The sequence below is a fragment of the Budorcas taxicolor genome, chromosome 22 (assembly GCF_023091745.1).
Source record: "Budorcas taxicolor isolate Tak-1 chromosome 22, Takin1.1, whole genome shotgun sequence".
NCBI classification, from domain to species: Eukaryota; Metazoa; Chordata; class Mammalia; order Artiodactyla; family Bovidae; genus Budorcas; species Budorcas taxicolor.
Window position 1 is genome coordinate 61,178,928 of NC_068931.1, and position 71,267 is coordinate 61,250,194.

At 48.4% G+C, this 71,267-nt stretch overlaps 1 protein-coding gene across 1 annotated transcript; it reads left to right on the plus strand.

The window, feature by feature from the left end:
* Positions 1–297: 297 nt before the first annotated feature.
* On the plus strand, positions 298–38,974 carry TNFRSF11A (TNF receptor superfamily member 11a). Its single transcript, XM_052660387.1, has 11 exons — positions 298–428; positions 644–770; positions 2,168–2,249; positions 3,818–3,943; positions 10,590–10,733; positions 14,112–14,205; positions 16,041–16,132; positions 17,589–17,702; positions 20,355–20,407; positions 22,138–22,864; positions 38,649–38,974. The coding sequence occupies exons 1-11, from the start codon at positions 298–300 to the stop codon at positions 38,972–38,974; spliced, it is 2,016 nt and encodes a 671-aa protein (XP_052516347.1).
* The last annotated feature ends 32,293 nt before the right edge of the window (positions 38,975–71,267 follow it).

Below are 71,267 nucleotides of genomic sequence, written 5' to 3' on the forward strand. Positions count from 1 at the left end.
GGGTGCTCACATACCATCAGGCTTAAACAGACCCTTCCTGTGAAACAGAGTTTGCATTGACCGCGTCCAGCTTCACCATTTGCCTCTGTGCATCTCTCCTCTCTGTGCACACGTTGCTGTGCAGACACAGAGACACGGGCTCCTATAAAAACAGGGAAAGACCCCAGAGAGCAGAGGCGGGGCAGTTTCTGTTAGGTCATATTTCCCAGTGTCCACGGGGCTCACTGACGGATCCCGTGAGCCTGTCCCGTGGTGGATGCTTGGGGAACGTCGGTCCCTTCACCCGGGTCCACGGAGATGTCAGACGGCCTGGGAACCAAGTCCAGATACAGCCTTCCCGGCAGCCTGGCTCCAGAAACACGTTCGACGCTCTCATTGACCTCAGAGGAACTGTCCCTGGCCGCAGCCCCCCGGAAGCTCTTTGCCTGGCCCGGGGGAGCTCGGGGAGGCCCTTACTGGCTGCGTCCTGCACGCCCTACTTTCTCTTTTCTTAATGTTTCCTTTTTGGCCATGCCTCGTGGCGTGTGGGATCTTCGTTTCCTGACCGGGGATCGAACCCGGGCCCCCTGCGTTGGACGCACAGTTTCCACCCCGGACCACCAGGGAGGTCCCTCTTTTCTGGTTTTAAATTTATTTTTGGCAGTGCTGGGTCTTCGTTGCGGCACGGGTTTTCTCTACTCGCAGCCCTCAGAGGCTGCCCCAGCTGCGGTTCACCGGGTTCTCTGGCGGAGCGCAGGCTCCGCGTGCGGCTTCGGGAGTCGCGGTTTCCGGCTCTAAAGCGCAGGCTCAGTCGCTCTGGTTCACGGACTCAGCTGCTCCGCGGCATGTGGATCTTCCCAGACCGGGGATCGAACCTGTGTCGCCGGCGTTGGGAGGAGGTTCTTCACCGCTGAGCCGCCCGGGAGCCCCGGCTGATCTCTGCCCTGTGAGCTGGTGCTCACTCACAGCCCTGAGGACACCCCCAGACCCCCGTGCACGCAGGGAGGGCCCGCTGCCCCCTTGCAGCCCACCCTGGAGAGCGGAAGCCCCTGGAGGGCAAGGTGGTGACTGCGGACCCCCAGCCCAGCAAGGCCCTGCCCCTCGGTGTGTGCAGGCGCCGTCTGTGCCGCTGACCCCGGGCTTCCGCGTCTCCCTTGGGTCTGTAACTCAGCTGCCTGCGTGTCAACAGGGGTGTGTGTTGTTTTTCTCTAACAGAGACAGCTGATAAGGGAAAGAGCTTTACTGTGGCAAACCGATAAGAATCTGAGTGAATGCAGGGTACTTGGCCTTTGTTTTGCTTTGCTTAGATGAGCAAATGTGGAAATTATTATTGGTGTTAGAATCATGTTAGAATCGGAGTTCAAGAAGCTGAAGTGGCACATGGACATCCCCTGAGCCGGTGGGCCGCGGTGCTCCAGGCTCCAGGTCACAGGCTCCCTATAACCCCTTGCTGTCCCACTTTTTAAAATTCTCTGCATGTTTAAAAATTTTTAAGGGCAAGCAGTATTAAGCATCTTTCTAAAATCAGAAATAGCTTGTCAGATCACATTTCCCCTGGTATAACACGCAGGCTTCCCAGGTGGCTCAGAGGTAAAGAATGTGCCTGTAAAAGTCAGCAGACAAAGAGACGCAGGTTTGATCCCTGGGTCAGGAATATCCCCTGGAGCAGGGCATGGTAACCCACTCTAGTGTCCTTGCCTGGAGAATCCCATGGCCAGGGAAGCCTGGCGGGATGTAGTCCAGAGGGCTGCAAAGAGTCAGCACGTATGAAGGGACCCCACTCTGTGCTTCTCCAGTTTTCACGGCCAAAGTGCACTGACCATACTGTCCACCACTGGCCACACTGTGGCTGACACAGAAGTGGGGCCACTTTTGTACGTGGTTGGTTGAAAGCAGTTTTCAACCTTCTGGGTACCATTTATAAATTTCCCTTCAATCCATCCTGTTAACATGAGCATAACCAAAATATTTTTAAATACTTGACGCCAGTATCATTGGATCTTGACACCAGTATCATTGGTTTTGTACATTCTCAGGGGGAAGAAATGGGCTAGAACAGGATAGTGATCCCTTTGGGACGGGGTTGGGGGAGGGAGTATCATGCCGAGCGGCGGCAGGGCGGTTTCTGGTGGCTTCCTCTGGGAGGAACTTGTGTTTAATCTCTACCTGATGCACGTTTTCTCTTTAGGTGACTTTGCAGATCACCCCTCCGTGTACCAGCGAGAGGTATTACGAGCATCTTGGACAATGCTGTAAGAAATGTGAGCCAGGTTCGTGCTGCTGAACCTCCTTTTGTGGTCCTCCCAAAGCGGGTGGGGCTCTTTTTTGTTTTAACGTTAGTAAATACCTGATTCCATCTTGCCAGATGAGAAACAAAATCGGATGGGCTTCTTCTGGCAGTGGAGGTAGTAATGTCTGTCACTCTGAAGACAGAAACCTTACTCTCAATAGATGAAATAGCCTAAAAATCAAGAGCAGTTTCAGGAACTGGAATTCAGCACTAGTTTTCCAAAACACTATTTCTGGAGAAGGCAAGAGTCTTTTTTTAAAAACTGTTTTAGAAGTTTATGATTCAAACTCTCAAAATATGCAATACAACTCTTATTTAAAAGTATTATTTGCAGTAGTTCCCTGGTTGCTCAGTGGTTTGGGCTCAGCTCTTTCACTGCTGTAGCCCAGGGTCAACCCCTGATGGGGAGTTAAGATCCCACAAGCTGTGAGGTAAGGCCAAAAAAAAAGTATTAATTTGATAGAAATTCGCCAGGGGTGGGGATGGGGATGACTGTCTTTGAATCACTGCTAAAATTTGCCTAACTCCTGTTATAACTTCTCGCACAACATCTACTGAGGAGTAGGAGGTAGACCGGTCACCACTTCCCCAAAGTTGTTTTGACAAGGAGGTGGCCAGCTGCTTCTGTGGCCTCAGTGAAGCCCCAAGTCTAGAGGGTTCGCACTCACTCCCTGTTCTGGGGAAGGAAGAACAGCTTTGAGGAAAAGGAGCTTACCTGATTACAAATCCTTTAGATACTTCCGCTACAAATATTTTTGGGGTGCACAGAGTGAAGATCCATTGATTTTCATGCATATGCGTGTGTGTGTTTCTGAGCGTGTGTGTTACTCTCTGATCAAACGAAGTTAACCGTGAGCCCACAGTGTGCGTAGGACAAAAGAAAGGAACTCTCTGGGTCAACAGTAAAGGGGTTTTGAAGATGGAGAGGTGAGGCAGGAGATGAAGTTTCTCTCGCTTAGTCCCCAGGGAACCCCTCAAGTTCTGCAGGCACCTGCTTGAAAACCGTAGTTCTTTTCCTGAGTCAGCAGAGGTTGCGAGTGGAAAGGGCTAGGGTTTTACCTAGAAGGTTTAAAAGACTGTGGTGACCACAGGCACAGCAAACCCCAGCGAGGTTATCTGGGCCAGCCAGGAGGCCTGAGGAGCCCCTGCTGTTGGACATGACCTCTGTCTTTGGGGGACGCCCTGGGACCATGTTCATGTAAAGGGGTTGGTAGACTGGTGCTTTTGTTTTTTTCCGTGGCTACACTATAAGGCTTGCAGGATCTCAGTTCCCCGCTGCTGCTGCTAAGTCGCTTCAGTCATGTCCGACTCTGCGACCCTGTAGACGGCAGCCCACCAGGTTCCTCCGTCCCTGGGATTCTCCAGGCAAGAACACTGGAGTGGGGTGCCATTGCCTTCCCCGACCAAGTATCGAACCTGGGTGCTCGGCACTGAAAATGCTTAGTCCTAACCACTGGACTGCCAGGGAATTCCCAGATTGACTCATTTTTGTTGATTTATTGGGAGGGAGCAGTTTTGATTGGCGCATGTTCCCCCTTCTAATTTAAGGAACGTACATGTCTTCCAAATGCACCACTACCTCTGAGAGCGTCTGTCTGCCCTGCGGCTTGGACGAATACCTGGACACTTGGAATGAAGAAGATAAATGCTTGCTGCACAAAGTCTGTGATCCAGGTGAGTCAGCCCGGCAGGGGCAGTGTGGGTAAACAACATTGTCGGATACAGCGATGCTCTCTGCCTTTGGGGGCAAGGGAAGACGGTGCCCACAGACCCCCGAGGGTGTGCCTTGGATCCCAGGAGCACTGTGTTATGGCTTTTCGTATAGAACTGCTGTTCTGGAATATATCTGTTCTGTTCTGTTTTTATTGAAGTGCAGTTGATGTACAGTGCTGCGCTTATTTCAGGGGCGGGGGTGGGTGTTCTTTTTCCGATTCTTTTCCCTGATAGGTTCTTACAAAGCATCGAGTGTAGCTTCCGGTGCCGTACAGGAATGAGCCTTGAGCCTTGATCCTTGATGCCTGTCTGTCTTACCTACAGCAATGTGTATATGTTATCCCAGACTCCTGATTTATCTCCCCTCCTACATTTCCTCTGCTAACCAGGTTTGTTTCCTATGTCTGTGGTTCTAATTCTGCTTTGTAAATAAGCTCATCTGTATCATTTTTTTAGATGCCACGTATAAGTGATAATATATGACATTTGTGTGTTTAGTCCTGAAAGGTGTCTTACACTTGACAACAGGTTTCCACGGCACTTCCACATATGTTGTGTTACTTAATTCTCACAAAAAAACCTATGAGAAAGCTACGATTATCCTATTGTAAAAATGAAGAAACTAAGAGGGAGTGAGTGATTTTTCCAAGGTTACAAGTGAGAAGCAGGACTCAAAACCAGACCTTCTAACTCCCAGGTCTTTTTCCTAAACTATCCACGTCTTCCTACCTCCATAGTCTGATCTCCTTATCATACTGCTATAGGGCTTTTGCCCCAGAGCTTTTAAAAATTAAAGCTTATGTATAAGAATAGGATCAGAATATGTCTCCTGAGTCCCAACCCAGAAGCTCCTTTCCTCCCCTTCTTTCCATCCTTCATGCAGTTCGTCCGTTAAGGAGGCCACACCGTTAGTCCTGTGGGGTTTCCACTGTCGGGGTTTGCTAGCTACATTATCTCGGTCTCGTGAAACGATGTCTTCTGTCCCCTGTATTTCCTGTAAAGGGGTTATTAGATCTAGAAGGCTGATCAGAATCTGGTTTGGGTTTTTCTGCTTTGTTTTTGGCAAAACTCCTTCAGAAGGTGACGTCAAGGGTCGCCGTGTAGGTGCTTCTGTCTTTTCTGGGTGATATGAGCAGCTGTTGGCCACCATGACCTAGGTCCGTTTTCATTTAGGGGCTGCAGAAAGGTGATCTTCTAACTCCATCATCCTTTCTTCATTTATTGGCTGGAATGCTTTCTAAACAGAAACCTCTCTCATCAACTGGTCGTTACCCTGAAGTGCAGTCTATACAGGAAAGGCAGAATGAGTGCTTATAACTTTATTTTTCCACTTTTCAAAATAATGACCCCACCACCAAATTGTCTCCAGAGGATCTGTATGAACATAAAGAGCTAGCTTCCTTTCTGCTTCCTTTCTCGCTCCCTGTCATCTTGGCAGCTGCACTTGGTTGGAGGCATCCCACACCTAAGGCTGCAAAGAAGATGAAAAAGTCGCTGGAGTTGATCAACTCTAGGCTCCAGTTCGTTATGAAAAGTGGAAAGAGTACAAGCAGACTCTGAAAATGATCAGACAAGGCAAAGTGAAACTGGTCGTCCTCGCTAAACTCTGCCCAGCCTTGAGGGAATCTGAAATCGCGTATTATGCTACAATGGCCGAAAGTGGTGTCCATCACCGGCACTCAGTCACTCAGTTGTATCCAGCTCTTTGCGACCCCATGGACTGTCACCCACCAGGCTCCTCTGTCCTTGGAATTTTCCAGGCAATATTTTGGAGCGGGTTGCCATTTCCTCCTCCAGGGGGTCTTCCTGACCCAGGGATCGACCTGCATCTCTTATGTCTCCTGCATTGGCAGGCAGATTCTTTACCACCAGTGTCTTTCACTATGGTGGCAAAAATAACATTGAATTGGGCACAGCGTGTGGAAAATACTCCAGAGCCAGATATGCTGGCTTCCTGAGCCAGGTGACTCTGGTATCATTAGAAGCACGCCAGGACAGACTGGTGAAAAGCAGATCACGCACACCCTTTCTTTAATAAAACTGCTGCTGCGGCTAAGTCGTTTCAGTCGTGTCCGACTCTGTGTGACCCCATGGACTGCAGCCTACCAGGCTCCTCCGTCCATGGGATTTTCCAGGCAAGAGTACTGGAGTGGGTTGCCAAAACTAGCCAGAGCTTAATTTTTTAGAAAAAAGAATACTATGAGCTCACGCATGTGCACATTGGAGGCGTTTTCATCTGCTGCACTTACCAGTTTTACTGGGGCTTAGATTCTCTCTCCTCTCCCAAGTGACCCTCTTTTGATAGAGCCTTCGGTATCTTTAAGAGCTCCTTCTCCCAGGCTTATCTTGGACATTTCCTTCCCTGAAGCTGGCATCAGCCATTTTTCCAAGCATTTCTCATTGCTTCATTAGAACATCTGATTTAGTGACTTCAGTCTGGGTGCTCAGAAGGCTCATTGCTACAAGGATTGATCCTTCTATTGATATATAGGTTTTTTTTTCAATAGACAGAACAAAAATACTAGGAACTAAGTTTTTTTTAAAGCCCTGTAATATTTCTAAAATTAGAGATAGCAGGCAGGTTTTGTCTGGAGAAGATAACATGGAAACTCCACTGAGCAGAAGCATCTGATCAAGTCTTTTTTCTTTCCCATTGCTTAGTAATGAGTTTGACTCATCACTGTCTCTTGGAAAGAAAGATTCACTCTGTCTACTGCCAAAATTGATTAAAGCCCCAAACCTGGTGCATTAAGATATTTAAAAATATGTCAAATCATCCACCACCACACAGGGTTATATGCACTTACTTTTGAGGGAGGGGAGGCCCTTCCCCGGTGGTTCAGCAGTAAAGAATCTGCCTTCCAAGCAGGAGTCAGGGGTCCGATCCCTGAGTCAGAAAGATCCCTGGAGAAGGAAGTGGCGACCCACTCCACTATTCTTGCTTAGGAAATCCCATGGATGGGGGAGCCTGGCGGGCTACAGTCCGTGGGGTTGCAAAAGATTCGGACACTCCTTAACAATAAACGACAACCACACATTTTGAGTGAGAGACTGGAATTCAAGTTTTCCAAGGAAAATGACTCTTGTCCATGTGTGTTCCAGACAGTATACCGTTTATGCAAGTTGGTCTTGGTGCTTCACAGCTGACCCGGGCCTTGGAGAGTGGACCCAGAAGGGAGAGGGACCTCCCGGCCCCCAAGCTCTGGTCTGGAATTGGGGAAGGAGACATTGCTTCCCTGCGGTTACAGCTGGAGACAGCGAACTGGGTGGGTTTCTGGCTGGCTTGTTTCCTCTTGCAGCTCTGTCCTGGGCAGTCCAGGCTGCTATCACAGAAAGCCACAGACTCGTGGCTGAAACAGCAGATACGCACTCCTCGCGGTGATAAAGGCTGCAAGTCCGAGATCAGGGTGCAGCCTGCTCAGGCCCTTGGTGAGGGCCCTGTCCTCGGCTCCCGGACAGCCACGTCCTTGTGTCCTCATGTGGCGGGGAGCAGAGGGAGAGTGAAATCACGTTCTCTGCTGTCTCTCATTATATAGGCACTAATCCCATTCAGGGGGGCTCCACCCTCATGACCTAGTCACCTCCTAATGCCATCACATTGAAGGGGATTAGGATTTCAACAGAAGAATTTTCCGGGGACACAAAGATCAATCCATAGCTGACACTGATAAGTATTAAGGGATATACAGCACAAGGCTGTTTGGACAATCCAGATTAGGTGAGGCTGTACCATGGCGGCAGGTCTGTCTTAAATTATGTTCTTGTGCTGCTGTGTGTGTGTGTGTGTGCAGCTGATTCCTGTTATTCATGGTGCACGCATGCGTGCGTGCATGCTAAGTCGCTCATCTGGTTCCAGCTCTCGGCAACCCCTTGGACTGTAGCCCACCAGTTCCTCTGTCCATGGAACTCTCCAGGCAAGAATGCTGGAGTGGGTTGCTATTCCCTTCTCTAAGGGATCTTCCAACCCAGGGACTGAACCCAGGTCTCCCCTGTTGAAGGCAGATTCTTTTAGCACCTGAGCCACGAGGGAAGTCTGTTATCATGATAGTTTAGTTAAGTTCTATAAAGTCATCACAAACACTGAGTTAGTAAATACTGCCCCTGGGTGCATAAATATGACCTAGATTTGTGCCTGTTTTTTGTGTAAAGACACCTTATTTAAGAAATATTTTGATTCATTAACAATGTCACAATAAACAACACTGAAAAAAGTTTCTCTAACATATGGATTTTCTCTGGAAGACATGTCACTGCCTTCTCCGAAACACTCGGCGACAGTTCAGCCCTAGGCTAGGGGGCCACTTTACAGAAGGAGCTCACCAACACAAAAACACAAAAATTAGGCTCTAAACAGACCACAGGAAGGACTCTGATTTGCAGCGTGAGCTGAAACTGGAAGACCGAACTACCTCCCCTCCCCTCGGCTGGGGACGCACCTGTCCAGCTGGTGGCTCAAAGCTTTTACTCTTCTGAGTGTTGCTGAGAATAACTGCAAAAGCGCCAGGAGTACTGATTTGGAGGATAGGATTAGATTCTAAGGAGAAGGGGAAATCGCAAGTATGAACCAGCAAATAGCGAGGATGAACTGAGCGTGTGAGCATTTACTTCTGTTGCACAAACCCTGGAAAGGGCCAGGAGGTTGATAAGCAGAGAACACTCTGCTCTGTGTTGTAAGAAAAGAGAGGACAAACGCCTTATTCTGAATTTGGGGGAGAGATTAATTTCCAAGTATGTCGCCAGGCCCAAGCCTCTGTGCTTCTCCCGCTTATCTGCTCGCACAGGGAGGTAGGTCTGTGTTCAGGGCGGCCCTACGGGACCCCAGATGAACCCCCATCTCCAGAAACCGTATGGGTTTAGAGCCCATTAGCCCTGGTGTTAGGAATGCGTCTCACATTCAGTTCAGTTCAGTTCAGTCACTCAGTCGTGTCTGACTCTTTGCGACCCCATGAATCGCAGCACGCCAGGCCTCCCTGTCCATCACCAACTCCCGGAGTTCACGCAGACTCACGTCCATGGAGTCAGTGATGCCATCCAGCCATCTCATCCTCTGTTGTCCCCTTCTCCTCCTGCCCCCAATCCCTCCCAGCATCAAAGTCTTTTCCAATGAGTCAACTCTTCGCATGAGGTGGCCAACGTACTGGAGTTTCAGCCTTAGCATCACTCCTTCCAAAGAAATCCCAGGGCTGATCTCCTTCAGAATGGACTGGTTGGATCTCCTTGCAGTCCAAGGGACTCTCAAGAGTCTTCTCCAACACCACAGTTCAAACGCATCAATTCTTCGGCACTCAGCCTTCTTCACAGTCCAATTCTCACATCCATACATGACCACAGGAAAAACCATAGCCTTGACTAGACGGACCTTAGTCGGCAAAGTAATGTCTCTGCTTTTGAATATACTATCTAGGTTGCTCATAACTTTTCTTCCAAGAAGTAAGCGTCTTTTATTTCATGGCTGCAGTCACCATCTGCAGTGATTCTGGAGCCCAAAAAAATAGTCCGACACTGTTTCCACTGTTTCCCCATCTATTTCCCATGAAGTGATGGGACCGGGTGCCATGATCTTACTTTTCTGAATGTTGAGCTTTAAGCCAACTTTTTCACTCTCCACTTTCACTTTCATCAGGAGGCTTTTTAGCTCCTCTTCACTTTCTGCCATAAGGGTGGTGTCATCTGCATATGAGGTTATTGATAATTCTCCCGGCAATCTTGATTCCAGCTTGTGCTTCTTCCAGTCCAGCGTTTCTCATGATGTACTCTGCATAGAAGTTAAATAAGCAGGGTGGCAATATACAGCCTTGACATATTCCTTTTCCTATTTGGAACCAGTCTGTTGTTCCATGTCCAGTTCTAACTGTTGCTTCCTGGCCTGCATACAGATTTTTCAAGAGGCAGGTCAGGTGGTCTGTTATTCCCATCTCTTTCAGAATTTTCCACAGTTTATTGTGATCCACACAGTCAAAGGGTTTGGCATAGTCAATAAAGCAGAAACAGATGTTTTTCTGGAACTCTCTTGCTTTTTCCATGATCCAGCGGATGTTGGCAATTTGATCTCTGCATCCTCTGCCTTTTCTAAAACCAGCTTGAACATCTGGAAGTTCACAGTTCACGTATTGCTGAAGCCTGGCTTGAGAATTTTGAGCATTACTTTACTAGCATGTGAGATGAGTGCAATTGTGCGGTAGTTTGGGCATTCTTTGGCATTGCCTTTCTTTGGGATTGGAATGAAAACTGAGCTTTTCCAGTCCTGTGGCCACTGCTGAGTTTAAGGAGCTGTGAAGTCCAGTTTTGCACCTCAGAATCGTCGGTGCTTAGCAACCCCCGGGCCTTAATCTTCCTACTGACATGAAAATTGACTTCTCAAAACGCACAGGTCTCCTAATTATTGAGAGAGAGAAAAAGAAACCAAAAACGAGCGGGATGTTATGGTCCCAGCACTGCAGGTGCGCGGAGGAACCTGAGGGTTCCCGAAGCCTGGCCTCCGTGACTCACCGCGCGCGCCCAGGCCGGGCCGGCGCGAGGGGTCCGAGGGGCCCGGGGCCCGGGGCCCGGGGCGGGGGCGGCGGGCGCGAATAGCACGAGGCGGACGGTGTGTCTTTCTCTCCCGCAGGCAAGGCCCTGAGGGCCGTGGAGCCCGGCAACCGGACGGCGCCGCGCCGCTGCGCCTGCACGGCCGGCTACCACTGGAGCGAGGACTGCCGCTGCTGCAGCCGGAACGCCGAGTGCGCGCGCGGCTTCGGCGCCCGGCGCCCCGGTACGCGCGGCCGGGCGGGGCCTCCCGGGGCGCTCCCTGCGCCGTCACGCTCGGCCGGCGCGGGGGCGCGGGAGGAGACGGGGGTCCCCGGAGGCCGAGCGCGGGGTGCGCGCCCGCAGGACGCGTGCGAGCTCGGCGCCCATCCCCAGGCTCCTCCTCCTGCGAAGCCTGCCCACCCCCATTTACGGGAAAACCGGATCAGGCAGGGGTCCCCAAACTTTTTGCAGGGGCGGGGGTTCCCAAACTTGTGTGCCCTCTTAGAATTTTGCAAAGCCATGTGCCTCCAGCCAAAATTTTAAATCGACATCTAAGCATTTTTATTACAAATTTCAAGAGTTGCTAAGGATTTCGTTTGCAGGGAATTAGTCCGTAACACTTTCTAAAATTTTCCGTGGGTTCTGAACTCCGTAGCAATTGGATACCCATCATCCTCCATGTAAAAAGCTATCAGAGGCCTTCCCTGGAGGTGCAGTGGTTAAAACTCCGCGCTCCAGAGCAGGGGACGCGGGCTTGACCCCTGGTCGGGGAATTAAGGCCCCACATGTCCCAAGGTGTGGCTCTTTTCTCTCCTTTGATTTGTATCCATTTCACCTTCCCCACAGAGTTTCATCGTAATATATTTTTAGGCTCAGAGGGGTTTTACTAATTACCTTTTCATACTCTCACATTTTAAAAATGCACCCATTTGAAATTTAAATTTTCTTTTCTTTTTGGTTGCACCAGGCACCTTGCAGGATCTTGGTTCCCCCACCAGGAAGGAAACCCCCATCCTTCACCCGCTCCACCCCCACCCCGAGTTCCAACCAATCACTAGACCGCCAGGGAATGCCATGAAATTTTAATTTTTAAAAACTTCTTGTGACTCAAGCTTTTAAGGTTAAAAACATTACTTCTGAACTGATTTGTTCTACAGTGATTATTACACAGTTGGTCCAAAAGATGAATGACTATATTTTGCTATACTGTAGTTATAAAAGTAAAGCCTGAGGTTGGGAGAATTAAAACATTATTCATTTCATTTCATATTGAGGAAAATCTGCATCACAGAGTCTGACTAAGTCAGCCTTTATTATCAGATTATCAGTGAAACTAGACAGGCTTTCTCTTGGGAAAAGTCGGACTTGATTTTCTGTTTACTAAAGCAAATCTCATGACAGCCTACTCCCTTCTGAATCCTGGTTCTAAGATATAGGCAAGCCCCAGGGCCTTTCATATAGGTTGTTAAACTGCATGAAAGGAGGTGCTGGTCGCTTCCTGCTTTTTTTTCTCTTCATTTCTGGCCCATGTCTTCTCTGCTTTGCCCCTTTGGGCCGAGAGGGTGACATGGATGCATGAAAATCCCACCCCTGCAGTACCGTGTATTTGAGCTCAGAACAGGTCAGCCTGATGCCAGTTACCCCTTTTATGCTGTTACTCCCTTGCCCCTAATGGATATCAGTTGCTCAGTCATGTCCGACTCTCTGTGACCCCATGCACTGTAGCCTGCCAGGCTCCTCTGTCCATGGAATTCTCTAGGCAAGAATACTGGAGTGAATAGCCATTCCCTTCTCCGGGGAATCTTCCTGACCCAGGGATCGAACCGGGATGTCCTGCACTGCCCGTGATTTCTTTATGTTTGAGCCTTGGGGGGACGCCCTCATAGATGGACAGGGAGAGACAGAAGCTATTCTGAGGTGCTCTGAACAAAGGAGCTTTCTGTCACCAATCCTTTGACTTGTTGCTTTGTTTGGCACCTGAGAAGTTTGGCTCTACGGTAGGATTTGGAGTAGGTATGAAGTGTGCCTTCTTTTGTAAGTGGGAGTAGTGTGATTGTGAAAGAGGGAAAAAGGGAGAAAGTGCAGATGCCCCCAGCAGGTCGGAGCAGACGTGAGAGTCCAGTGTATGGAAGGCAGCACCTCTCAAGCTCTCTGTGCCTTGCAGCCCCTGAGGAAGTCATTTGGTGTTTAAGGGTTACTCTTCTAGAGTGTGACTATCGTTTTAAAAGCTGTTTGAATTCATCTGAGTGACTAGATGCTAACCGTACCTTTGCTGATATCATTTCAAGGCAAATCTTGTTGCTAGAGTAAGGAATGAGTCCACCACTTCCTGGGGCTTCCCCGGGGGCTCACGCGGTGAAGCATCTGCCTGCAACGCGGGAGATCCAGGTTTGATCCCTGGGTCGGGAAGCTCCCCTGGAGGAGGGCTTGGCAGCCCACTCCACTACTCTTGCCTGGAGAATCCCACGGACAGAGGAGCCTGGCCGGCTATAGTCCACGGGGTCTCAAAGGGTCAGAGACGACTGAAATAACTTGGCACACACACATACCCGTTTGTGCAATTGGGTTCAATACACCCAATTGTATTGAACAATTGCAAAAACCAAGAGTGTACTTCCCACTTGACTTTGGACAGAGGAAATGTGATTCCTTATTTTTGCATTTTATTCATGAAGATAAACCACAGAAGTGCTACTAATTTCAAGACTAATTTGTGGTTTTGGCACAAGACAATGGTTTATTATGACAGCACATGGTAGCCGATGTCCTTCTTTCTTGGAATTACCAAAGGGTCATCGTGTGCCGGCTCCAGTAAAAGCAACAGACAGAGGAAATCGGAGACATTCCCTAGTTTGATAATGTAGTTTATGAGGACCATGAGAGAGGCGAAGACCGCTCACTCACCAGGATTAATTCCTGCTTTGAGTGCTGTGGCTTAAGGCAGGGGTCCAAAATCCATCCCACCACTTGGGCTTCTGTAAATAGGGTTCTACTGGAACGCAGCCAATGTGTTTTTACACGTTGTCTGTGACAGCTTTCATGCTGCAAGTATTTGCAGAGACCAGAGGGCCTCAAAAGCTGGAGATATTCATCATATGGCCCTTCATAGACACAACTGTTCCTGCCACCCCTTGGTTTAAGAGAAGGAGACCCATAGTGTAGCGTGGGTTTTGTTTTTGAACTTTGTCCATACTCTGATACTCAGACTGGTAAGATTATTGATTAGAAGGTGTCAGGGCAAGAAGTTTCCTTTCCAGGTGGTTAATGGGCTACCATTCTTTGTACCGAAGCCTGGTGAGGGAGACAGGAGGGAACAGCGTTGGTTGAAAGGAGACGGACAGCAGCTCCCTCGCCCAAAACGAAGGGCGGGCGCCTGGCCGTGGACCGGGAGCCGGGCCAGCTTCAGGCCTGGCCTCCGCGTCCTGACCCTGCACCCGGGAGCCCCTGGACCTGCTGCTGCCTCGAGCCGCAGGATCTCGGGCCCCCTGAAGCCTGGGGGGGGGCTGCCGCCAGCAGCCGCAGGGGGCCCAGGGCCAGGGCGGGCGGAAGCTGGGGCCCCTCCTGGCCGATCTCTAAGTGTCCGTCTGTCCCGTGTTCTCTTGTCTGTCGGTCTTTCTGACAGTGCAGCTCAACAAGGACACAGTGTGTGAGCCCTGCCCCACAGGCTACTTCTCCAACACCGTTTCCGCCACAGAGACGTGCAGACCCTGGACCAAGTAAGTGACGACGAGGGAATCGAGGGCTGCTCGATTTGGAAGAACTCCACCTCCGCTGTCTGTGTCTGTTGTGAAAACAGAGTGATGCAATCTGGGGAGACTTCCTCTGGAAGCCAGTTTCACAACAGACACAGTCTGTCAGCTGGTGTGAGGGAGAGAAGCGCCTGCAGCCAGTCCCCCCGGACAGGGGGCAGGAGCCAGGTATCACTGCAGACTCAGTCTGACTGAAGTTTGGTTTACAGCTGCAGCTGCTTTCCCCCTTCTGTAACTTTATTTAGTTGCTTATGATGCGTATTATCGCTCACCAGTCTCTGTTTTCCCAGCTTTCCAGCATCGCTGGCTTCTTTGTGCAAAGAGGTGTGTGTGTGTGTGTGTGTGTGCATTGTATAGGTGCATATAGAAGCCTCCTGCTTAAATAAATGTTTACACACTTGGGTTTTTTCCCACATAATATATCCTGAAGGAAGCTCACTCCACACTAACTGGCTTACATCTGTGCGGCTTTTCTAACCACCTGGTGCCGCCACAGAGATGCGCCATAAGCCGTTTAACAAGGTCCCTTGTTGCTTTTCAGTTGCACGTTCATGTCAGACTTTGCGACCCCATGGACTGCAACATGTCAGGCTTCACTGTCTCCTGGAGCTTGCTCAAATTTATATCCACTGAGTGGATGATGCCATCCAACCATCTCGTCCTCTGTCGCCCCCTTCTCCTCCTCCCTTCAGTCTTTCCCAGCATCAGGGTCTTTTCCAATGAGTCAGTTCTTTGCATCAGGTGGCCAAAGTACTGGAGCTTCAGCTTCAGCATTAGTCCTTCCAATGAATATTCAGGGTTGATTTCCTTTAGAATTGACTGATATGATCTCCTTGGAGTCCAAGGGACTCTGGAGTCTTTTTCAGCACCACAGTTTGAAAGCATCAATTCTTCAGCCCTCAGCCTTCTTTATGGTCCAACTCTCACAAGCTCCCTGCTGCTGCTGCTGCTAAGTCACTTCAGTCGTGTCCGACTCTGTGCAACCCCATAGATGGCAGCCCACCAGGCTCCCCCGTCCCTGGGATTCTCCAGGCGAGAACACTGGAGTGGGCTGCCATTTCCTTCTCCAATACATGAAAGTGAAAAGTGAAAGTGAAGTCGCTCAGTCCTGTCCGACTCTTAGCGACCCCATGGACTGCAGCCTACCAGGCTCCTCCATCCGTGGGATTTTTCCAGGCAAGAGTACTCGAGTGGGGTGCCATTGCCTTCTTCGCACAAGTGCCCTATTGATAGTCATTTAAGTGATTTCCAGTTTTTTCCAGTGATAAAGAAATCTGTAATGTATCATCTCGCCTGTATACTATCTCACACTTATGTGAGCAAAGTCGTAGTGAAATTCCTGGATCCTTTCACTGCATGCCTATTGTTGAATACTCATCATCAATGTCATGATTCTTTCACTTCCCAATAAATTAATTCTCATTAAATATTCATTGTCTGATCCACCTATCCAGGTTTTATTTTCAAAAAGATTTTCTGTATTTTCAACTTCAAAGGGTATTCATCTGTAGTTTATCACTTAGCCGTGGTAATTGGATTCGGAATCGTCTTTAATAAGCGCACCGGTCTGCTCTCTCGGACCACACTCAGAGCAGATGTTAGCCGTGGCAGGAGTCACTTCCGCTTGTCTCTCTGTCCACCTTAGTGTCTGTGGACAGGCACTGGGGGGGCAGACGTCCAGGAAGACCATGGTTCCTCTCCTGAAGGAGCTTGCAGTCTAATGGGGTAGAATCTTTTATAGCTTTCTTTTTTTTTAAATAAGGATATGAAACCAAAGGACTTACGTGCCTTCCCCTTCACAGCTGTACCATTCTTGGACGGACAGAAGTGCATCACGGAACTGATAAATCAGATGTGGTTTGTAGTCGTCCCCTACCTGCAAGTTCACCGAATGGTATGTTTAATAGGAAAGATTGGGTGGGTGGGTGTGCCTCAGTCTAGTCAGCTCTTGTAGGTTTCTCTCAAATTACATGCTGTATCCAAGGCAACCATCTCTCCCTTTTCATCTCATTCTATCCATGGTCCCTGGAGGAGGGCATAGCAACCCATTCCAGTATCCTTGCCTGGAAATTCCCATGGACAGAGGAGCCTGGCGGGCTACAGTGCATGGGGTTGCAAAGAGTCAGACATGACTGAGCGACTTCACTATCCATGGTCAGCTCAGTATTTCATTTTATCAGTGTTGTAATTCCAGATAGGTTGTTTAGTTGATGATTTTCTACTGTGGAATGGATAACCAATACTTTATTCATATATACCCCCCAAAAAAGAAAGAAAATTGAGGTGCAAATATAAATTAAAATGCCCAAATATAGTAAGGTAGTGGTTATCACAGCAGGATATCTATGGGAGATTTTGGTCACCAGACAGAGTCAGCAACTTGCTAGAACACAATTGCCATTATTTCTGGAACATCTGGAGGACCCAGGCAACCTTGAGGACCGTTTTAGTGACTGACAGAAAGCAGGCAGGCAGTGTGCAAGCTGCTTGCCCAGGTGAGCGAGATGCTGTGGAGGTGGGTCCAGGCATCTCAGCGCAGGGGGAGCTTCCTAATGAGGCAGGAGCACCCTGGCTGCAGAGCTATGTCGGCGAACCCGGACTAAGAAAGCCAAGGCTGTAGCTTGGACATTTTGGCAAACAGGAGGGCATCAAAGGTTCCGGATAAGAAATTACATAGAGCAGCATTTTAAAGAGACCATTCTGAAGAGGACATTAAAGATAACCAAGGGAATTAAAAACTGTCTTAAAAAAGACAGAAGGAAAAGCAAGGCCAGAGTCCCAGAAACCAGGCCGTGTAAACCAAGAGTTTATAGTGAGAAGGCAGGAGCATCTCTGTCATCAGGCGGGATGAGCAAAACGGTTGAGTCCACATTGTGTTGTAGGTGAAGGACCTGAGGCACTTGGCAGGATGGCTGTGGTTCTGTTCTCAGGACCAGCAAAGCCCTGGCACCATGTGGTTATTTGGAAGGAGCTATGATAGGGGGCTTCCTCTTGCCTCCGGAGCCCATCCACCTGGAGAGAGTGAAGTGTTCTGTAGCTGAGCTAAGATGGAGCCGGATGGTGTGGTGAAGCCGATTAGGGTTGTTCTCAAGTGCAAGCATTTAAAGCTGGTCCTGGGCCAGCCTCTCTCTGAGCAAAGGCGGTCAGCAGGCTTGGGCTACGTTGTTGATTTCACCCTCTCAAATGGGAGCTTCCTCGACAAACCCGCAGCCGCGCTGGGCCCCGTCCTGCTGCTTTCATTCCATTCCAACAGCCTTGATTCCAGGATTTAATTGAAAGGGTTATGCTTTTGAGAAAGAGTAAAAATGAACAGTAGTTAATGCCGTTTTTCTCATTTTCTTCCAACACAGAACCGCAGATTTACTTGCCCAGTCTAATCATTCTGCTGCTCTTCACGTCTGTGGCTGTAGTAGCTGCCGTCATCTTTGGTGTTTACTATAGGAAAAAAGGGAAAGCACTAACAGGTATCGTGTCCATGGTTGGCTTTGAATATGAGTCTTAAAGCAAACTGATGCATTTCTAGGTGTATGCTTTGAAGATACATATATTGCCCTCTGACTGCCTCTTTTGATCTGTTTAAGGTGAAACACGGTTTATATCTAATTCATTGTTCTCTAGCAAAACAAACAAAAATTGTTTATGAATAAGAAATATACTTATTTATCCTAGGTGCAGGAAACTGATAAATATTGTAAAGATTATGCATATCAGATGTACAGGGGTTGCATGTAACCTAGAATACATTTTAAATTACATAATTAAGTAAAACAAAAACAATATGTTCAGGTAAATGGCAGATGGACAGTTTTGACTGGGGGGTTACCTTGATAGGTGAATTTAAAATTCTGAAAATAGATTGTCTTCTATTCAGTAAGATGCAGTTGCTCATTGTTGGATGAATAATCAAATGTCATCTTGTTTATTGGGAATAGTTTTCCACCAAAAAATTGTTTGATAGTACCTTTTAACATCACATCCTGTTTGACTTTTGTACTCCAAAGCTAAAACAGTATAATTTTTAAGAAAGGGTTCAAGACATCACTAGGTTTCCTAAACCTAGTGCCCCTGATTTGTTTAACTTTTGGTTTTATACCGGAGAACAGCCGATTAATAATGTTGTGATAATTACCAGTGGGCAGCAAAGGGGCTCAGCCATACGTGTACATGTAACATGCTGTCTTTTGAAGCACCTGCGGTCTCACCGTCCTACCCCGTTTTCAGCTGCTTGCTTGTTTATTGCATCTGCCTTTGCTGTGGTTCCATCTGTTCTCCCACAGTCACATCCGTGGACTTCACAAAACCCTGCATATCTATTTCCATTAACATTCCAATACCTAATGTAACCCTGGGCAATCAAAAGACTAACAGAAGAGGGAAGATGGTGATGGAAGATGCCAAGCATTGAGCAGAAAGCAAAGGGGAAAAGTTGGACTTCCCTCTTTTACAAGTCTCTTCGCTGTTGACTGTTGTTATTCAATGCAGCTTCACCTCCCCAGCATTGGAAGTGGAGATTTGAATAATGCATGTTCAGAGATGCTGATGGACTGCTGGCTCATCCAGTCATGTTATCACGAGATAAACAGGCTTCTGGTGTTCTATTCTTTAGCTTTTGTCTCTTCATAATCTCTTCTGGCTATATCTTACGAATGCCAAGGGCAGTGGGCTGCCAAACAGTGAGTCGGGATGTATGACTGTCTGCTTCCTCTTCACCCCTTCATTCAATACACGTTTATTAGTCACCAGGGGCTGGACAGGCACTGGGGTGTCAGTACCAAGCAACACAAACGGAGCCCGTGTCCTTATGGAGGAGGCTCCTCAGTGGGCGAGGCAGGCGTTTTGCCCAGAGTGAGGCTGAGTGTGGAAAGGGAGGTACAGGGCCTCAGGAGGCAGAGCTGTTTGTCCAGCTTTGTGGCCAGCCAGGGCCTCCCAGGGGAGCTAAGGTCTGAAGGACAGGTGGGATTGCACTAGCCCAAGGGGAGACAAGAACTGCGTCTTCGGGGGGAGCAGGGCGAGCTGGGGGATTGGGAAGTTAGTGCAGCCGGGGCAGAGAGTGAGAACCAGGGTGAAATGAACCTGGAAAGGGAGGCACGTCCTGGTGGCGCAGCCTTGCAGGTGCGAAGGAGCCTGCTCCCATCCTGAGCAGAGGGAAGGAAACCAGTCCTGTGGGGTTAGTACTTGGCTATCTGACTAATTAAAACAAATTTAGGGGTATAGTAGGCCTGGATTCAGACCCACCAGTAAGGAGGGCTTTTGCAGTCCTCTCAGAGACATATTATCATAGGAGTTACCAGTAATCACTGCTGATGGTGACTGCAGCCATGAAATTAAAAGATGCTCCTCCTTGGAAGGGAAGTTGTGACCAACCTAGACAGCATATTGAAAAGCAGAGACATTACTTTGCCAACAAAGGTCCGTCTAGTCAAGGCTATGGTTTTTCCAATGGTCATGTATGGATGTGAGAGTTGGACTATAAAGAAAGCTGAGTGCTGAAGAACTGATGCTTTTGAACTGTGGTGCTGGAGAAGACTCTTGAGAGGCCCTTGGACTGCAAGGAGATTCAACCAGTCCATCCTAAGGGAGATCAGTCCTGGGTGTTCATTGCAAGGACTGATGTTGAAGCTGAAACTCCAATACTTTGGCCACCTGATACGAAGAGCTGACTCATTGGAAAAGACCCTGATGATGGGAAAGATTAAAGGCAGGAGGAGAAGGGGATGACAGAGGATGAAATGGTTGGATGGCATCACCGACTCAATGGACATGAATTTGAGTAAACTGGCAGTTGGTGATGGGCAGGGAGGCCTGGCATGCTGTAGTCTGTGGGGTTGCAAAGAGTTGGACATGACCGAGTGACTGAACCGAACTGAAAACTGAACGAAATTTCTGGCCAACCCAATGTTCGGCTTTATAGATCAACAAGTTCCTTTTTGATAAGAGGAGGAAGATGCCTTCATAGTCTTTAAATTGATTCAGTGTTTTCACTCTCGGGATCTTTTACTCACAGATTTGCAGATGACTGTTTAAAGATAGTACTGAACTGACATAGAGGTCAATAATACTGAATTAGAAATAGGAAATAATAATATGAAGGCCTTATCTTTACTTTGTTTTTCTAGCTAATTTGTGGCACTGGGTCAATGAGGCTTGCGGCCGCCTAAATGGAAATAAGGTAAATTTAGAAGTCTAAAGTGCCTCCCTTAAGTGCTGTTAACAATTCGGGGAAATTCTCTGGAGGCCCAGCTGTTGGGACTCTGTGCTTCCACTGCAGGAAGCTTGGGGTCGATCCCCAGGTGGGGAATTAAGAGCCTACCCGTGGAGTGCGCAGGTTGCTATAGCTATCATTAGTCAAATATTGAGCCAAATGGTGAACGAGTAAGGGGGTGGGGCCTCGCATCCCAGGACCCATCCCGATCCTGAATGCTGTTTTCTTTGCATCTCATTCTGTCTTGGTCATCTCTGTGCCTTTGTATTGTCTACATTATTATTTTAGTACCAACCTCTGTGCCGACTGCCCGGGACAGACCCCTAGGAGAGAAGAGCAGTCACATTCCTTTCCTTTCTAGTTATTTCGGTGGCTTTTAATTGGGGGTATGACTTCAGCATTGTAGGAGAGACGTGAGAGTAGTGTAAAAAACTTCCATGTGCCCTCCGCTCAGATCCAGCAGCTGCTTGTATTTTCACAACGCTTTATTATTTGCTCTCCATATGTGTGTCTGGGCTGCCCAGGCGCTGCTAGTGGTAAAGACCCTGCCTGCCAGTGCAGGAGGCTTAGGAGATGCGGGTTAGATCTCTGGGTCAGGAAGATCCCCTGGAGGAGGGCATGGCAACCCACTGCAGTATTCTTGCCTGGAGAATCCCATGGACAGAGGAGCCTGGCGGGCCACAGTCCATGGGGTCGCAGAGGGTCAGAAACGACTGAGCGGCTGAGCACAGCAGCATGTGTGTCTATGCGCATGTATATTTTTTCTCTGGAATCTTTTCAGAGGCAAACACCATGCTCCTCCATCCTTAAGCACTCCCATGAGAGTTTCATCAGAACAAGGACGTTCTCTTATGTAATCATAGTACATTTATCACAATCAAAAAACTTAGTAGTGGTACAATACTATTATATAATTTACGTTTGATCTTAAGATTTCAGTAATTATCCCATTATATCCTTTTTAGATCTAGTTTCTTAGGTATTCCGTTGTGTTAGTCGCTCAGTCACGTAACCAGCCAGGTTTCTCTGTCCATGGGTTCTCCAGGCAAGAGTACTGGAGCGGGTTGCCATTCCCTTCTCCAGGGGATCTTCCCAAACTCGGGTCTCCCGCATTGCTGGTGGATTCTTTACTACCTGAGCCACCACCTGGAGTTCATACCGATTTCTCTAATTCTGGTCCCAGCACTACAGAATTCATTGTAGTCTTTCCTTATCTGTGCTTGAATCTTCCCTTCTTCCGAAGCAGGAAACCCCGTTATTCTCAATATATTTACTCATTTACTCAATTCCAGAATACACAGACAATAGTTTCAGAATTACTAAGCCATACCACAGCAAAAAGCAAAGCTACTAACTAGAATTCAGTATTTGTTTATGGGTTGTTTTTTTTAATTGAGATTGAGAGCATGGGCGAGATCCAGTGTTCTGAAATTACTTGGGTTAGCTCCCCCCCTTGCTTGGATGTAAACACGCTGCCCCCTTGGAAATGCAGTTCGATTCATCTGTTTCTGGTTGGGCTCTATTTGAGGGTTCCCCCACCCCCTAATCTTCAATAACCCAAATAAAGCGTAGCACTGAGCATTCCATCTGTACTTGTTATGGTGGAAATGATTGCCATAAGCACCGTTTTCAGCCGCGTTGAGCAGAACCACGTTCTAACGCTGGTATTAACGCTCTGCCTTCTGAATTTAAATCAGCAGGAGTCCGCAGGCAACAGTTTCAGCTGCACTCACGTGGAGGCCGCCAGCGCCCGCGAAGTCTGTGAGGGTGTCTTCCTGCTGAGCCTGGAACAGACGGTGTTTTCTGAAGACACGTGCTGTCCGGAGGCAGGGGGCGCGTGCGCAGCGCCCTGTCCCCCCCGGGGAGACGCCGAGATGCTCTCCTTGGTCAGCGAGATCGAGGGGGACCCCTGCCGGCCGGTGCCCACGGAGGACGAATACACGGACAGGCCCCCCCGGACCGCGGACTCCGTGGTGGTCCTCACCCCGCCTGGAGGCCGGTCGCCCTTCCCCGAGCCCCTGGAGGTGGGCGAGAACGACAGCTTCAGCCAGTGCTTCACGGGGACAGACAGCCTGGGGGGCTCTGAGAGCCCCCTCCTCCCCGCGCCCCCCTGCAGGACTGCGTGGAGGCCCGCGTCCCCCAAGAAGTCCTTGCACGGAGAAGCGGGGCGCGGCCGGTGCCCGCACTGGGCAGCCGGCGCCCGCTCTGCGGTCGGCTGTGCAGGCTGCGGGGACCTGACTGCGGCGGACCCGGCGCCCGGCCTGGAGACCCCCCCGAGTGGACCCTTGCCCCAGTGTGCCTACGGCATGGGCCTCCCGCCCGCAGCAGACCGGGCCGAGGCGGGGGGCCAGCCCCCGGACGGGGCCGCCGCCGAGCTTCCCGGCCCCGCGAGGGGGGCCCCCGGTGACCAGCCGCCTGCCTCAGGTAAGTGGCCGCGGGCCCTCCCTCCGGCACAAGGGCCTGGGCTCGGTCCAGGGTCTGCGCGCGCGTCACCCGCCTCCCGGTGAGCAGGGATGCGCAGAGGGAAACAGCCGCTGCTGTTTTCTCCTGCGAAGCCTCTTTGCTGGGTGGGTTTCCGCTCAGTCCGCACGCCGGGTTTGTGGGCTGTACCCTCTCTCTGTGCGGACTGTCTCTCTTGATTTACACGTGTCTCGTGCCCTTTTGCCTTCAGGCTCCTCGCGACGGGGTTAGGCCTCAAATCCCAGCAGTGAGCCCTGAAGACTGTCAACATTGACCTCAGGACTGGCTGAAGTCAAGGCATTCCCTCAGATTTCTGGATTTGGGTGTTGGTTTTTTTCTAAAGCAACCTAGACTTCAAATCCCACCCCACAAAACTCATAAATTTCAGGACAACAAACAAAATTGTCTAGTTAATCCTTGAGAAATTAGTATTTATTGAGGGTAGTTTGTTGATTCGGGACTAAATTCATGAGGCAGTGGCTTGCCTGGAGAATCCCAGGGTCGGGGGAGCCTGGTGGGCTGCCGACTATGGGGTCGCACAGTCAGACACGACTGAAGCGACTTAGCAGCAGCAGCAGCAGCTGTCCTTTGATACTTTTTTACGAGAAGCCTCTTTTGTAGTCACTGCATAGGATGCATTTATGGAACCAGGAGGATGGTTTTACAATTTAAAATCATGACCGAGATTTATTGCTACACCACTGCTTGAGCACAAATGACCCACCAGTGGTAATATTATAGCTTCTTTCTGCGAAGGTAAGACACCCTCTGTTTTATTGTGTAGTTACAAGGAACTTGATGCCCTCACTGATGCTGAGGGCTTCTTCTGGCTCTGGAGATTATTTGCTGTATTATGGGAAGCAGGGAGGTCAGGGATCTCTTCCAGAAATTTCTAAAAGCTCTAGACACTCTTGCCAGAAAAATAAATACATGAAAAGTGAAGTGCAAGTGTTATTTGCTCAGTCCTGTCTGACCCTTTGCAACCCCATGGACTGTAGTCCTCCAGGCTCCTCTGTCTGTGGAATTCTCCAGGCAAGAATATTGGAGTGGGTTGCTGTTTCCTTCTTCAGGGGATCTTCCCAACCCAGGGATCAAACCCAGGTCTCTTGCATTGCAGGCAGACTCTTTATCATCTGCACCACTAGGGAAGCCCTATGAATATATGAAAGTGTTAGTTGCTCAGTCCTGTCCAACGCTCTGTGACCCCATGGACTGTAGCCTCCCAGGCCCCTCTGTCCATGGGACTCTCCAGGCAAGGATGCTGGAGTGGGTTGCCATGCCCTCCTCCAGGGGACCATCCCAGAACATCGCAGGCAGACTGCTCACCGTCTGAGCCATGTGCACACGTTCTATTTAAAGGACCTCACAGCCTCCTCCCCTCTGCAAAAGCACAAAGCCTAGTCAAGGACACCTTTATTCTGGGATGCTTTTGCTTTCCTGCCTCTTGGTTTAGACTGCCAGCAGCTCTAGCAGCCGATCTCGGAATTGCTTTATAACCATGAGGCAGCTCCATCGGGCCCTGAGTGGGGACCGCTTTGTCTCATGCTGGTGATGACTCCTAGCTTATTGAGTAGAAGGGTGAATTCGAATCTGTTTTCCAAGCTTTGCGGTTTGGCTGTACCTACACAGATTCACTGTTGTGTCAATGCTCGATCAGCTCTCAGTCAAACTGAAAGAGGGAGATAAGCTGGGGGCTATTTTTCAAAGAATCCTGATGTCTTTTTCCTTCCAAAGACCTCAGCTTTCTTTTTTCAAAGATTTTAAGTGATTTCCATATCTAAAAGTTTGGCTCTGTGGTTCGTTTGTGTGGTTCTCTTTCCTTTCTGGAGGTGACTTTTCTTTCCACTGGTTGAACACACACACGAAGCGGAGGCCTTGGGGCTGCGGGGAGGGCGGAGCCTGCGCAGGGCAGGGGCCGAGTCCCTGACGCTGCTGGGACAGAGCGCTTTCTCAGTTGCTGACGTCACGAAGGTGACGTTGCTGCCGTGTGAAAAACGGACGCAGTTCTAGGAAGAGCAATGTTGGACAAAGAGCAAGAGATCGTTTTTTTCTTCCTTAGTGTCATGACACCAAAATGGCAGATTTGAACTGTCCTATGAAGAGTTAAAACTGCCCATCTCTGCTTTTATCCTTTATTTCTCTCCAGCACTAAACATCTAAGCATGGAAAAAAGAAAAAAAAATGTGTACCATCCACTAAGTGGTGTTAATTTGCAAGAAGTTTACACTGCTTTTTCTGTCTAAATCTGGTGCTCAGCCATATAAAACATCCGTAGAGCGTTGCCAGCAAGCGGGCCAGATTCAGGTTCGCCTGAGGAGCAGCCAGACTGAGTCTTGAGGCTGTGCTGTTGCCTGTGTAATTACTTCTACGTGAATGGCCTCCCAGTTCCTGGTCCAGACAGCACTTTCTCATTCTTGCTTTTTTTCTCCTGGCTGTGCCAGGCCTTAGCTGTGGAATGCGGGATCTTTAGCTGTGTCGTTAGTTGGGCCCCCTCCGCCGAGATCATGGAGTCTTGGCCGCTAAACCACCAGGAAGGTCCTCATCAGTGCTTGCTGTGCTTGGTCATCGCTCAGTCGTGTCCAGCTCTTTGTGGCCCCAAGGACTGAAGCCCACCAGGCTCCTCTGTCCATGGGGATTCTCCAGGCAAAAACACTGGTATGGGTTGCCATGCCCTCCTCCCGGGGATCTTCCCGACCCAGGGACCAAAGCCAAGTCTCCCACATTGCAGGTGGGTTCTTTACTGTCTGAGCCACCAGAGAAGCCCATTATTACTTAACAAAAAAAAAAAAGAAGAAAGAAAATTCACTTGCCTGTTCCAGATCTTAGTTGTGGCTTGTGGGATCTAGCTCCCTAACCATGGATCAAACCTGGGCCCCCCACATTGGGAGCAAGGCGTCTTGGCCATTGGACCACCAGGGAAGTGCTTCTTTACTGCTTTTTTAAAATTGTCATGATTTATGTTCTATAAAAATGTGTGAAAGAGGATGATGCTTGGGTAAAAGTTATGAGTGGGCTTAATCCTAAAAGGCACCATCTTCCCAGGACTTGAGGGAGGTGACCTTTTTATTGGCTTTTGGATTTATATGTGTGAGTATTTAAAATGAAAAAAAAAAAAAACTTGCAACCAAATCAAGTGGTTTGTGCAGAAATGACAGGTCTGGACACTTCCTCAGTAGGAAAAGTACCTTCTTGGCACCCAACTTTTGCAGATGATGATAGCTCTTCAAACAGCTCCATAAGCATACCTTTCAAAAATAACACCCGATGGTAAGTCTATTATAGTCATGTTACGACTCTTAAAGAGCAGGGAGGATTATCAGCCAAAACCAATGGAGGGGGAAAAGACACTGGGGTCGCAGTTTATGTAACCAGGCCCTAATTTACGCCTTAAAGTCTCCTGATGACGTGATGCTGGTTACCTTGCTGACAAGCTCTTTCACCTGAGTTTGGAGGATTCTGTCTAGAAAATCATTCCATGTGCAAGAAAGAATAGCTTCTGGTGATGCAGGTGTCACCAGTTGGCCAGCAACTTGATTCTGGCTCCTGAGGTGACATAATTGGTTCAGACACTTCTGAGCTGGAGAGAGGTGTTTCTTCACGGGGCTCACAGCGATTCTTCATGAGCACCAGCCACACGATTCTCTATCGAGTCTTCACTGAGGTTCTGCTGAGACACGGAGACTTGGAAAAGCTAGGAAGTAGGGATGGGCGCCAGGGAGTGGAGAACACGAAGAGAATCAGTAATCTGAGAAAGCGCAGGCCCCTCTCTAGCGGGCACCCCTCGGGCCCCTTTGCCGGCTCGCCCACCTCCGCCTGGCCCCTTTGGCAGGAACCTCTCCCCTTCCTGCTCGTGCCCACACGCTTCCCTTCGTGTGGCCGCCTCATCCTGTCCCCTTTCCAGAGCACCCAGTGCCTCCTGACCTTCAAGTCCCTGCTCAGGTTGTGTCCGACTCTTTGTGACCCCATGGACTGTAGCCCCCTGGCTCCTCTGTCCAGGGTTTTCCCGGCAAGAAGACCGGACTGGGTTGCCATTTCCTCCTCCAGGGGATCTTCCAGACCCAAGGACTGAACTCAAATCTCTCACACCTCCTGCATTGCAGGCAGATTCTTTAGCGCTGAGCCACCGAGGAAGCTCAAATGCTGCTTCCTAAATGAGGGAAACTGCCCCTCTGTGCCCCCAGCAGCCCCTGGTAACAACCCCTGGCATCCTTCTCACCGAGCCCAGGATACCCACATCTCTAACAACAGCTATCTCGAGGCAGCCACGGCCAGTTAGTTGGTAGGAGTTGCCATGACCGTCACCACGCCTGGCCTTCCTGGTCTCTCCCAAGGCAGCTTACTCACTGTATAAATGAATACCTGTCCATAAGCTCACTCACTCACTTGTCCAGTTGTGAATAACTAGAGGAATGAGAACCGTAGCTCCAGTTTGCCCCCTGACTTCCTCTCAGCCCCCCACATCTCCCGTCTGTCCTGGGGCTTGGGGGCTAGGCAGGGGATGGCAGGACTGCCACTAGCTGTCCTGGGCAGGCTCGGGTGTCCTGGCGGAGATAGGCAGACGTGGCAGAAGTAAGGATGCTGGTCCATCTGAGCGGCACAGACACCCCCAGGCCTGGAAGCCCGGGACACAGGAGGGTGAGGGCCCCGCCCGACTCCTGGGTCCCCCTTCCAGGCCTCCCATCCCTGGGCCCACCCTGTCCTGAAACGACTGTTTTTGACCATCCACTTCCATCCTGTGAGACAGATAAGGTCTTTTTACCCCAATTTTCTTCCCATTTCTCCCCTCCCCTCAAGCAAAGAACAGTCCTCTGTTTCTGGCGTGCTTCTCTTTCCTGCTGAAATGCCATCCGCTGACTTGTATTGATGTTGGAAAGTGAAAAGTGTTAGTCACTCGGTCGTGTCCAACTTTTTTGCGACCCTATGGACTGCAGCCCACCAGGCTCCTCTGTCCATGGAATTGTCCAGGCAAGAATACTGGAGTGGGTTGCCACTCCCTTCTCCAGGGGATCTTCCCCACCTGGGGACTGAACCTGGGTCTCCTGCATTGCAGGCAGTCTTTGCTGTCTGAGCACCAGGGAAACTTTGTTTACCTGAGCCACATGTTTGACATTTAGCTAAGTATTATAGGAGCAGGCATTAGCTCAAGGACTCTATAAGTTAAAAATACTTTATAGTTCAGTTATTTGGTAATAAAATTCAGCATTCATTGGTGCTAAAAGTCAATGCATTATTTCAAAATTTATGAAAATTTTGTTCACTATATACTTTCATTTAGCCCTGCTTGCCTTCTTTCTGTTCTAATGGGGCTCATTTTGGAAAAGGTTTCATTTATAAGCTATTCTAAGTAATTTTCAAGCATGATTCAGAATGGAACTATTAAATCCTGCTTCCCTTCCCGTATCATCATAGACCCAGTTTCTCCCAAATGCCTGGAACAGATCTTGCATTTCCATAAAAAGGAAAATCACATGAGAAGCATATGGGTTAAATATAAAATATGTTTTTAAAAAATTCCAGAAGAACCCAACATAGCTTGGGTAGTTTGAGTGTATTTGTGTATATTTTTAGTTCTTTTCCTTGGAAGAAAATCTACATGACAATTAGGTGATAATATTTGCTATAGTTCTTATGATTTAATATTCATACATCATGCATTTTAAACAACATAATAAGCCTTTGAGGAGACAAGTGTGCATTACCTTGCTTTAAAATGTAAATTCTGTCAGGGATTGGGTTCTTACAAGGAAGCTTATTCTCTCTGCCTGAGAAATAGTGATTCCATGGAGCTTGCTATGCAAGACAGGGGGTTCACAAAGTATAAACATCTTTTTGGTCGTGATAAGACTCTTCATTTGTTCATTGTCTCTGTTGACTTAAAATGCTATTTTTAACTTTCTCAAGTGACCTGAAATTTTTTCTAGCTAAGTCACATTAAATATTAACGTTAAGCCAACCAACCCATTTTAAATGTTAGAAACTTCAGATTTTCTAATTCAATGAACACCCTCAAGACTTCCCTGGGTAGTCCAGTGGTTAAGACTCCATGCTTCCAATGCAGGGGGCTGGGGCTCAATCCCTGGTCAGGGAGCTGCACACTGTATGCTACAACAAAGACCAGGTGCAGCCAAGTAAATACATAAATATCCAGAAAATAAAAAAGTCAGAACTCTCATGTCATGCTAGTTTTCAAAGCATCCTTTTCGATAGCCTTCACATAGAGGTCTAACAATCGCCTTGTGTTAAGAGACATTAAGACTGTTCTGACATCCTGAAGGTTGTATTTTTATCAGTGGTATCAGAGGTATGAGAGTTGGACCATAAAGAAGGCTGAGCACCAAAGAATTGATGCTTTTGAATTGTGATGCTGGAAAAGACTCTGGAGAGTCCCTTGGACAGCAAGGAGATCAAACCAGTCAATTCTAAAGGAAACCCAACCCTGACTGCAAGGACTGATGCTGAAAGTGAAGCTCCAATACTTTGGTTGCCTGATGTGAAGAGCCAACTCATTGGAAAAGACCCTGATGCTGGGAGAGATTGAGAGCAAGAGGAGAAGGGGACGACAGAGGAGGAGATGTTGGGTGCCATCATCGGCTCAATGGAGATGAATTTGAGCAAACTGGGAAACAATGGAGAAGAGAGGAGCCTGGCGTGCTGCAGTCCATGGGGTTGCAAAGAATTGGAAGTGACTTAGCAACTGAACGACAAAGTCAGAGGTTTGCGTTACCAGATGCTGGCTAAGTTTGGCTTCCCTGGTGGCTCAGACAGTAAAGAATCTGTCTGTAATGTGGGAGCCCCCGGTTCGATCCCTGGGTTGGGAAGATCCCCTGGGGAAGGGAATGGCAACCCACTCCAGTATTCTTGCCTGGAGAATTCCATAGACAGAGGAGCCTGGAGGCTTATAGTCCATGGGGTCGCTGAGAGTTGGAACCGGATGAGCAACTAATGCTTACCTTCTTACTTCCCCACAGAAATCCTATGGGCACATTCCTCACCCAGGACCACACAGCAAGTCAGCAATGAAACCACAACTCACACAGCTGATTCTGAAGCCTGTGCCTTGAACGTGGCACTGTCTCCCTATAAATCAGTGCCAGTGATCCTGTTTCCATTTGTTTATCGTGCACTGGAGAATCCTCAGTGAGCCACAGAATACACGCAAACTTGGGCTGGGATTGCTGGCTACTCAGGCTGAACAAGGGGTGGTGGCCAGGCCAGGCCAGGCCCAGAAGTGTCCGTGGGGAGAGATGCTAGTGTCTGTGCAAAGAGGTGATGGCTCCCCTGGCCTGAGTCCCCTCTGTTGCAGTTACCGCTTCTTTGGTGAGGAAAGCTGTTTCTTCCACATCCTCCAACCTCATCCTGTTTTGCAAGTAAAATAAAGTTAAAATAAATGCCAGGGGCAGCTTTGATTGGGGAAAAGCTGGCAGAAAGGCAGCTTCAGACAGTGAGGAAGAGGGACGTGACTGGCCTGGTTTAGCTTGTATTCCCAGAGGTCTGTGGCTTGCCCGTGTGTGCTCAGCCGCTCCAGTCGAGTTCCGCTCTTTGTGACCCCATGGACTGTAGCCTACCAGGCTCCTTTGTCCATGGGATCTCCCGGGCCCCTCCTCCGGGGGATCTTCCCGACCCAGGGATCGAACCCACGTCTCCTGCTACGCTTGCACTGCAGGTGGATCCTTTACCTGCTGAGCCACCGAGGACGCCCCTGTGGACAGCTGGGGCCTATAAAGACCTCGAGTCTTCCTAAGGCCTCTTGGACAAGCCTCATGCACCCCCTTCCTTCTTCACAGTCCCCCCTTACCAGCCAGAACATCCTGCCGCGTCCTTGGTTCTCAGTGGAGAGAGCTACCCCTCCCAGGGCATGCGCCAACTGCAGAAACCATGCAGCCATGGGGCGCCCACCGTGCGGACGTGCAGCCCTACCGCCTCGCCGCCCCGGGCCTCGGCCTGTCGGGTCCGTTCGCACGACCATGTAAAACGCACTGAATGGTGGAAAGCAGATCTCAGGGAATGATTAGTTGTAGGCAAGGTCAATTCTGGACTGAGGCATAACACAAGATAAGGATATCACCAACTTACTAAAAACCTTGACCTACTCTCGGACTTCCTTGGTGGTCCAATGGTTAAGACTCTGAGTCTCCAGTGGAGGCACCACAGGTTCAATCCCTGGTCCGAGAACTAAGATCCCATATGCTGCATGGTCCAGCCAAAGAGAGAAAGAGACCTTGACCTTCTCTAGTGCTACACCCAGCTCACAGCTGACCTGCACGATGAAAAACGAGGCTGTGGGAGAATCCGTGTAGAATTACTCAGATGAGTGTTCAAACCAGAGATGGTTAGAACAATGGACCACTTCAGCCAAGAAAACAAAAGTTGGTTAGATACCTATAGGTAAGTGCCCTTTCAGTCTTCAAGATCAGTTGAAATCCTTCAACAGTGGAAAAATGGCATGACTGCTCGAGACCTTTCCCAGTTGGGAAGTGTCACGAGCACAGCTGTTAGATTCTGGGAGTAGTAATGCCAGCCTTGCACCTGTGAAAAGTTCTTTGTTATTTCCCAAGCGTTTTGCAAGCCACCACCTCATCCGACCCTATGCCATCCTGCCAGGTATTCACGCATTCCTGTGTTCATTCATTTCACATTTATCATATGCCTGCTCTGGCGGCTGCACCTGCCGGGCTAGATGGGCTTGAATGCTGATGCTCGTTTCATAAAAGGAGCAGACCACACTGTAGGTGGTTTGTCCCAGATTCCACAGCGAGTCGAGGCCAAGCCTGGGGAGGACCAGGGCTTTCAGAGCCTGTCTGCTCCTCCGTCCCAGCCCCGTTTCTGGCCCTCCTGGACTCGGGCAGCCACTGAAACCAGCACCCCGCTAGTCACCGTCATGCGCTCTCTGCTCTTCAGGGAGTGAGACACCACTCTAAGCAGCCAAAATCTTTTTGCTGTTGAAGTTGAGACGGTGGAGACTAGCACGCCATTGAAGTTAGTAGATTACTTGCAGGTGAGTCTGCCTGTGACAAGGCTGGGAAAGAAGGGTGTTAGTTTTCATTGCTGAAGCCACGTCAGTCAGTCCAGGGGGGAAAGAAACAAGCCTGGGGTGCTCAGGTGCGGAGTCGGGGCAGGCTGGTGTGATAATGCCGCCCGTTTGGCGTAGCGGGGACACGCAGTGAGGTCTGGACACAGGCGTTGCACCACTGTTACTGCTTCCCCAGTGGCACTGGTGGTAAAGAACCTTCAGGAGACATGAGGGGCGAGGGTTCGATCCCTGGGTTGGGAAGATCCCCTGGAGGAGAGCATGGCAACCCACTCCAGTATTCTTGCCTGGAGAATCCCATGGACAGGAGCCTGGCGGGCTGCAGTCCACGGGGTCGTGAAGAGTCGCACGCGACTGAGCACACAGGTCACATCACTGTTATCACTGCAATAGTGACCCAGCTTAATCTCAATCTAGCTGCACTTTAGCACAGAGGAACCCGCATTCTCCTAGCCTCTGCAGAGGGAGCTGATGGAAGCCGACAGCACACTGACGGATGACTCACAGCTAGTGGGTCACTCTAGGCTGCAACGCCTAGGACCTGCGGCTCCTCCCCAGTGAGTGGCCAAGCTTACTAAAATCCATGGGTCATCCCAGTCCCATGAGTGTGAGCTGATCCTGTTGTAATTTAAAACTTTAACTGAACATTAACTGGCTTAAAAAAATGAATTTGATAAGCATGAGAATTATTTCTATGAAAATGATGAAGTGCTTCAGGACAATTCAAAGAATGAGCTGCTAAAATCCTTTTGCTATTGAAGGTGGGATTGGTGAGACTATCCAAGATTGGGGGGATAAAACTAGAAGGATTCTGCACTTAGACCACTTGGCAGCTGACTGAGTGCTCACTGTACTTTTTAAAATATAACCTAAATTTTTTAAATTATTTATTTGTCTGCTCTGGGTCTTGTCTGCAGCATGTGGGATCTTTAGCTGGGGCCTGCAAACCCTTAGTTGTGCAGCCCGTGGGATCTAGTTCCCTAGCCTGGGATAAAACCTGAGCTCCCCGCATTGGGAGTGCGGAGTCTTAGCCACTGGACCGCCAGGGAAGTCTCCTCCTTTCACTTTAAATGAACCAAAACAAGATCAGAGGCAAACCCTTCCGGGAATCATTGATAAGTGAGCAGACCTCTTCTCAAAGGGACAAGTCTCAGTAGTTCTCTATCGGAAAGTGGGTGTTGAAAGTTTTACAGCAAGTGACATGTGACTTGAACACCAAGGAAACATATCGTATAATCTGTGTTTTAGGAGCACTGGTGGATAGCCTCTGCAACTCAAGAGTTTTTAAAAACTTAAGTTCTTTCTCAATAGAGAAAATTAGATCGGCAGACAGGTCTGCAATATTGAAACATGTCCAATTTCTAAAATGTTACCTCCCCAAAGAGTGACACTAAGTTAGAGCATCAGTGAGGGGGAGAACACAGAGCAGGACTTCTGAGGGCTGCCTGTCACCAGCTGTGAAGTTTCCAGAGCCCAGGGAAATGAAACTATGAAGCCCCTTGTGCAAATCTAAGTAAGAGCTTCAAGATGCTGGCAGCAACATTACACAAGCCTGGGGCCCTTCTGAGCACAGGGTCCTGGGTGCCTGCACGGGTCACGTGCCCCTGAACGTGGCTCCATTGCCACTGACTGCTACTGGCAAGTAAGTAGAACTTCGTAAAGAAGTCTCGTTTGTACCAGTTTATTACTCATAAAAAGTCAGTGTGAATGGAACAGACTTGGACTTGATCAAAGATGGTCTTTATCATTAATTGTACTTCTGATACGGAAATACATGAAGAATAAAATTGAGAATCTCATACTCTTTTTAGGTAACTGGTCTTTACATCCTAATTGTCAGGAATTTAAAGGTTTTCTTTTTTTTTTGTTGGTCCTCTCGCCTCTACTTTACCTCCCCCTCCCAAGAATAATATTCTTGATCCAATCTATGGATCAAAGAATTCTGAAATGTTAAATATATCTCTTATGCAAAAGGGTTTGAGTTCTATTTTGGAAAAAATTAGAAAATAAAAATATAGACCCTAAATAGAGTAAATCAAAGATATGTTGGCCATGAGGCAAAGGCATGGAATAAAATTCTTAAGAAGAAAAGTTTAACACAAAATCTTGACGTGTAAGAGGATGGTTTAAAAACCTGTTTTTCAATCCGAGTTCAGACAAACTGAAGATTCTGACAAGGAATAAGGTTAACAACAATGGAGTCATGATGATGATTTGTTGGAAAACAAAACTTTAAAGGATGGAGAAATTATATATATCATGACAAAAACAGATAAATCAATACGAACAGGATGATGAGGATATTTAATTCAAGACCATAAATCAGTCATACTGTGGTGAGCATTGCCCTGTGTGTAGGTTTATATAATTTTGAAAAATGACAGAATCAGCAGTCGATGTTGAAATAATAAAAAGCTGGAAGAAATATACCAAGAAAAAAAAATCACACTTTAAAGCCACTTACAATTGGTGCTCTTATTAAATAAACATAGTATCTTTTATCTTTTATTGTTAAACATGGTATATTTTAAATTGGAATGGAATGTTTATGGTATACACATATCGCTTTTGGTTCTCACTTTGACTTTTGTGTTAAACTAACTAGTGATCCCTCAACTAGGAAGACTTCTCTTACTTAGTGGTCATTCATTCTGCTGCTGCTGTGGTAGGAGCTCTTGTGTCAGGCTTGGTTGGTTGCTGAGTTACTTGAAAAAGTCATTTACAAGTTCATATCTTAAACATCTTTAACTTAAAACATATAACTTACAGTCACACATTGACTTTTTTTAGTACAGGGACATATGTGTTGGTTGGTTATAGTTTCCTGAGCCTTTTTCACATTAACCACACCATCATAATTCCCAATTTCTGTTTCTTTAGTGGGGAATGAGAAATTATAGATCTTTGCAGAACAAATTTGAGTATAAACTCCTTCTGCATTTTTAAAGACCCCTTTTCTTTTTCTCTTTTAACAAAGGCCTTGGCCAGTTCAGCAGCTTGTTGATGTCTTTTGTGTTTAGTGGCTCACATTTATTTGGGTCATTGCAAAGCATTCACTCTAGTTTTCTTAGAAACATTTGCTTTTTTTCACACTTACATTTCACAACTTTACACACAGCAGGTTCAGTTCCAGACCACCACAACAGAGCCCACATCATAGTAAAGTGAGTCACATGAACCTCTTGGTTTCCCAGTGCGCATGAAGTTGTGTCTACACCATACACTGTCTACTAAGTGTGACAGCACGTCTAAAAAACAATGTAGATGCCTTAAAAATACTTTACTGCCGAGAACTGCTGACATTATCTGACATCGCAGGGTTGCCACAGACCTTCAATTTATACAAAACCCAGTGTGTTCAAAGCACAGTAAACTCAAGCAAGAAAACAAGGTATGCTATGCTTGTATTTAATTAAATTTCATGAGTTCAACTAATTAAAAACAGACCTGAGAACTTGGTAACTGGTGGGAGCAGAAAGACATCGGCATACTGGAGAGTAGACCCCTAGCTTAGGGTGTGCTGGGTTATAAGAACATCTGTATACTTTTTAATTTTTATTTCATATTGGAGTTTAATTTACAATGTTTTAGTGCCGGGGTCCAGCCTCGGTGGATCCAGGGAAATTGGAGGGTGGACGGCGTTGGCGTGGAAAGACTTGTTTATTGATTGATATAAGATGAGATTAAGAAACGATAGTGTAGTAAGAAGATTAAGTGGAGGAAGAGGCTGAATAGCTTGGTTTACGCGGAAGACCAATAAAATTCCAGACAAGGAATTTGCACCATCTACGTTGGGGCACCGGCGCCCGCTTGAATATCTAAGGGTGCCTCGCCTTAAGCTCCCTTTCGCGCGGGTCTTAACAGCCAGGGCAAGTAAGTAGACCTGGCGAGCCTCCGCGCCCCAGGTGGAGATTCAGCCTGAAATTAAAGGAAAGAGCAGAGAGGGAAAGGGAGAGAAGAAGAGAGAGAGAAAGACACGGGGGGAGCCAGATTCCCAAGAAACCAGGCCGAGAGGCCAGTTCGAGAAACTGGTCCGAGAAGCTGGTCCCATCCTTTATTGTTCAGGAGGCCTTTTATACTTTTGATAAAACATGGAGATCAATGGGTAACACAAAATTATGTAGCGTTCACAACCCAGATTCTTTCCGTATATCATTTTGTATACAAAAGGTCTCAGGTGATTTACATTATCTTCTGGCCAAGAGGCTTGTTAACACGTTTCGGCTCTCTTCCTTAATGAATGTTAATTTTGTTTCCCCTGAAGTGTTTTTCTTTCATCTGCATCTCCTGAAAAGCGCTAAAGTTACATCTCTATAGAACAAAGGCGCAGTGGGTTATAACAAAGAAGGTACTTAACTCAAAGATCTAATGTTGCTAATACCAGGTCTACTACTTGTTTTTCTGTATACCAACTATATCTAAAAACAAAGGATATGAAAATTTGGCAGCAAGCATTGACTCAACAAATGAAACCTTTAATCAGTCCTATTCTAAAGATTTTGACTCCTCAGAAGCCCCTACATTCCTAGGATGTTTTAAGCTTCCTGTGCCTCCTGCGGCCAGGAGGCCTCAAACAATCACATGCGCAGCTGTACAAGTCCTGCAGGCAGGCGAGAAAGCCATCAGAGGGGTTTTTGGATTGAAACACTTTCAAATGCAGAAGACTAAAGCCCTGAATTGACTTTTTCCAGAAAATGTCAGAAGAATGGAAAAGCAGAGCACAAAAGCCGGCAGATTTTTGTTGGGGTACATGCTTAGGAATTTCCAGAGGGGTCCCTGAAGTCTGAGCACGCCTTGCGTATGTCAGCTTCCTTCCTCATGACCTTGTCACGGGCAGGATTCCTCACACTGGCTTCCGGCATTTTAGTTTCAGGTGGACAGCAAAGTGATTCAGTTATATGCATACCTATTCTTTTTCAAATTCTTTTCCCATTTAGGTTATTACAGAATATTGAGTAGAGTTCCTAGACAGTAGGTCTTTGTAGGTTATCTGTTTTAAATACAGCAGTATTATATATCAATTCCAAGTTCCCAACTTATGCCCTCTTTCATTTTTCCCCTTTGGTAACTATAAGTTGTTTTCTGTGTCTGCTTCTATCTGTAAATAAGTTCATTTGTTTTGTTCTTTTAAGATTCCTCATATAAGTGGTATCATATATTTGTCTTTCTCTGTCTGACTTGCTTACTATGATCATCTCTAGGTCCATCCATGTTGCTACAGATCACATTAGTTCATCTTTCTGAATGGCTGAGTAATACGCCACTGTATATATGTCCCACTTTCTTTATTCATTCCTCTGTTGGTGGACATTTAGGTTGCTCCCATGCTTTGGTTATTGTAAACAGCACTGCAGTGAACACTGGGCTGCATTATCCTTCCAAATTACAGTTTTCTCTGGATATATGCCCAGGAGTGGGATTGCTAGATCATGTCTGTATTTTTTAGAGGGAATGGAGAATGTGTTGGTGAATGGAATACTAGCTGGCCTTGCCTAAGTTGCTTGGGGAATTAATAAATAAATCCCCGCCAACACCCATCTCGGGGCACACCCAACACAGCTACCTACGGGAAAAACAGCATGAGTTATAAATCCTCAATTATGACTTCCAATTTGTGGCTCATATTTGAAATCTGTTTTCACTGAAATCCCTGTAGTGGGCCATGGGGCCTGTCTCAGCATCTCTGCAGGTGCCCTTTGGGTGGACGGAAGGCTTCTGGGATTCCCTGGATGCTGTTGGTTCTTCAGTCAGACCATCCAAAGTATGCCCTCCATATTGGAGGAAATCTCTTTGCGGAGAGTAATGACAAAAACAGTTTTACTTGTGTAAATTTGTATTAAGCTTTGTCATAACAGAGAAGGAACAAAAAAGATGAAGCTAATAGTGAGGCACTGTGTGGCTGCTCACCTTCGCTGGTCAGACTGAGATTCTGCTTGGGTTGCTGATGGTTGGGGCTTTTCTGCTTCTGCTTGGCATCTGGCCCTGATTTTGCCCGGGGTCATTTCTGGAGCGATCAGTCTTTAAAGTAGGAGAATAAGAGGCAGTGGTTGCCCTGACATGCATGCACTTTCTATTTGGTTTTCAAAAGGCCCACTAAAGACTGGCTAAATCCAGTCACCCACAAAAGGTCTTGACAGAACACCCTGGGGACAAAACAACCCCCCACCTCAGGGTTCAGAAGGGAACAGTGATTTGTAAGATTGTTTTTGAGGGTTTTTTTCTTCTTTTCATGTTAGTCTTATGAATCTCGTTCTCTAGGAGTTAAAAAAAAATGTTAAGGAAGTTAATTTCTGCTAGATACTGGGCCCACGTGGCCCCAGGGCCATCCAGGGCTGAGCTCAGGGACCTCTCCAGGGAGTCCGCTGGGCGAGGAGGCTGGGCTGAGGTGGGCCCCAGGTCGGGTCAGGCGGCAGCCGTCCCTCCAGCCTCTGCGTCCTTCCTGACACGCGGACCCCCACTGCGCCCTCGGCCGTGTTTGCGGCGCATCCGTCCCCCGCGCGCGCCCGTCGGAACTCCCGAACCCATCTGAGGGTCTGCGATCCGGCCCGCGTGTCGCCCACGCGGCCAGCGACGAGGCCTGAGGCGTCTCCTTCGCGCCCCTCCTCCCCTCTGGGTCAGGCCGGGTGAGGCGACGGAGCCCGCGTCCGGAGCCGGGGTGGGTGCGCCGGCCTCCCGCCCAGATCCTGACTCACCGCGCTTCCCTCTTCCTCTCCCCTGCAGGCAGTGTGACTGGAAACAGTAACTCCACGTTTATTTCCAGCGGGCAGGTGATGAACTTCAAGGGCGACATCATCGTGGTCTACGTCAGTCAGAACTCGCAGGAGGGCCCGGCGGGGCCGGGCGGCGGCGCGGGGCAGCCGGCGGGACGCCCGGTGCAGGAGGAGAGCCCGCCGAGCCGCGACTCGTTCGCCGGCCTCGGGCCGCGCTTCCCGGACGCGTGCCCCGGCCTCGACGTGGGCCCAGGACTGCAGGAGCGCGGCGCCCCGGCGCCCGACAAGGCCTCGCGGCCGGTGCAGGAGCAGGGGGCGGCCGAGACGCGGCGCTGAGCTGGGAGCACCGGCCGCAGCTCTCGGCGCCCCTCGGGGCCGCGGGGCCTCCGCGCCACGCACGTCGGAAGCGGCGTCGCCGCCTGGCAGCGGGGCGGGGCGGGGCGGCGGGGCGGGGCGGGGCGGCGGGGCGGGGCGGGGCGGGGCGGCGGGGCGGGGCGGGGCGGGGCCGCGGGGCGGGGCGGGGCGGGGCCGCGGGGCGGGGCTGGGCGGGGCGGGGCGGGGCGGCGGGGCGTGGCCTCTGGCGGGCGGGGCCATTGTCCAGCGTCTGCGCCTTCACGGCCCTGCACGGCTGCGTGAAATGACCCGGCGACCTTCGTCCACCTGCTTACATGGAATCGAGGACTTGGGAGGGGGGGAAATGTACGTCTGTTATTACCACTCTGGCGTCCACAGTCAAGTGTCAGTGCATTGCACAGGTACACGCTGCTGTCTTCAGTCGCTCCAGTTTTTACCTCTTTCTAGTTTTTCTTCTCCTTTAACCCCCCATTATCAGCTCGTCAGTAGTTTGCCTCTTCGTGGCATCTGTTTCTACGGCTGTCCCGTTCCAGTTGGGTCTGTACTCCCCCTTCTCCATATTTGATATTTGTATTTCACTGTCTTTCATAACGTTTTTCTTGATACTGTCTCCTCACCCCACTCCTTTTCTTTTTACTATTTAACGATTTTCTTGAAAATTCTGTGGGTGACGGTCTTCTTTATATTTCTTTCACCCCTTCTCACAAGCAGGTGTCTGTGTGTAGTGATGGAAGGGGAGGGGGTGAGGAGTCTGTATTAAGCACTTTTGGGAAAAGGCTATAGAAATGTGAAACCTGGAGGGAAGCTTGGGAAACAAGAGGAGAGACTTTGAGCTTTTGAACACTTTTCTGAGTTCTCAGTTTTCTCAAGGAAGGGAGAATCCCCCTAAATATTTTTAGGTGTGTGTCAACTTCTAGGCAGCCCAAAGCTGCAATTTGTGTCTTTCTCCTTTAACCCATCTCAAAATGGTTCATCCCCATCCATGCCGAGATGAATGTGCATACCCATCCCGACAGAGACAGCAGAACTTGGGTATCTAAATCTCTAAAAATCTCCACGTTGCTGCGCTTGGCATGCTCATTTCTCAAGAATGGGGAAAATGTGGGATGAGTGGGATATGGGATGATGGCCTTCACACTCAGTGAAAAAAAAAAAAGGTGCTGGGAAGGTTCAAGAAAGGAAGAATAAAGATGTTAATATGCATTGTTTCTTTCTAAACAAGAATAGCATGAATGTGTTTAAGCGATAGGCCCCATTTTCTTCCTAATGTGTGTCTGTAGTTTAGCCTTGTAGAAGTGGAAAACATTCCTGTTATTTTCCATGCATCTGAATTAAAAACCAAATCTTTATATTGTGAACTTAAGAAATTTTATCATGGAGATGCTTTCTCTTAGCATCAAGTGCCCTTGTGAGGAACATACAGTGTGAGCAAGTTGAAAGGAGTTACCCGGCGGGTTTCATCTATTGCGGCCAGTTAGCATTTGTTTTCCTCAGGTACTGAAGTTACAATGCCTGGGCACATTAAAATTGATTTTGTGGATCTGGTAGGTTTTGAAAGTGCTAACAGTAGTCACTGTCCAGACTTGAATCACCTCAAACAGGGGTTTCTCCCTGTTGGTTGCAGGTCTGTTGGAAATGCTAGAATAGTAGCTGTCAATTATCATTTTTGACGGAGAAGTGGAGCTGGCTCTATAATTTCTGGGGCTCCTTAGCAGACACGAAAAATGGCAGGGAGTACGCTTATCGCCAGAATGGTCCGTTGGTGAGAATTTACTGTCTGCACTGCCCTTTTAGATAACATCCATCCAAAGACAGATGTTATAGAAATGGAAGGAACTATTATGCCTTTTGTTATATCACAGTTCACGGAGGAGAAGGTAGAGCTGAGGACCCAAGTTTCTACTGCGACTGTCACATCTCACTGATACTTTACCTTTCTCTGCTTTCTTTTTTTAAAGTTTTCCTACAAAAAGGCACTAATGGTCATTTTTGACACTTTCCCTACTTGGCAATAACAAAAGAATGCTACAGTGAATGTTAAAGTATCTTGAGCTCCTTAAATCAAAGGTGCTAAATAAACACATAAGAACCTACTTTCAGAAGAAGCTAGTATTCTTTTCCCATGCTGATCCCTGCTAATTCTATATTGATCCAAAGACAGTTAAATGATGGAAAATGGATAGCAAATATAGCTCTGTGTCTGTGTAGTATAGAGTTGTGCATGACAAATGTAAACAGGATTAAATGAAGACAGTAATGAAAAACTGGGGAATGTGATAAAGAGATTATTAAACTTATATTTGACAACACACTTTTTTTCATGGCTTGTTTAAACAAATCTTTTTGTGAAATAATGACCTGACTTCTTTCTGATCTCTGTGGCGTGCTGTGGTGTATCACATGTTGGTTGTATTGTGTCATTGGTGGAAACCTTGACAAGAGCTGGGACATGAAGTGCCTTGTTTTAATAATATAGCCACCGTAGATCTCACCAGTCAAACTCTTTAAAGTGCGGGTTGCTGTGTGGTGGAGGGGTTGAAGGGAAATGGAGTCTGGTGTTTTCTACCCCCACCTAGTTCAATTCTCAGAAATAGAAAGAATTAATTTCTTCGCTCTCCTTGTAAGGAAAAGAGCAGTTTGAGTGTGAGATATTGGGACCTTCATACGGTAAGAGGAGAGAGGGCTCTGCATGTGTAACAAGGTACCCTAAAACTCAGTGGTTTCAAACAACCACCATTGACTTAGCTCCCACCTCTGGGTTGGCTCAACTTGGTTGGTTCACTAGGCTGGGGTGAGCCTGGCTGGACTTGCTGAGCCATGTGCAGATTGCTGGCTGGTTGGCTGGGGGCTGGCCGGCTGGATGCTGGACTGAACCCTCTCCCTGCGGTCCCCTCATTCTCCCAGCAGGCTGCCCTGGCCTGCCTGTCCTGGTGATGGCTGAGTTCCCAGAGAGCAAGCAAAACCATCCCATGCTTTTGAGACCTAAGCTTGAACCGGCAGGCTGACATTACTGCCTCATTCTTTGAGCAGAGCAAGACATGGGCAGGACTGCTCAGATTGAAGGGGAGGGCACGCAAAGCTGCAGGGAACCCTGGGGGATTGGTAGACAGAGAAGGGGGCGTGGGGCCCTTTTGCCATCTCTCTACCACAGGCACGTTGTTGGTTATCAGATGATGTGGGGAGGGTGCATCGGGAGCCAGGGAGGAGCATTTCCCAGCCCTGATCAGGGCTTCCTTCTCCGGTGAGCAGGTTCCCTTGCTGCAGACGACAGTGAATTCCTGCAAGTGAGAGACTTGCATTCATATTTCAGTATGAAATTCCTTCCAAAGCCAGATGCCCGTGATGACTGCACTGGGTCTACAGTACTGTTGCATGCCATTGGCACAGATCGTGGAAAAGTAATAATTTATAGAATCGGGAAAATTGGTGAGATCCTTTGGGTAGAGGAACCTGTTCACAAACAGATAAACGATGTTGTGTTCGCCGTTCAGGCTGATGTAATGAACAGACTCTTGATGGCAAGGTGCTGGGCAGAAGGGTGACCTGAGCCGAAGTGCTGCTCGGGTGGAAGAGGTATAATTTTGAAGTTTTTTCTCTTTGACAATCTCTGATGGCATGTGACTCCCTTTGGCCATCTGCTTTGGGGGGCTCTGGGTATGAGCTGCATAACGTCCTTTTGTGAGAAAGGATAAATCATTCAAAGGCCCAAACGTTTGGTTGGTGAGTCTGAATCATTTCTATTCAGTGTGCTTTTGATGCTTGGGCCACGAGCATCCCTGGAAAAGAGGATGAGGATAACTAGAGCGTCCCAGGGAGTCCAGGGGTGTTCTAGATTGCTGGGGAGGACTGTAAACATTGCTCTGCTGCAGTGCTGGGAAAGGGTTGTCTGTGCAGTTTCTGACTCCCCAGGGCTATGCTGGTGAACGGACTACCTTGCACCTACTGCAGCCTTGCTGAAAACAGGTGGGGGTTGGGGGCCTGAAACTGGGCCTTGGTGGAGCCAGCAGGGGGCACAAGCACGGCAGGTGGTATCACAGGAAGGAGTCAGCAAAGGTGCAGGGGGGCACGAGGCTGGAAACCCTGGACCAGCACTTGCTGGTGGCCCCTGCTGAGGAACTGCCTCCCTTGGTGCAACAGCCCCATGTGGCCCGAGGGCTGAAGTGTATGGAAGGGCCCCTAAGGGATTCTGATGCGGCCTCTGCGACTCGCTGCACCGTGGTCTCTCACAGCTCCTGGGAGTCTGACTTTATGTCTGTCTGTCTGTCCACCTCACCACTCCAGTTATCTTGACCCCAGGGTGAGGTTGACACTCATGCTTAGCCAGTATCTCTTCTCCCCATTCCCTTAGTGTTAATAAAACTAGCATGTACAAACACTTTCCAAAAAAATCTTCGTTGAAGAATAAGATGTCTAATAGCATCAAAGTTAAAAAGCCAAATTCCAGGTCTGATCTGGTAACTTCATTCTATCCCGAGGGGCTGATGAAGTTACCCTCCTCCCGTATCTGATGGAACAAGGAGAAGATTTGCAATCAGACCTGGAGTCAAAACTCAGCCCTACCACCAGCTGACCTACTTTGTGCAGTCACTTCATTTCTGAGCCTTATTTCCACCTGGGTGAACGGAAGGAACATTAGTTTCTAGGGCTGCTGTGAGGGTGAAAAGGGGTGAGGAGCTTCCAGGCACCAGCGGCACTCCTGAAGGGTCCCGGCAGTGGAGACCCAACTTGTTCGTCACCCTCCCCTCTGCCTCTTACACCGTCCATTTCTGGACACAGAAGTGGTCTCAGGCATCATGTTTTCTTCCTGTCATACAGAACGCATGGCACTAAAAGCAGCTCTGCCACCGCCCTCAGACACCTTCCTGCTCGCTGAAGCTAGCTCAGGGACGCGCCTTCTCCACAGGCAACTGACGAGATTGTCGTCGATCCGAAGGTGTCATCACCTGACGTCACGCAGTGAGGGAGGTGGGCTGTGCCCTCTCGTCCCTGCCTCACGGGGCCGCACAGCTAGAACGGGCCCTGGTGGGTCCCTCATAGCTCCGACACTTGGGCAGAGTGAAGGGCATTGCAGTGTGTGGGTTGGAATGCCACGTTTGTCTTTCTCCTAGAGTCCTGGCTTTCTCCCCCAGTGTGGGGAGGACAATAAATCGGCTGCCAGCACAGAAGAGGTTGTGATATGGGCCCAAACCCCTCTGGGCAGGAAGTGGAGCCCAGCAAAATCTTTCACTGTGACCAAGGTGCTTGATTTCTCACAAGAAGGGCAGCCCTGGAACAAGGCTACACGGACTGAAGAATCACAAGGAGAACTGCGTTCTTAGGCTGGGACTCCTATGAGGCAGCTTAGTCCAGGCAGAGGCAGTGAAGCATCCCCGTGAAATGGAAAAGCAGGCTCATTTTTACTGGCTTTTACGGCCTCTCTATTCCAATGGCAAAGAAACCTGAAGAAAGATGCATATTTAAAGCTCTTAGAAGAACTTTTCAAAAATACTTACTATATCATGGGGAAAAAGCAAGTTTTTGTTTACATCAGGTTTTTTGACTTTGTAATTTATATCCGCTACAATTCACTCTCTTTAGGTATACGGTTTTATGAGTTTTGACAAAAATATGTGGTTGTGTAACCGCTGCTGCAGTCAGGACGTGGGCTACGTTTAGTGCCCCCTACAGCTCCCATTTCTCTTTGCGGTCAGTTTCCTGCTTACTTCCCTTCAGATTCCTGGTAATCACCATCTATTCTCTGTCTCTGTGCTGTTACCTTTTACAGAAAGTTGTCCAAATGGAATCGTACAGTAGGGAGCCATTTGAGTTTATCTTCTTTCAGCATAATACCCTTGAGAGCCATCTAAGTTGTTGGTACATCGGTGATTACTTCATTCTTCGTTGCTGAATAGTATTCCATTGTATGGATGTACCACCATTTACTCACCGATACTTGTATTTTTTCCAGCTTGGGGCAATTACAGATAAAGTTGCTGTAATAATTTGAGTGGCCATATGCTTTCATTTCTCCTGGGTGAATACCCAGGCGTGGAATTGTGGGATCATAGTGAAAGTGAAAGTCGCTCAGCCGTGTCCGACTCTTTGTGACCCCATGGACTATACAGTCCATGGAATTCTCCAGGCCAGAATACTGGAACGGGTAGCCTTTCCATTATCCAGGGGATCTTCCCAACCCAGGGATCAAACCCAAGTCTCCCTCATTGCAGGGGGATTCTTTACCAGCTGAGCCACAAGGGAAGCCCAAGAATGCTTCAGTGGGTAGCCTATCCCTTCTGCAGGGGATCTTCCTGACCCAGGAATTGAACTGGGGTCTCCTGCATCGCAGGCGGATTGTGTACCAACTGAGCTATCAGGGAACCCGTGGGATCATATGGTGAATGTATATATTTAGCGCTGTAAGAAGCTGTGAAATTGTTTCCTAAAGTGCCTGTACCATTTCGCATCCCCAGCTGCTCCATATCCTCACCAGCACTCATTAGTGTCAGTTGTTTGTTTAGTTTTAGCCATTCTAAAAGATGCGATTGTGGCCTTAATTTAACCGACATTTGCAGCCCATGACTGAGCATCATCTCCTGTGTTCGTTTCGCCATCTCAATCTCTTATTTGGTGAAGTGTGTCTTCATATTTTTTGCCTATTTTTTAATCAGTTTATTTTCTCATTGTGTTTTGCAAATTCTTTATATATTTTGGATATGAGAATATACAGGATTTTAGGCCTTTTATTTCAGTGACAAAGAAACCATGGAAAAACACATATTTAAAGCTTTTAGAGCATTCTTTATTTACTATTAGTGGAAAAAAAGACAATTTTTCATTTTATAATAAAATTAAGTTTCATGATATATAAACCAGCAGCGGAGAAGGCAATGGCACCCCACTCCAGTACTCTTGCCTGGAAAATCCCATGGACAGAGGAGCCTGGTGGGCTGCAGTCCATGGGGTCACTAAGAGTCAGACACGACTGAGCGACTTCACTTTCACTTTTCACTTTCATGCATTGAAGAAGGAAATGGCAGCCCACTCCAGTGTTCTTGCCTGGAGAATCCCAGGGACAGGGAAGCCTGGTGGGCTGCCGTCTATGGGGTCACACAGAGTTGGACACGACTGAAGCAACTTAGCAGCAGCAGCAGCAGCATTTATTCAGAGTAAATGTGTCTACAATAGGACCTCTTTTCACAGCGGGACTCCCAGTGGCAGGGCCCTGAGCTGTTGCTTGCTCTATGGGCTGCTCTGGCCTCTGAGATGTTGTGGAATGCCGCAGTCTGGCTTCTAGAGAGCACGTTCACCCATGAAAACTGAGTTTTGTGTTTTACTTGTTGGCATAAATGTCTTTATTTGGTTAGAAACATGGAATGTTTTCTATCGATATTTTCTGTTTTCATTATTTTATGTATTAATAATACTATTGGGCTTGTCAGGTGGCTCAGTGGTAGAGAATCCACCTGCAATGCAGAAGACCCAAGACGCGGGTTCGATCCCTGAGTCAGGAAGATCCCCTGGAGAAGGAAATGGCAACCCACTCCAGTATTCTTGCCTGGAAAATCCCATGGACAGAGGGGCCTGGCAGGCTCCCGTCTGTGGGTTTGCAAGAGTCATACACGACTTGGCAACTAAACCACAAAACAACAACAAAAATAATATTATAATAAAGAGGTGCTGGGAGAGGGAAACCATGAAAATAAACTCCAAATGCCATGATCACCAGTGTCTGGAAACAAGCGGAGCTGGTAGCCTTGAGGTAGATTTTGTTATCACGGGAAAGGTTGTTCAGTCACACGAAGGTAAGGCCAGTTGGTGTCTGTTGGCTGGAGATTCATTATAACAGGATCCTTCGTGCCCTGACAAAATCGCTCCACGGTTGCCCTTGGTCTGCAGAGCTGGTGTTGGGGGACAGGGCAGGCTGGGCTGCATGGAGGCGCAGCACCCTCGGGAGCTTCGGGAAGGATTGGGGGCCTCCATGAGAGGCCCAGTAGGAGAAAGGCGCCGAGGAGTCCCATCTGGGCTGGCGCTGAAGAGCTGCTGCTGACCAGTGGACGCTCCCAAGGCCGGCCGCTTCCGCCTCGGCTCTGGGGACAGTGGCTGAGCATGAGCCAGGGAAGTGCAGCATCATTCCTGAAGGCTCCCCTCCCCGCAGCAGCACACAAGTGTCTGCTGTAAATAAAGGGAGGGGCAACAGCAGTGACCACCGCCAGTCCTGTTACAGGAGGGCAAGAGTGTGGGCTGGGCCCAAGGGGAAGAGAGAGCCTCACCTCCCGTGGGCTGTAAACAACACTTGGGCAAACAGCTACTATTTGTTGAAAGTGAAAGTGTTAGTTGCTCAGTCGTGTCCAGTTCTTTGTGACCCCATGGAGAGTGGCCCGCCAGGCTCCTCTGTCCATGGTGATTCTCCAGGCAAGAATGCTGCAGCGGGTTGCCCCACTCCAGTGGGGTTACCTTCCCCACCCAGGGATTGAACTTGGACCTCCTGTATTGCAGGCGGATTCTTTACCATCTGAGGCACCTGGGAACCGTTGGTTGAAGCAGCCTGCAAAGTTCTTCACATATATGTTATTCCATTTAATCATCACAGCAAATACATCGAGTGACATTTGTTGTCTTTACAGAAGAGAGAATAGGGTCAGTGGGGTTAATGAACTTCACAAGCTCACAAAGCTGCTGTGTGGGTTTTGCACCTAAGTCCTAAGGCTTGAATGCCTACCCACTGTTAGACTTTGCGGATGGTGGTCATGATTGTATCCACCGTGTTTTGCTTCCACTAATGTATCATGAGGTATTCTGTTTGGGGGCTATAGCAAAGAAGTGTACACTAGAGTTGAACTGATGTGGGTGGAATAAATCAATGATGGAAATACTTTTTTAAAGCCCCAAACCCTCTTAAAATCAAACTTAGAATCTCCCAGATTCAGTAGTGAGCCCTAAAACTTCGCATTAGACACTTTATATCCTAAGCATACAATCTGTTGGCCCTCTGTGCCCAAAGAGATTCCCTTCTCTGAGTTAAGATGATGCTGGTCATCATCCTCTTAATTATCATCTGGCTATCATTAGAACAAGAGTAGATTCACGTTCAGTGCCAGAGGGATGAGTACCTCCACTCACGGCTGCTCCTGGACACTGGTCTGCCCTTGCGTCTGCTGGGTGAAGGCTGCAGGGCTCTAGATTCCTTTCCATGACTGTGTATTCATTAGAGCATTTATGAGAAATAATGAAACAGCCTCCACAGCCTCCACATCCATTTACCAGTTGAGTGATATTTGGGGTATTTCCAGTTTGGGGTAATTATGAATAAAGCTGCTGTAAATCTTTACATACAGGTTTTTGTGGGGACACAGTTTTCATTTCTCTTGAGTGAATACCTAGGAGTGGGGTTGCTGGACTGTCTGGTAAGTGTGTGTTTGCAACACCGCCAAGTACTAGGGCCAGTTGCCCCCGTCCTCCTCACCAGCACTTGATATTGTCCACAAACTGACTCCAAACGCAGTTTTAAAATAGTTACTGATGGTGAGCAGAGTCTGTTTTGTTTTCTGAAAGCAAGGCTTCTGTGGGCTGTAGATCTATCCAAAGAAGTTAATAATGAGATAAATTCTTCTGGGTAATTGCACTCTTAAATTATGGCTTTTCCCCTCTTATTATGTAATTAAAACTTTACAGCCAACATCTTCAATACTGAAGCAATAAGTAGGCTAGCAATTGATCCTGTGCTCAAGGGGTATTTTTAAACCTTGAAATGAGGTTATATTTTCATTAAAAGGAAACTTCCAACTTCCTTAATGTTGTTTTGAAAAGAATGTACAGATTCCTGTGCTCTGGGGAAAACCGAAACCAAAATGAGAACAACGGTAACCTCGGAGTGCTCTGGGTGCTCGTGTAGGAGACAGTGGACTTTTAAAGTTAGCTGTCTATACGGTGCATGTGATTGTCTGCTTCCAGTTTAGAATGCATCCTGAGTTTGCCATCATCTCCTGCAAGTCCACACTGCCGGCTCCAGCGCCCTGTACCCTCAGGGGGCCTTCTCCCTTCGCCCTCAGCCTGGCTTCATGCTGCCTGGCCTGTGACCCCCACCCACTCCCCACGTCCACTTCTCCCACCTCCACCCCGACCAGAGGAAGGCACTGGAGCCATCTTTGCTCTACCTAGAATCCAGGCTCCTCCACTTCCCCCAGAAACAATCTGCAGGTTGGCGAAGACAGATTTTTACACTATCATAGAAGTCCTTTCATCTTGAGCTGCTCTTTTCAGGGGGCTTCCCAGGTGGCACTAGTGGTAAAGAGCCCGCCTGCCAATGCAGGAGATGAGACGCTGGTTCGATCCCTGGGTCAGGAAGATCCCCGGGAGGAGAGCATGGCAACCCACTCCAGTATTCTTGTCTGGAGAGTACCATGGACAGAAGAGCCTGGTGGGCATAGGGTCGCAGAGTCGGACACGACTGAAGTGACTTAGCACGCATGCATCCTTTTCCAGTACGGAATGTTTGTTTTACTTTGTACAAACGGGCAATCAATGTATTTTTCCCAAAGCAGAAGAATCATCTGCCCCCAAAGATGACTTCTGGCCCCCAGCTGGAAGTCAGAACAATGGAGAACCACTGAAGCTTTGGAGTTTGGGGGTCACTTTTCCCCTCTAGTATATCAGGGACAAGAAAACCCATTTTAGATGGAGACCTGAGTCTTTGACTTAGGGATCTGACTTCCCTGGTGGCTCAGACGGTAGAGCGTCTGTCTACAATGTGGGAGACCCGGGTTCGATCCCTGGGTCGGGAAGATCCACTGAAGAAGGAAATGGCAATCCACTCCAGTACTGTTGCCTGGAAAACTGCATGAACAGAAGAGCCTGGTAGGCTACAGTCCATGGGATCCCAAAGAGTCGGACACAACTGAGCGACTTCACTTACTTACTGGAAGAAAGACGTTTCCCATATAGGTGGGTCATCGGGGTGTTGTTCCCCCCGCCCCCAAAAATATTGAAGTCCTAACCCCTGAAACCTGTAAATGTGATCTTATTTGAGGAGTGGGAGGTTCCTGCCTCCTGCCTTAACTGCCGTGGACGGCGTTGCTCCCGAGAATTTAGAAGCCCGCACAGAACTACCCAGATCCCTCTGCATAATCAACCCCTGGGTAGTTCTGTCCTTGTCTCACCTTATCCCCACCTCCTTTGTTAAGACTTCTTTTTTTAAAAATGATTAATTTATGTATTTTCTAGCTGCACTGAGGCTGCTGCCACACAGGGACGTTCTCTGGTTGCCGCGAGCAGACGCTACGCTCGGTGGCCGCGCGTGGGTCTCCCTCCCTGCGGTGGCTCTTCCTGTTGGGAGCACGGGCTCCGGAACACAGGCTCCGCAGTTAGGGCGCTCGGGCTGAGCTGCTTCACCGCACGTGGAATCTTCCCAGACCAGGGGTCGAACCTGTGTCTCCTGCATCGGCAGGTGGGTTCTTATCCTCTGTGCCACCAGGAAAGGCCATCTTTACGTATCCTTGGTGTGTAATGCATGCACGTGAACTCACCTCCACTCCACAGACTTGTCGTCAGCCATGGACAGCCCTCATCACCCTCCAGCCCCACCAGTGCCTCCCAGATAAATCTCTCCCCAAATGCGGCTGCAGAGTTCTGCACCTCTCAGGATTTGAAATAGTTTACCTCAGAAAGTCTTCATTCTGTTTGTTGGTTGTTGTCTCAGCAGATGTTATATAAATATTTGATTATTAAAGATATTCTCAATTTGCATAAATCTTTATATCGTGTTAAAGATGAGAAGGGAAGTGCTATAGTTGCTGCAAACTGATTGGACTAATTACTCAGAGCATGACATAATCAGTGGTTTCTACTGAATGGAGAGAGAGAATGCCCTGGCGGCCCAGTGGGTAAGACTCCGAGATGTCCTTAGATTCCGGATTCCCGTAGGTCAGAGAAGTAGGGTCCCACAAGACATGCAGGTGGCGAAAAATAAAGAAAGAGCAGAGAGAGGCCCTGAGTACTGAGTACTGAGGATTCAGTGCTGAGTGCTGAGAATTTGGGGTGCACCAGGCGCCAGACACGGGGTGTGTGAGGTGGGGAGCAGCCACACCCTCGTCGATGAACTCAGGACCTGGGGGCGTGGCTGAGATGCCCGTGGTCCCAGCTCCCAGGCCACCACCTTGGCATAACTTCCAGCCCGTCACACAGAGGTCCCTGTGCCCAGCTAGACAGCTGGGCCCACAGCCCCCAGATCCTGCGCTGGCCTCAGCTCAGAGGAGGTCATCCAGAAGCTATCAGCTCTTTCCATATATTGCATTTGAGTTGTTTTTCAATTGCTCAGCCATGTCCAACTCTTTGTGACCCCATGGACTGCAGCACACCAGGCTTCCCTGTCCTTCACCATCTCCCAGAATCTGCTCAGATTCATGTCCATTGAGTCAGTGATGTCATCCAACCATCTCATCCTCTGTCATCCCCTTCTCCTGCCTTCAATCTTTCCCAGCATCAGGGTCTTTCTGATGAGTCAGTTCTTCGCATCAGGTGGCCAAAGTATTGGAACTTCAGCTTCAGTTATCAGTCCTTCCAGTGAACATTCAGGATTGATTTCCTTTAGGATGGACTGGTTGGATCTCCTTGCAGTCCAAGGGACTCTCAAGAGTCTTCTTCAACACCACAGTTCAAAAGCATCAATTCTTCGGTGCTCAGCCTTCTTTATGGTCCGACTCTCACATCCACACATGACCACCAGAAATACCATGGCTTTTACTATCCAGACCTTTGTCAACAGAGCGATGTCTCTGCTTTTTAATATGCTGTCTAGGTTTGTCATGCCAGTAGGCTTGGCTCAGAAGTTAAAGTGTCTGCCTGCAATGCAGGAGACCTGGGTTCGATCCCTTGGTCGGGAAGATCCCCTGGAGAAGGAAATGGCAACCCACTCCAGTATTCTTGCCTGGAGAATCCCATGGACAGAGGAGCCTGGTGGGCTACAGTCTGTGGGGTCGCAAAAAGTCGGACACGACTGAGTGACCTCACTGTAACTGTAGGTTTGTCATAGCTTGTCTTCCAAGAATCAAGCGTCTTTTAATTTCACTGCTGCAGTCTCTGTCCCCAGTGATTTTGGAACCCAAGGAAATAAATTGTCACTGTTTCAATTTTGGTATTATGTCTCTAGTCCCTTTTATTCTATTATAGACTTTTTTTTTTTTTAAATGCCATTGATTTGTTTGAAAATGGGTCATTTATCCTGTAGAATGTTGCACATGCTGGTTTTATCTGATTCCTTCCACAAGCTGTCATTTAACTAGTTCTTCCTACTGTTTCTTCTGTAAAACAATGTTTATATCAAGACTCACAATTAGATTCAGGTTCAGTTATTTTAGGCAAAAAGCTTCCTGGGTGTCATGTCCTACTTGTTTCCTCTCGTCACGAGGTCCGTTTGTCTGGCAGTCTCCCGTCTTCTAACGCCTGCGTCCTGGACGGAGCAGTGGACCCAGCTGGCCTGACGATCACTCCATTAGAAAGTTCCATGTTTATTTCTGTTTTATGGGAGTGTTTTATTATTTCTCCATTCTAGTCAGCAACAAATACTCCAAAGGAGGTGAATACCTCGAAGAAGGCGTTTTACTTTTTCCTTTTTTCGTATTTTCCTTTTCGCAGCTCTTAAGTACTCTGTGATCTTTTTACTGCTTTTTACTGAAGAACAGCTGATGTGCGACATTGTGTGTTACAGGTATGCGGCATCGTGCCTCGTGACTCTTAGAGGTGACCCTGCACGCAGAGGCTTTGCAGCGTCGTGGCCGTGTCCCCATGCTGCCCGCTGTCCCCTGCGGCCTGTTTTATCCGGCCACTGCGCCTCTTCTCCCCTCTCCCTGCGTTGCCCCTCCCTCCATCCTCTCTCCACTTCGATCTCTGTATCTGTGAGCCTGCTGCTTTTTGTTATATGCACTGATCGGCTGCCCTTTTGGATCCCATACATAGGTGATATGACAGTATCTGCATTTTTCTGACTTAGTTCATTTTCATCCATGTGGTTGCAGACGGCAAGATTCCATTCTTTTTTGTGGCTAAGTAGTATCCCATTCTACGCATATACCCTGCACCTTCTTTACCCATTCCTCTGTTGACCGGCACTTACGTTGCTCCCCTGTTGTGGCAGTTGTAAACAAGGCTGCTGGGCCCGTGCGCCTTTCCAAATCAGGGTCTTTGTGAGCACCGGGGCCTGTGCACCTTTCCAAATCAGGGTCTTTGTGTGCACTGGGGCCTGTGCACCTTTCCAAATCAGGGTCTTTGTGTTTAGAAAGTTTTTATCTTCATGAAGTTCTTTGCTAGGAGTGCCATCTCTCCCTTCCCCCAAAGGCTCACCTGATGGTTGCAGCCTCCACCAGTGAGTACTCTTTTCTCTCAAAGTGGTGAGATGGCAGATCCCAGGGTCGGAAAGGTCCCCTGAAAAAGGGAATGGCAACCCACTCCAGTATCCTTGCCTGGAGAACCCCATGGACAGAGGAGCCTGGTGGGCTACAGTCCACGGGGTTGCAGAGAGTCAGACACTGCTGAGCAGCTAAGTACTCACACATGTTCCCTCTACCGATGTTGGCTGGAAGTCTTTTGTTTAAACCAAAACCAAAAGCTCCCCTCATCACCTCTTGGGCAGGAACCTATTTCATTGCTGTGGTTACGTGTGTGATGTTCAGTCACGCCCAAGTCTTTACGACCCCGTGGACTGTAGTCTGCCAGGCTTCTTTGTCCACGGGATTTTCCAGGCAACCATATTGGAGTGGGTTGCCATTTTCTACTCCAGAAGTGTGTGATATTGCTTGTTTAATGTTTATCAAGGTTCCCCTAAAGAAAAGCACGATTTAAGCATCCAGAGCGGCAGAGCTTGGGGAGAACCTGGTCTCTGAGACTATCTGTGGCTCTTCCACCAGGTCTTTCTGAGGTTACATCAGTCGCTCAGTCGTGTCCGACTCTTTGCAACCCCAGGGACTGCAGCACGCCAGGCTTCCCTGTCCATCACCAACTTCCGGAGCCTGCTCAGACTCCTGTCCTTCGAGTGGGCGATGCTAAGCTCCGAGGTTAATGCTTTGACCCTCATTTCCTGCTGCATCACCGTGGACCTTGCTAGAGCAGTTGTACTATTTGAGCTTTGTCTTTAAACTCTGTCTTGATAGTTTCTGTCCTCTGCCTAAAAATATGCAATAGTTTTCCCTTTTCTGGGGGAAAAAAATCTTCTCTTACACTATAGCACCAGAATTCATCAGCCTGGTGTGTGGATTCCTTCTGACCTGAGCGTACCCATGTCTCCAGCATGGCCGCCCTTCAGAATCTCCTTACACCCAAGGCTTGGCCCAAACAAATCCCATTATCCTCCCCAAATGGCCTGTGCATTCTTTCCATAGCTCTTTTATTTACACCTCCTTCTGCCAATAACGTTCTTCCCCGTGTTTGTCAAACCCGACCTGTCCCCAGAGGCTCCGTTCAAATGCCACGTCTTCATGAAACCATTCTTGGTGATCCTGCAGAAGAAAGATATCCTGACTTCAGTCGTCCCAAGAAGTAGGCGCCTCTTCAGGTATAATCTATTAAACTTTTTAGAGAACCAACTAAGTAAAAAAAAAAAAAAGGATTCAAAGAAACAATAATAGATGTACACAAAATGTGATGAAATAGGAAATAAAGATTAAGGAATGAAGAGAATGTAAGCAGACCAACTATTCTGGTGAACTGAGTTGCCATGTCTGGGTTATGGATCCACTTCCGAGCTTCCTAATAGCTTGAGAAATTGAGGGAAATGCTTAAATTATGTGCATTTATAAATGAAAACAAACCTTTCAGATGGCTTTACATGAATGGTGTTGTGGAGAATACTTTATGGCAGCTGCAGAAGTAAGTTGCGTGTGACCATTTCTTGTAGCAACATTTGAGAAAAGCTAAGGCAATTGGGTCTTCCAGGTGTCTTCGTGGTAAAGAATCTGCTTGCCAAAGCAAGAGACTCAGGTTTGATCCGTGGGTTAGGAAGATCCCCTGGAGAAGAAAGTGGCAACCCACTTCAGTATTCTCGCTTGGAAAATCCTGTGGACAGAGGAGCCTGGTGGGCTGCAGTCCAGGGGGTCACAAAGAGCCGGACCCGACTTCGTGACTGAGCACGGCACGCGGGCCTCCAGTTTCCAACTCTGGAGTTTGGAGAGTATCTAACAAAGATGGTTTACTTGCTTTAATTTATTTAAAAAGGGTTTTTTTTAAGATACCCCAATGTAGAGCTAATGTAACAAACTCCTAGTTTCAACAATTATCTACATTTTGTTTTTAATTACAACAGTATTAAGCACACATAAAAAATCAGAGAATACCAAAAGACATTAAATTCAAAATCCCTTCTACCTTTTACCCCCAGATAACCACTTTCAAAATTTCTTGGGTATCCTTTCAGAAATGTTCTGTGTACCTATTATGTACATTTGTCCTTTTGAAAGTGGATCATACTGTTTCTATATGTTTTTCCTACATACTGTTTTTCACCTTTAAAGTTAGTAATATATCTTGGAGAGTCATATCTTCATTTATAAATGCACTTCATTATTTTATTAATGAGTAGTCACTCTTATATACACCTAACTATGTTCCTGCAATTCCTCATCTTTCTTTACAAATAATGACTTTTTTAATCCTCCCAACAGTTCTACCTGGATTAAAATGTTATCCCATTTTACAGATGGGGACACTGGAGGGGGAAGTAAAGTAACGCGCCTGGAATTACACAGCGGCTGAGTGTCAGGATCCGTGTTCTTCGCCACCACACTTGCCTGCCTCTGTGCAGCACAGTGCTGTGTAGCTGTGTGGTATCCACTGCGTGGACCTGTTTTATTTCTGTGGGTGGATGTTTAGGTTTCCAATTTAACTTGCTGTCGTAAGCCATGCTGCTGTGACTTCTATTTAAACACAGAGATTTGAACTTGTATTTATTGTCTCTCTCCCTGAAACCCACCATGGTGACAGTAAAAGTATGTGTGCTTACACACACACACACACACACACACAGACACACACACACACACACACACACACACACACACACACACCCCAGGCGAGGCAGAGGAAGGCATCAACATTCAGAAGCCGAGAAGCATCTGACTGGCTGCGGATGGTAGGTCACTGGTAGCACATCAGAAAACGCTGAGACCTTTGTTGGGAGTGGGGGAACCAAGAGGCAGGTCTGTTGGTGTTTGGGAATCTCAGAAAAGCCCAGGCATTGCAAAATCTAAGGATTTTGGTAATCTCAGAGGTCCTGGAACCGATCCCCCCAGGGATTCTGAGGGATGACTACACTGTCCTGACTGTAGGGAAGGGTTTCATAAGGAAGATACAAAAGGCATTAATCATTTTTTTTAAATGGCAAATTCAACCACACTGAAAGAACGTCTCTTCATCAAAAGACATCATCAAGAGAGTTCAAACAAAAACCAGATGGGAAAAAAATATTTGAAATACATGTAGCTAATGAAAAACTAGTATTCAAAATATGGGTAGGATTTCTGGCAATAAGAAAAAAAAAATCTAGTAAACAAAACAGGTACTTTAAAAGGAGAAAATCCAAAGAGCTGATAAATATGTGAAAAGTGACCCAACGTTACTTTTCATCAAGAAAACACAAAACTAAAGTGGGAGATCATTACATACCCAACAGGTGGGCAGAATTTGAACAGTTCTAACACTCTCAGTTGTCGACGACACAGAGGTGCAGGTACTTCTTACGTTGTGCTGGGGACGGGAGTCAGGGACCCCCACCAAGGAGAGCAGTTTGCTGTCAGGACAAAGCTCAAGGGGTGATTCCCCGGGACCCAGAGTTCACCATCAGCTGTCCACCTAGAGACCTCTGCAGACCTGCACCAGGACACACAGGCAAAGAGGCTCCAAGCACCGTTCCCCAAAGCAGCCCCAAAGTGCAAACACCCAAATGTCCATTAACAAGAAAGGGCTGGCATCGTCCTTCCGTGGGACACTGTGACGGTGAAATTGAACATGCACTTCATACAATAATATGGGTGAACTGCAGAAAGGGGTTGAACAAAAGAAACAAGACACAAAAGTGCAATATGATGCCACACAGCTGATAAGAGCTGAAAAATATCCTGGTAACTTTTGTTTTTATCTAGTTGAGCAGACTCCTAGATGTGAGTTTGCACTAACTCCAGGAGATAGTGAAGGATAGGGGAGCCTGGAGCCCCACAGTCCCTGGGGTCGCAAAGGGTCAGACACAGCCTAGAATCTAAAGAACAAGCTGAGCAAAACACAAAATCCAGAAGTCCATCGAGGAAATACCGCAAAACACGGCGCCCAAGCTGCTCGGTGGGTCCCAGGGCCTTTCCCAGCTCTCTGGCTGCTTCCCAGAGCTCTTCTCATCTCTCCACGCCACAGCCCGGGGCAGGGGCCCAGTGGGCTTTCCCCGTCCAGCCCCTCCCAAAAGAAACCTCTCTGAAGCTGCACGCCTGTGTGTCTGCGTGTGTCCAGGCACAAGTCCAGCCGGCCTGCTGCCATGCGGTGGGGTGGGTGGGACAGTGGGTGGGAGGGTGGGCAGACCCCTGGTTCAGACTTGGGGTCATGGCGCTGTCACCCAAGGCCTTTGTGATCTGTACTCTTTTGCACTTGAATTGTCAGCCCCCGAACAAGCATATGAACAGAACATACTGGCTGTCGTGAGAAGTAGGTGATGCAAACCACCTGGGGCGCCAGGCACAGCCTGTGACCCTAACGTGCCTGCTGTCCCTTCTGTCGTGTCCCACGCTGTGAGCCCATGGACCGTAGCCCGCCAGCCTCCTCTGTCCACGGGATTCTCCAGGCAAGAGCACCGGAGTGGGTTGCCGTGCCCTCCTCCTCGCGGGATCTTCCCCACCCAAGACGGAGGTCCATCCGTTAGGTCTCCTGCGTCAGCTGCTGGGTCCTTTACCCACAGCGCCGTGTGGGGAGCCCATACACCTAATAAACAGTCAGTATTCTCAGCACCTGCAGAGTACAGACACCTAAGTGAACGGTACCCGGGCCTCCAGAGCGGGCTTCCCCCGAGCGGGCTTCCCCCGAGCGGGCTCCCCGCAGCCTTTCTTGTCTTTCCGCTCACTCCACGGCCTCCCCCGACCCGACCAACGTCTGTCCGGGCCGTGCCCTTCCGTCTCTGGACTTGCTTTGCCGCCGCCTCGGTCCCGTTGCTCCTACGCGCCCAAGGCCGCCCGGGTGAGCACAGGCGCCGCCCGCGCCTCCCGGCCCTCTGCGGGGACCGAGCGGGGGAGGTTTATTTTCCCGTGGAAATGAGTGATGCCACTGCCTTCGGAGAGGGGCCACCGTCCCCCGGGGCTCTAAATAAAGTGCACTCTTGCTTATAAACGAGCCCGTCCAGCTCCTGCTCCACGGGACCCACCGTCTTCAGCTACCCAGCCCCCGGGGGGCGGTGAGGCTTCCAGCTCCCAGCCCTCGGGTCCTTGGGAGGCGGAGGCGCTCTGTGGAGCTCCAGGCGGCTCAGGCCCGAGGACCAGCTCCGGGTGGGGCTCACACCTGACCCGCAGGCACAGCGTCCCTCTCTCTCAGGAGAGGGGGCTCCTCACCCAGGAGCCTGGGCGCTCCCACCCGGCTGGGTCCTGTGATTAACGGGCCAAGCCACAGGCATGGCTCCGCATGTTGTTTTTTTGGACGTTTTTTCCTGCTGTAAACTAGAAAAGGACCTCGAGCCTGGGAGATAAGAGAATCCATTTTGTGAGCAGCAGGCCTCTGGGAGCAGATAGTGACGGCGCGACGGGAGAATGGACAGGTCGGAACACTTGCTTGAGAAGCCAGCCAGGCCGTGTTTCTGAGCGGGTGTGGGTTTGCTCACGTTCAGCAACCAAACGAGTCGCATTACTGCATCGCTTTTTCTAGATCAAAGTAAATGTGACCTTGAGCCTCCGCTCTACAAGGGCGGTGAGAAATTCACTACTAGCCCGGGTGTGGGCCTCCCCCCTGCCTCCCCGAGGGGCTGGGAGTCTGTCCGGAAAAGGCGGGGAGAGGCCTCTGCCTTTCAGTCCGCCAGCGACGGTGCCCTGAGGCCCCCTGCCTGCTGTCCCAGCCGCCGCGTCCTTCCTGACCAGAGCTGCGCACAGAGGTCTTCAGCCTCACGGCCAGGGCCTTGTGTCCTATCGGAGCATCCTGGGTGCCGCGTGGGGAGGGGTGGCAGAGGAATGCACCCCACTGGGCTCAGGAAACCTAGCTCTGGGGCTCACGGCCACCCTCCTTTCCTCAGTGCCCTCAGGACCCGCGGAGTCATGGTCCCCGGGGCTTCCCACGTGGCGCTCGCGGTAAAGAACCCGCCTGCCAGTGCAGGGAGACGTGAGACTTGGAGAGCAAGGCAACCCTGTCCAGCATTCTTGCCTGGAGGATCCCATGGACAGAGGGGCCTGGCGGGCCACACTCCATGGGTGTTGGGAGCCAGCGTGAGGAACTCCGCCCATGGCAAAGGTCATGAGGAAGGAAGCTTGGCATACGCAAAGGCGTGATCAAGCCTCAGGAAACCCCCTGTTCCCGAGCATCTACCCCCAAATCCAGAGTACTTTACGGGGAGCTCTCCCCCATAACCATTTCTCTCAGAGAAGGAGTTAACTTGCAGCTCCAGTTAATAAAAATTCCTGGGCGTGACAAGAGTGTTTCAACTTAAGAACTCTGAAGGTTCTCTGGCCTGCCTGATCAGGCTCGTCCAGCCGCATGTGATTGTTTACAGCCTCCCAACTGAGAGGCACAGGATGTTTTAAAACTTTCTAAATACAGACTCTTTTGAGAAGCCAGAAGATCATTAGTATAGTATTAGTGGGTTGATTAGGAATTATATTGGTGAAGGGTTTTTTCTTCATTTGTCGTGCCAATAATTACTGCTAATTCCCTGCCCTGGGTGTGACAAGGATGTCTCAGGTCAAACCTCTCTGTTGACAGACTAGCTTGTGTGACAACCTCTCAACCATAAACAGCACAGAGAGTTTGGAGTATTTGCATAGGGCTATTTTCATTGATGAGTCAATGATTGCCATCAGGCCTCCATATGCTTAGGCACCTGGGAATATATTAATCAATGTATTTGGAATAAAGAAAAGGAAATATAGTTTTTTGATGTTAGCAATACTAGATTTTTGAGCTAATGAATTTTCTCTTTTGTTATAGATCACTGTACTTTGTTATAAATCACTATGCTATGTAAAAATGTAATTTTATCACTATCTTAAGACAAAATAGATCTTAAGGGGAACATTGGTGAAGGGTTTACATTTGTTGAGCCAATATTTGCTGCTAAATCTCCATATTCCTGCCCTTATAATGAATATAACTAGCATATAGGAGAAATAAGTATTAACCTTTAAGATTAATCATGTTAAACCTTAGGTTAAGTAAATTCCTTTCTTGATTGTAACTCACTACACCCTCACCCTATAGGAATGCAACTTTATTTGTAGGGTGGCACCTGATTTAAGAAAAAATCACCACTGGAAAAATAAGTTTTCTGGTTAATTAACCGGTATCAGAAAGGGCCATAAAATGTCAGCAGGTCTCATGGCCAGAAGATGATGAAACTCATAACACCTTTGTATAATTTTATATGAAGCACCTGATTATGACAAGGGTCAGGTCTGCTGACCCCCGCGTGATTCTGTATTCATCCCTATGTATAACAAAAAGGTATATAAACAAACCTGAAAAATGAAGAAATCGGATCAGTTTCTGGAAAGACTGGCTCCCCCGTGTCGTTTCTTTCTCGCTCCCCGTTTTCCTGGCTGAATTCCCATCTGGTATGAGGGGCACCAAGCCTACTGACTTTGTCGGGGCTTCTAAGATCGGACCGGGGAGGCCTCAGTGCCTCCTCTCCCTCGGGAGAGCGGAAAGACGCCTGTGGCCTTCGTAGGTGGTGATTAGTATTCCATGTAAACCAGTTATTCAGCCTCCTTTTCTCCATTAATTCTCCTACTACAGTATCTGTTTCTAATCTCCCTCTATATCTGTAATTAAATAAGTTTTTTCCAGGACGCCGATTCCGTCCCCACCTTCGAATTACCCTGGATCCACCGGGGCTGGACCCCGGCACATGGGGGCATAAAGCGTCGGACACAACTGAAGTGACTTAGCGTGCACACGAGATCCCGCATTCTACTTTCGACCTGGGAGTCCTCCTCGTGCGCCTACTTCTGACTCCCATCCCCGGGTGGAGGACAGTCCCTCTTACTCTCCAGGGTGACTCATTGAGATATCTGGGCCTGACCCTGTTCCATTCCTCAGCACCAAGTTCAGAAACATCCCTGGAACAGGCTGTGCTAGCCTGGATCTGAGGATGCCAAGCAAACTGTGCACAGCACCCTGTGTAACTCTGAGGCGGGTCAGGGCCCCCGGCACAGGTAAGCCAGTCTCCAGACATACCCAGGTTAGGCTACGTGCGCGCCTGCTATAGCCATATATAAATGGTTAGGTTTCCAGAAGGTTTCACGTGACCCTCATTCTTTCAGACCAAAGAGTGCCCCTTTCCCCCATGAGGGCCTAATGGTCTGGAGCTGGTCTGGCCATTTCGATCTGAATGATGTGAAATTATGGTCAGGGTTTGTCTGCTGCACAGCACTAGCAGCATTCCAGGTGCTCAGCAGTCACGCGTGGGTGGTGGGCCCGCACACTCGCTGGCACCGCCGCCATCTCCACCTTCTGCGGGACAATGTTGATCTCGAAGGCTGTTCCTCTGTCTCTGACGCTGTTCAATTGCAACGTCGTGTCTGCCTCTGTGACCGCACGGACTGCAGCATGCCAGGCTCCCCGGTCCTCTGCTGTCTCCTGGAGCTTGCTCAGGTTCGTGTCCATTGAGTTTGTGATGCTGCCTAACCATCTTATCCTCTGTCACCCTCTTCTCTTCCTGCCCTCAGTCTTTCCCAGCATCAGGGTCTTTTCCAATGAGTGGGCTTTTCACATCAGGTGGTCAAAATATTGGAGCTTCAACTTCAGCATCAGTCTTTCCAATAAATATTCAGGGCTGATCTCCTTTAGGATGGACTGGTTGGATCTCCTTGCAGTCCAAGGGACTCTCAAGAGTCTTCTTCAACACCACAGTTCAAAAGCATCCATTCTTTGGCATTTAGCCTTCTTTATGGTTCAACTCTCACATCCGTACATGACTGCTGGAAAGACCATAGCTTTAACTAGACGACCTTGGTCGGCAAAGTAATGTCTCTGCCTTTTAATATGCTGGCTGGGTTTGTCATAGCTTTTCTGCCAAGGAGCACATGTCTTTTAATTTCGTGTCTTTGATAGCAAATCTGATTTCCCACAGGTCTCCTCGCTAGGTTTGCCTCCTTGATCCTTTAGAGACGAAACCCTGTTGCAATCACACAACCATCTCTGTGTCTGCTCTGGTCTGAAGTCTGTGAGCCTGTGTTAACATTTGCCACCAAAACATCATGCTTCATTTTTTGAGCACTGGCTCTTCTGACACTTTTGCCAAGTTTATATTTTATGCATTGTATTTCCTTTCTCAGTCACAGTGACAGATGGAAATTTGTCAAAATTGGAAGAAAAATGTACAAAACTAAAAGAGAGCTGTTAGAGAGATGCATTACTCGAGGTGTGGGCGCTGACTGGGCGGCCTCCTGGCCATTAGCCACGGGGATGAGTTTGGTTATTAATGAAGGTGTCATTTATGATAAAGAGGTTGTGACAGCAAGCGTTACAAGCAGTCATTATATGCCAGCGCTGGCTAGACACAGGTTAATCGCTGCAGCCAACGTAATTGATTTCAATGTCTTCACAGCTTGATGCTCAAATAAATTGGTAGCTGATGAAGCCATAGGCTTTGAAGATTCAATCTAGAGTGAAAAATCTATAGTCCTGGCAGAAGGTCATCACACTGGGTGTTTTTTCCTTTTTCCTGCCTATGCTGGAGGACTCATCAAAGCATCTCAGATTATAGAAGTTGCCTTCTCCAGGTGATTTTCAGGGAGGCAGAGCCTGTTCTAAAAGACTCCTTTTAGCTATTCAATTAAATCCTCCTTGAAATGTATTCTTGTTAGTCAAGTAGCAACATCGTTATTGTGCAGGCAGTTCCCCAAGGATCCCCATTAAGGATATTTCTGGGAGTCAGTTTCTTGAAGAGGTAGCTCTTTGAAAGTTAGGCCCAAACACCTAGAATTTCCCTGAAAAATCACAGGAGCGTATTCCTGGCAGGGGTTTGACATTACGGCACGTGATAGCCAGTGTAACTAATAGTTGCCACCTGTCATCTTATGCAGACAAGTGCTTGCATGCTGTGTGAATTTAAATTGAAATTCAGAAATATGGCTGGTGTGATAATGAAAAGATTTTGGCAGAAGCAATGTGGAGCCCTTGACAATTACAGTTGAGGGAATCTACTGAGATGGCTGAAACATCAATTATGAAATAACCTTCCAACTTGACATTTTTGGAATTTCCTATTTTCCAGCCTTCCAAAAGAGAAGACAGATTGCTCTAGTCATCAGACGTATCTCTTAGTATGTTCAGTATATTGAAAAGGCAAAGTTAAGGCAAAAACATGGTACCTCCCAGACAAGAGAGGAGCAAGCAAGTGTGGGTCCTGGTCAACCTCAGCTGTAAAAGCAAACTCTTCTGGCCCAAGTTTCCAGCCTTTTATGAGGCATGAGATGGAGACTAAATACACTGGATCGGTCATTTATTCCTGCATTTGGTCAATTTTTACTTATTTAGTTGATTCTCTGTTTGTGGGAGAGTGGACTTTTCCCTCCCCCACAGCCTGCCTTCCTCTGCTTCTGTCCTCATGAGGAGCATCACTGTTTTTAAACTTTTTAAATGGAATATCTAGGAAGCAAGTTTTTAAAAGATACTGTACATTCTGAGTTCATACTGATATTTGCAATTCAAAATTAGGCTTATATAGTTTTTGCTTCTTTGACTTTTTATGTTCTTTTCTGTTATACTGAAAATCTTGGTTCCTAAGAACATTAGTATAATTCCTTCTTTGTTTTATTCTATAAATACATTCAAAATATTGGTTCAAAATAACAATACTACATCTTTACCAACAATATGGTTACTGAAAATACTTTTTAAGATTTCTTCGGAGGTCTATTTTTCTGATTTCTGTTTGTTGATATTTAGGAGTTCATAGGTATATCTATGGGGCTTCCCTGATGGCTCAGTGGTAAAGAATCTGCCTGCAGTGCAGGAGACGGAGGTTCGATCCCTGCTCGGGAAGATCCCCTGGAGGAAGAAATGGCTCCCCACTCCAGTAGCCTTACGTGGGAAATGCCATGGACAGCAGACTGGCGGGCTCAGTCCATGGGGTTGCAAAGAATCGGACACAACTGAAGTGACTGAGTACACACACGTATGTGTATATGTGTACACACATGTATGTGTATATGCACACACGTATGAGTATATGTACACACGTGTATGTGTATATGTACACACACGTATGAGCATATGTACACGCGTATGTGTACATGTGTGCATATGTACACACGTGCACGTATACATGTGTATGTGTACACACATGTATGTGTATGTGTGCACACGTGTGTATGCGTGCACACACATGTATTTGTATATGTACACACGTGTGTGTGCACACACATGTATGTGTATATGTGTATGCTTACTGCGTGTGTATGTACACTGCGGCTGCTGATAAGGCGTTTCAGTCGTGGCCGACTCTGTGCGACTCTATGAACAGCAGCCCACCAGGCTCCTCTGTCCACAGGATTCTCTAGGCAAGAATACAGGAATGGGTTGCCATTGCCTTCTCCAGTATACATGTATACATATCATAATATAATAATCGTGTTTTAAAGTCAGTTGCAAAGACACCTCTCAGTGTGATTAAACCGTTAGGGTCAGTTGTTTCCTTTTGCTTTTGAGTTTGTGTTTTCTCCCCATTTCGGTTTAATTTTGCTTTTGTATTGTTAGATATATACATAGGTAAGGGTCATAAGTATAAAACAAGGGATCTTTTTAAATTTAATTTTTACACGTTTAATCGGAAGGTAGCCGGTTTACGCTGTGTCGGCTTCTGCCATACTGCAATGTGAATCGGCCGACGGCGTGCGCACGGCCCTCCCTCCTGACCCTCCCGCCCTACTGCGCCGTCCTGCTCCTCTGGTTGCCACGGGGCGCCAGCCGGGCTCCCCCGCTGTCTGTTTCACGCGTGGTGACCTGTGTGTTCCAGTGCTACTTGCCCAAGCCGTCCCACCTGCCCTCTCCTTCCCCGCAGAGTCCACAGGTCTTAAAACGAGGTATCTTGAGGAAAGCCCAGCTGCCATTCCTGTCCCCTCTCTTGTATCCCTTTTCCTATCATAATATGTTTTGGGGGGCTCTGATTTCCCCTTCAGTTTTTTGATATAAGAAAACATGTACCTGAATATACATGAATATATTTTTCATTATTTTCCCGCTTAGAAAAAAGATAATCTATTACACACATTTCTGCAGCTCAGCTGCATCTAAAAATAGCTCCCTCTCCTTGTCAGCAGAGAACCTTCATTCCTTTATAGCTGCCTGGTGTTCCAACATGTGGACATGCGTTAGCTTTCCCGTGGCTGTCCTATTGATGAACATTTGGGCTATTTCCAGTCTTCTGCTTTTATAAATGGTTTATAGTGAAACGTCTTACGCATGTTCATTTCTTATTTTTGAGAGCAGATCATTGGAATAGATTCCGTAAGCTGAATCAAAAGGTGAATGCGTATGGTTTTGCCAGCTATTGCTAAATGCCCGTCTATAGAGGCTGCACCGCTTAGCATTCCCACCAGCAATGAGTCTGTTCGCCCCTCTCCTTTTGGACTTTTGCCAAAGGGAGTGGAAAAATAGTCTATTAGTGAAGCTAAATTTTTATTTCTTTTCCTATAATCTATATATTAAGAATTTAATTCCAAAGGAACAGAACTTCTTTTGGACCGTAGCACCTTTGAGGTTGTCAAAGCAGAAAAATTGCCCCCTGTCTACATTATATGCTATTGAATAAAGAAGTTTTTCCTACAGATGGGCTTGAATTGTCGAGCTCTCATCAGAGCAGCTCAGCCACAGGGTGTGTGTGTAAGTGGAATAGCCAAAAACCACGATTCAGGAAGGCCCAGAGAGCTCTTTTCATCATCATGTGCCATTGAATATCTTTGGAGACATTTATACCCATCAGATAATCCATGGACACTTATTGAGAAGACTGAGCTTGCTCTGGAGTTAAAAGTTCTTGGCACAATAAAGGTAACCGTGGTTGATACTGAAGGATTAACTGGGCAAAGAGCATGGTGCCTTCAGCCAAAACTTGACGAATTTCTTACTCTTAAAATCTCCATCTCATCTTGTGTATACAAAAGAACTCCAGAAGGAATATTCACAATATATTACATATATTACCTATTTGGATTTCAAGACTGAATAAATGCTAGCAAAAATATAGATTTGTCTTTTCTTTCTGCTTATTTTTGATCAGTTTGGGCACTCGGTGCTATAAAGTGGGCCTTCTAAGTGGAGAATTGACTTTATAGAAAGGGACAATATCACATGTTTACAAAGAAGCACTCACTGAGCACTTAATTTCACCAGATTGACAGTTAGCGTGCTACCAATTTACCGAGAATTCAACATATAGTGCTGAGCTTCTGTGGCATGAAGCCATGCTAGAAGCTAGGCATACAAAGATGACTGACGCATGTTTCCTTCCCCAGAGGAGTTTACCGTGTGATGGGCGGGACTCAGAGTCGGACGCTGAACTGACTTAGCAACAGCAGCAGCAGGGGTACTGACAGGTAAATTCTGCTATAAATTGATAGAACCTCTGACATGGGACCATTCAGAATGTGTGGTCGTTTTTTACGTAGATTTGCACTAGTGGAGTTTACTCTTTTTCTTGGACACAGCTTTCTGGAGTTGGATTCACACACCGTAGACTCCACCCACTGGGCATGCACACTTCAGTGTATTTGTGCGCCTGCACAGAACGGGGCAGTCTTCACCACAGCCGATTTTAGGACATTTTCATCACCACAAAAAAGAAACCCAGCATCCTTGAGCAGTCACCCCTCATTTTCCTCCAACCACCTCCCCACCCTAGGCAGCCAGTAATCTTTCCGTCTCTAAAGAGGAGCCTTTCTGGATGTTTAGAGCAGTCGGTGGCGATGGGGTCACGCGGCATGCAGTCTTTGGTGACTGCCTCTTTCACTTATTAGCAGCATGCTTCCCAAGTGTGCCAGCGTCGTAGCATGGATTGGTACTTCAGTCTTCTTTTGACATACCACATTTTTGTTGTTGCTTACCATTCTTTTATTAGGGTGAGATTTATATACAATGAAATGTACAAATCTTGTGTGGCCATACCACGTTTTGTTTATCAGCCGATGAATATTTAGGCTGTTTCCACTTTGGGGCTATATATAATGCTGTTAGGGCTTCCCTGCTAGCCAAGCAATAAAGAACCCACGTGCCAGTGCAGGAGACATGTGTTCAACCCCTGGGCCGGGAAGATCCCCTGATCTCCTGGAGGAGGAAATGGCAACCCACCCCAGTATTCTTGCCTGGAGAATCCCAGGGACAGAGGAGCCTGGTGGGCTACAGTTCACGGGTCACAGAGGAGTTGGACACAGCGGCTAGACAGCAAGTGATGCTGTTGAGGATGTTCACGTGCAGGTTTCTGAGTGGACACCTGGTGGAATCTGGCTTCCCTGGCGGCTCAGATGGTAAAGAATCTGCTGCAGTGCAGGAGACTCAGGTTCAGTCCCTGGGTTGGGAAGGAGAAGGGGATGGCAACCCACCCCAGCATTCTTGCCTGGAGAATCCCAGGGACAGAGGAGCCTGGCAGGCGACAGTGCCTGGGGTCGCAGAGTCGGCTAACGCACACGCACACACCGAGTGGAATTACTGAGTCTAATCTTTTGAGAAACGAGCTCACTTAGGGGAGGAGAGTGTCTCCACAGGCACAGTGTTAAGTATTCAGACAGTAGTGCAAGAGCGGTCAGTCCTCAGCTCCGGGCTCAAAGCTGGCATCCTGTGGACTGTCCGTGTCTGGGGACTGGGCGGGGCCTGTGCCATCAGAAGCCTTCTGCCTGGGGCGCACTGCCCCTCCAGCCCGTGCTGGAAGCCTTCTGCCCGGGGCGCACTGCCCCCCCAGCCCGTGCTGGAAGCCTTCTGCCCGGGGTCAGCTGCCCCTCCAGCCCACGGCCAGGGTGCGATGCTAGTCAAGGCACATCTCTCCATCTCGTTTCCGTGGTTGCATGAGAGTCTGTGCCAAAACCCACACACCCGAGCCCCGTGGCTGCCCTGTGTGCTGACCCACTGGTGATCCTGAGAAACGGGAACCTGTGCTGAGGTTGGCACCGCCTGGGCCTGGCGGCCGCCTCAGGCTAAAATCTGTCTAGTGACCGAGCCCTGCCTTTGGCCAGGAATGAACACTTCCTCGTCTGTCTGTCCCAGATCCCCCTTTCCTTAAATGGTGACATCATACTGGTCATCGGGGTTGTCATTTCTCTGATTGACCTGCCTCTTGAGTCACCCCCTCTGTGTTCGCTCCCAGCACCCCCCGCCCCCCGAACATGGTTCCCCTGAGCCTCAAGTCCTGTCTGCTCTCACTGTCTCAGGAACTCAAGAGGTTAAAGCTGGAGGGCCCCTCCTTCTCCGGGCTTCACCTCTCGAAGCTAACTTTTATTTTTCACTTCCCAGCAGAAAGATCGTTTTCCATGATACAGAAACAACAGCACTATTGAGTGGCCGAATTGAAGTGCCAAGGCTTCCGTCAGCACCTCAGCAGTATTCACACCGTCCCTCGGGCCGGGGAGCGGCCTTCCTTGTTCCTTGGCTCTGATGGATCAGCAGAACCCTCGGGACTGACCACAGCGGGTTTCACACAGCCTGACCCCTGGAATCTTCAGCGCTTCCTGACGTGGCTCTGAAGATCCAGGTTCCTCTTGGGTAGTTGGCCCCAGGGAAGTCCCCTGAGGACTGCTGCGCCATGGGCGATGTCTTTGAAGGGTTTCTGTGGGGTGAGGATGTCCCCTCTGCTCAGGGGGCCCTAGGGCCACCCTCCTTAGCTACCACCACCTGCTTCTCCCAGGCTTCCTTCTCCCTCTCGGGCTCTGCAACAAGGAGCTCACCTACCCATCTTCTGGTTCCCTGGTAACTCTAGATAAACTTCAAAATATTTTTTAAGGCGTCCAAGGCAATTTAGTGCTGATAACCACAGGAATCTTTCCCGGTTGGCTCGGTGGTAAAGAACCCGCCTGCCCAGGCAGGAGACACAGGAGACATGGGTTTGATCCCTGGGTCGGGAAGATCCCCTCGAGCAGGGAATGGCAGCCCACTCCAGTGTTCTTGCCTGGAGAATCCCATGGACAGAGGAGCCTGGTGGGCTACAGTCTGTGGGGTCACAAGAGTCAGACACGACTGAGCGACTGAGCAGGCAGGCAGGGGTCACATCTTCAGCTTCATGGGACATATAATTCTTATTATTATGATTTTTACATCGATGCAGCTCTTTACAGGTCAAAAGCACATTCGTGTGGCTTCCAAGCTCATAGAGGCTGTTGCATGTAAGTGGATCCAAGCTCATAGAGGCTGTTGTATATAAGTGGATTTTGATTCAGCCATCACAGGGCATCAGTGTGGAATTTTTTTTTCACTTTTGCTAAAGCCTAGGGAAACACTGCGGTGAATAAGGCAGTTCGCAAGCCCAGTCTTGTGTGTTTTGACTCATGAGTAGTCAGGTTCTGGTTCTGCAGCCATTTGGATTCAGGGCTGCCAAGCCCCCTTCCAAGGGGAGCCGCGCTCGCGCAGGGACTGGGTTGAGTTCAGGATCTTCATCGGTATATCGCCCCCTGGTGGCCGCCAGCAAAATGCGGGCGTGTGGAGCCGGGTTTGGACCCTTAGGTGTCAGTCTCTGCCCCTCCGCCTGGGCTGCTCTTCTTGGAAGTCAAAGGCTGGGGAGAGGGGGAAAAACAAAACGAGGCTGGTCAAGAAAAATCCACCAGGAACACTGTGGAAGGTGTAAAGGTAGTCCAACGTGAGCTTTGGAATCATAAATTTGAATCTAAGTTCCAGCTTCACCATCCAAGAGCTATGTGATTAGATACGTGGAAAACTCAGCAGTGGCCTCAGGACTGGAAAAGGTCAGTTTTCATTCCAATCCCAAAGAAAGGCAATGCCAAAGAATGCTCAAATTGTCGCACAATTGTACTCATCTCACATGCTAGTAAAGTAATGCTCAAAATTCTCCAAGCCAGGCTTCAGCAATACGTGAACCGTGAACTTCCAGATGTTCAAGCTGGTTTCAGAAAAGGCAGAGGAACCAGAGATCAAATTGCCAACATCTGCTGGATCCTGGAAAAAGCAAGAGAGTTCCAGAAAAACATCTATTTCTGCTTTATTGACTATGCCAAAGCCTTTGACTGTGTGGATCACAATAAACTGTGGAAAATTCTTCAAGAGCTGGTAACACCAGACCACCTGACCTGCCTCTTGAGAAACCTATATGCAGGTCAGGAAGCAACAGTTACAGCTAGACATGGAACAACAGACTAGTTCCAAATAGGAAAAGGAGTACATCAAGGCTGTATATTGTCACCCTGCTTATTTAACTTCTATGCAGAGTACATCATGAGAAACGCTGGGCTGGAAGAAGCACAAGCTGGAATCAAGATTGCCGGGAGGAATATCAATAACCTCAGATATGCAGATGACACCACCCTTATGGCAGAAAGTGAAGAGGAACTAAAATGCCTCTTGATGAAAGTGAAAGAGGAGAGTGAAAAAGTTGGCTTAAAGCTCAACATTCAGAAAACGAAGATCATGGCATCTGGTCCCATCACTTCATGGGAAATAGAGGGGAAACAGTGGAAACAGGGTCAGACTTTATTTTGGGGGGCTCCAAAATCACTGCAGATGGTGATTGCAGCCATGAAATTAAAAGACGCTTACTCCTTGGAAGGAAAGTTATGACCAACCTGGATAGCATATTAAAAAGCAGAGATATTACTTTGCTGACTAAGGTCTGTCTAGTCAAGGCTATGGTTTTTCCTGTGGCCATGTATGGATGTAAGAGTTGGACTGTGAAGAAGGCTGAGTGCTGAAGAATTGATGCTTTTGAACTGGGGTGTTGGAGAAGACTCTTGAGAGTCCCTTGGACTGCAAGGAGATGCAACCAGTCCATTCTGAAGGAGATCAGCCCTGGGATTTCTTTGGAAGGAATGATGCTAAAGCTGAAACTCCAGTACTTTGGCCACCTCATGAGAAGAGCTGACTCATTGGAAAAGACTCTGATGCTGGGAGGGATTGGGGGCAGGAGGAGAAGGGGACGACCGAGGATGAG

What these genes read in the sequence shown, in the direction of transcription:
- TNFRSF11A (XM_052660387.1), top strand. Translation starts at nt 298, where the DNA reads ATGTCAGACGGCCTGGGAACCAAGTCCAGATACAGCCTTCCCGGCAGC. An exon ending in GCACAAAGTCTGTGATCCAG is followed by an intron (nt 3,944 to 10,589) that starts GTGAGTCAGCCC and finishes TCTCTCCCGCAG; the next exon opens with GCAAGGCCCTGAGGGCCGTG. An exon ending in GCCGCCTAAATGGAAATAAG is followed by an intron (nt 20,408 to 22,137) that starts GTAAATTTAGAA and finishes AATTTAAATCAG; the next exon opens with CAGGAGTCCGCAGGCAACAG.